General features: G+C 51.3%; 1 protein-coding gene across 1 annotated transcript; it reads left to right on the plus strand.

Annotated features, from left to right (window-relative positions):
• The first annotated feature begins 2,365 nt into the window (after positions 1–2,365).
• On the plus strand, positions 2,366–53,841 carry Slc37a1 (solute carrier family 37 member 1). The gene is made up of 20 exons (XM_059244069.1): positions 2,366–2,876; positions 6,305–6,529; positions 12,595–12,676; positions 20,194–20,326; positions 20,900–20,978; positions 23,815–23,950; positions 26,474–26,550; positions 27,656–27,822; positions 31,147–31,184; positions 33,046–33,126; positions 37,131–37,262; positions 39,235–39,325; positions 40,845–40,907; positions 41,391–41,476; positions 42,365–42,413; positions 43,218–43,291; positions 43,914–43,992; positions 49,348–49,445; positions 52,407–52,471; positions 52,892–53,841. The coding sequence occupies exons 2-20, from the start codon at positions 6,474–6,476 to the stop codon at positions 52,905–52,907; spliced, it is 1,602 nt and encodes a 533-aa protein (XP_059100052.1). The 5' UTR covers positions 2,366–2,876; positions 6,305–6,473; the 3' UTR covers positions 52,908–53,841.
• Positions 53,842–70,706: the final 16,865 nt, after the last annotated feature.

The following is a 70,706-nucleotide window of genomic DNA, read 5'->3' on the forward strand; positions in this document are numbered from 1 at the left end:
TTTAGGAGGGAGGAGGGAGCAGGGGGAGCCAGTCATAGTGGGGTACACCTGCAATCCCAGCACTCAGGAGGCCGAGGCAAGAGGACCATGGATCACAAATCAATCTTACTTCATGGGGGCACATGCAATCCTTTATCATAGTCTCAAGCATAAAACCTGCCATCCTTGTGGCCACAATCACAAATTTCCATTTCAAAATACAGAAAGATTTATTTTGAAGTTTTACACACATATCCTCACTACATTCGCATGCTTCTTATAATCATATAAAAGATCAATATAAAATATGTATTATGAAACATTAACTTACTCTTCTAAGATTGACATTTTCAGCAAATATTCAACATAGACCACCAGACTCCCCCTGGTTGACTCCAGTATCTGTGCAAAAATTGTCATTTTGGATTTTTTGTAAGAAAAAAAAAATCAGCTGGGTGGTGGTGGGGCACGCCTTTAATCCCAGTACTCGGGAGGCAGAGGCAGGCGGATCTTTGTGAGTTCGAGGCCAGCCTGGTCTACAGAGCGAGATCCAGGACAGGCACAAAGCTGCACAGAGAAACCCTGTCTCGGGGGGAAAAAAAGAAAAGAAAAGAAAAAAAAATCTATGGCAGTCACGCTGTGAGACTTAAAGAGGCTTTCTGATCTAGGACTCCCTCCTGCGCCCCCTAGGGGTTGGAGGTAGACTGGCGTCACTAGGACTTGGCATTTTATACAGCACCCCCAAATACAGTGACGTATTTGAAGCAACAGTCACCAAAGTCCGAGCTCACTCAAGAACCCCCGGACTCAGAAAAGACGAGTCCTAACACCTTAGTGTAAAAAAGTCACATTCTTGGGAACTGAAAAACTACCTGGAAGCTTTGGCATGAGGTCCTTCCGCTGTGCAAAGGCCTCGGGGCCCCGTCTTCACCTCCTCGGGGGTGAAGGGCCTTTGAAAGTTGCCAATCAAATTGGGGAGCTCAGATGTTGCTTTAGGGGGGCAGTTTGGCACAGCTACAAAGATGGAACACGGGCAGAAGAGCAAGGGACTCATGCACAAGCTTGGTGATCGAAGCCCTGAGGAGAAAAAAGAGACGGGCAACGACCTGAGAAGATGTAGGAGTCCACCTGAGTTGCTGGAGAGGAGACATCTAGCCCAGGGGAAGAGGGTAGACCAGCCAGAATTCCCGGGCCACTTCCCATGTGAGGCGTGTGAGACAGCAAGGTGCGGGTGGCTCAAACAGCGAGTCAGCTTTGCTTCAGGGGTACAGAACACTTCCCAAGAGCCCGTAGGTAAAAAATGGCTTGGCCCTACCCAACTCAGCAAATTGAGGGGCCCCAAGGGTAAAGCTGTAGACTTTCTGCACACCAGCCAGCCTGAAGAGGGCGCTGCAGGGTGCTGCGTGGGGGACCAAGCTCTGTCCATACATTGGACTTTCACAGCGAGGATTCAAGTTGGCTTAAGCGTGGTTTTACCCAGATGCCTGGCTGTTCCTGGAAAGTTGGTTTGGTTTCCTGCCTGAGAGCCGGGGCTAAGCAGGAGGGCTGGCCTTGGATGCCAGGCCAGGCTGTCAGCGGGAGGTATGAGGCAGGTGCCCTTTGGAAATCTTGGAAATCGGCCCTCCCGGACTTCTAGTTCAATTCTTGGCAGGAGGTGAGGGGTTTGGAAGATAATTATCCGGGGGTGAAAAGGGAGCTGTGTGCTAAGGCGCCTCCCCATGACCCGGATGCTGACAAACCATGCATGCAAGTTTGTCTTACTGGCACAGGTGCGGTTAGAGTCTGCTCCATGTGTAGCACGCCAGTGTTCCTGATTCTGACACTTGACAAAATGTGGTAGGCCGAGAGAGGCCGTCTTCAGTACAGGGCTCCGAGGGAGCAAACCTTTCGCCCAAAACTTGTCCATTTTGATGGCATTATTAAGGTCTGCCTTGGGGACAAAAGCCTGGTGGTACTGAAGGCGCTCAAGGAGCCGGCACTTGGCTGCTGGGCATCATGCCAGTAAGAGCCCAGCGCCCTGCGGGGCCTGGGAGGGCACGGCAGGCAGGTGTGGGGACCCAGGAACAACTAGAGGATGCCCCAGCTGAGCATCCCGGGGCTGTCTGGGTCCCTGGGAGCGCGCGGGACTGGGGTCAAGGGGCGCGCGGGAGAGGGAGGAGCCGCTCCTGGCCGGCGCCCGCAGGGCCGAGAAAGTGAAAGGGCGGCCGCTCCAGGAAGTCGCGAGCAGGAAGCGCGCAGGCGGCGCGGGCTGCGGAGCGCAGGTAGACGCGGGGGCGACCGAGGACCCTCCCCAGCGGCGCGCACCTGCCAGCGGGCCCGCGCCCTGCGCCCTGCGCCCTGCGCCCCCGCTACGGCCTCTCCACCGTTTGTCTCCCTCTGCTGTGGCTAGAGAACCGGGGACCAGCCAAGCGCTAGAAGTGGCGTTGGGCGACAGTGCCGGGCGATCCCGACGCTGAGTTCCCGGGGAAGTGGAAGCAGAAGGCTCCCCGAGGCCCGGGGCTGGGATCGCCTAGCTGCGTTGCCCGGTCCCCTCCCAGTCCCGGGCCGTGGTGACAGCTGTGGGGAGCCGGCTGCTGGAGACCCAGTGCTTTGTCTGCAGCCGCGCGTTGGGGACGTGGGCGTGCCCGTAGCCTTCGCCACCGGGCCAGGAGGCTGTACGACCGACCGGGGAGGAGCCGGCTCGCAAAGCCCTTGGGAAAGCTCGCAGGCAGCACCCTGGGTTCTCGGGTTGTTTGTTTGCTAAAGAACTGCTTCCTGGAGCCCGGGCTCGGTGACCAACGCGGTGACAGCTAACCTTCTGGCGGTAATAAAAGGTTTAAATCACCGGAAAGTCCCCTAGGCGCATGCACCAATCTTCCAGCTCTCGGGGTTCACTCTGGGATCTTGGTGACCTGCAGGTAAAGATTTACATTTGAACTGGAGACCCTTACCCACGTCTAGGTTTGCACTCCTAAACTGCCTTTTCCTTCTCGTCAGCTCTTTCTGCACCTGGCTAGTGGCTGCCTGCTTACCCATCTGCCGGCCCCGGAACTTGAATTGCATGAAGTTGGGCGAGTTGGTAAATAGATTGGCTTTGCACATTGATCTCTTTATTCATATCTAGCTAGAGGATACCTGGCAATTCCCTCTCCTGGGGGTCCGGTTTGCACCCTGCGGTCTTGGGAGGTACATTTACAAGTCCTGCACCATTAGCAACACCTGGGATGTGTTGTTTGTTGTGAATGGGCTAGGAGTGGTGGTGGACAGAATTCTGACTTCTTGTATTTAAACGCAGGGCAAGTGAAAATGACCGTTTCTGTTTATCTCCCACGGGAAATGGAGCCTTTCAAAGCTTACAAAGTGCTTGATTGGAAAGGTTGTAGTTTGTCTTGGTTTAAAACAAAAACTCATGAAACTTTTGGAGGGGGTTGTCTGGTTCTCAGGTTTGTCCTTAAGTGTGCCCTAATTTTGACGTGTTGCCTTAGGGTGCTACGATTTTTGTCTGTGTGCTTAAGCCTGGGAAAAACCCTCTTCTTTTGCTGACTTCCAGCGGCTTCTGAGTCTCCTTGGAGGGTGGATGGACACTGTTCTGAGTGGCTCAGAGCCCTAGGGCTGGAAGGACAGATGGTAGGTGTGTCTGTCCCTAAGCCCTTGGCCAGGCTTTGTGAGAAGGGCTAGCTACCTGTGCTTCTGAGCCTGGTAGGGGTGCTGTGTCACAGTGCACTAGCTCCTAATTGTCCGCTCTTGCCTCTCACTGCCTTCTTATCATTTTCTTTAATGGGCTGAAGTTCGTTGGGAGCTTCTAAGAGGTGACATTTAAAAACTACTTTCATGTGCTTGGGCTGTATGCCAGAGCCTTTCAGCCAAGCCACGTGCTCCCCTTCTGTGTAGGGATGGGCAGGAGGAAGTGTGCCTGAGAAGGCGCCCCCAGGCAAATGGAAGGTCTGGGATTTGTCTTGATGTGAAGCCCGTCTAGCTGGGCTAGCCTCATCTCTCCTCTTAGAGCAGTTGGTTCTCAGCCTTCCTAATGCTTTGACCCTTTAAATACGGTTCCTTGTGTCATGGTGACCCCCCACACCATAAAGTTATTTTTGTTGCTACTTCATAACTGTAATTTTGCTACTGTTGTGAATCATAATGTAAATATCTGATATGTGACCCCTGTTGGGTTTGCAAGCCACAGGCTGAGAACCATGGGCTAAGAACCACTGCCTTGGAGTGAAAGCTATGCCTTGGGATCCAGGAGGGTGTGTCAGTAGCCTTTATGACCTGGGATTTGGAGGGAACAGATTTTGGGCGGTGGTGGTGCACGCCTTTAATCCCAGCACTCGGGATTTGTGAGTTCAAGGCCAGCCTGGTCTACAGAGCGAGATCCAGGACAGGAACCAAACTGCACAGATTTTGGGGATGCTATCCAGGCCAGCAAGAAAAGAGCTTTGTTAAGCTGAGTTCTCAGCACCCCGAATGTGGAATCACCATCTGTCCATCCTAAGGTGCACTTCCTGTGAGAATGGGTAGTGCATGTATACACACACACACACACACACACACACACACACACACACACACACCCCTCAGGGGAATCATTGGCATATAATGAAAAAAGCCGGGGGCTTTTTTTCCTGGTAACTCTTTTTTTTTAATTAATTTATTTTTTTATTTGCATTGGTATTTTGCAGGCATGTGTGTCTGTGTGAGGTTGTCAGATCTCTAATTCCTGGTAACTCTTTATGCTTTGGAGCTTTGCTGTTGGACCAGGTTTTGCTGGATGACAGATTTCACTGGTAGCAGGAGGTGAATTTTCAGTGTTTTGATGGAGGAAAAAAAACTGGACCCTGGCTGTCCACTTTCAAGCCTTGCACAGTTGAAATCAAATCCTTTAATCCGAAGCCATCATCACAGAACAGAGGTATTTCATCGGTGCACTCGAAACATACATAGGGAACAAGAACAAAGAACTCATTTCGAGCAAACCTTTTTTGAAAGGTGTCATTTAAATATGGAGATTTGAGCCAAAGTCCTGCAACTTTTGGTTTAATCTAGAGGCAGGGTCTTGCTACGAAGCTCTAGCTGGGTTCCAACTCAAAATGGTCCTCCTGCCTCAGGCTCTTGAGTGCTGAGATCACAGGCATAAGCCACCAGGCTGGCTCCAGCTGAGTTCCTTGCTCATGATCTGTGCTACACTATGGGACAGGGAACCCTGCCCTCCCTGAGGCTCACCGGCAGAACCACCCCCACGGGTACTAATGGACTGTCCACTGTATACCAGGCCCTGTGCCAAGGCCTTTCTGAGATCATGTCTGTGTATAACAATGTTGATACCATTAGACCGTCATCCTCATTTTTTAGCTGGAGAAGTTGGGGAGGGGGGCGACTGGCTAGTGGCCTGAGTCACTGCGGGTCTGTGTAGGGTCAGGACTGAGTGACGATTGCTAAGGCCCCTGGGAGGCCCTGGGAAAGGTGGAGCTCTCCTGGCTGAGGTAGAAATACCTCCGTGAGGGTTCTGGGGCTGGTTTCTGGGCTAAATTCTCTTCAGGTTGTGTGCGTGTGAACCGCGGGGTTTGGGACCCCAAGTGCCCTGCTACTCCACTACTGAGCTATGCCCCCAGCCCAGGACATTTGTCTGTTGAAAGCTCCCAGGTGGGAAAGTAGTTCCACTTTGGAAAAATACAATGCCCTGGGAATGTGTGTCCTGAGGCTAGGAGACCCGCCTACCTCAGAGCTGGGTCTGTTATCAGTTCTCTGGCTTTCTTCTATCCCTTCCAGCTTTGCCCTTCTTCAGCCCAGCCTTCAGAGCAAGCTCCTTTTCCCAAGCTAATGATGTGAGCACAGGACAGGGAACCACAGCGGCAGGTGGGAAGTTCATCCCATCAGTGTTAGGTATGGCAGACTCAGTTGCAGAACCCCAGCCCAAGTGACTGACGGTTGATTCCCTCCTGCCGTTCTGCTCAGGCCCACAATCCTCTCTTGCTGAGGCTCACAGGAGGCCTAGTGAGCAGTAGTGGAAGGAGCAATTCCAGTGCCCGCCCCCACCCCATGCTCTAATAATCGTGTACATGACTAAACAGTAGACATATGCTTTGGGGCAGAGTGGCCAATCTCTGGAAGCCCTAAAGGCAGAGATGAGTGCCCACTTCCCTTCAGCAATCATTGGAGCATTCTGTGAGCTCTGTTTGAGCAATCCTCCCCAGGGCATCCATGGTGGGAGCTTCTGGTATCAGACGTGTAACTTTGGTCAGTCGTGGGTGGCCTCTCCCCATCTGTGGAGTGACTTCTGCCTGCCAGTGTCTCCCGGGTACTATCATCAGGACCACACAGGTTCTTAATGCCTCTCTTTCTCCCACAGAGCTCAGCCGACCCTGATGGAAGGAAGAGGGGGCAGGGCCCAGTAGGACACGTCTGTTGTTGCTGCTTTCCAGGCTGTGTGAACTGCAGGGCTGTCAAAAAACAACCATAACCTGTTTCCTGGAGCATCTGATTACGGGACTGGAGCTCCGAGGTCAGGAACGACGTAAATGGCTCGACTCCCTGTAGGCATCCGCTTCATCATCGCCTTCTCCAGGGATCAGTGGTAAGCTCCGTGGTGGGCTGCCCTCTGGAGTGTTGATGTGTGGGGCAGAGTGACAGGGGGCACTGGGTGGCTTTTCCGCCCGTGTTTCATTATGGAGCGTGGGTGTCCGGCTTTCTCATAGCTGTTACGTGGTGGCTGCTGTTACCTGGAGCCCTCAAGAGTCCTGTGTTTTGGTGGTGACATCGCAGACACCATTTGGACTCCTCTTCTGTCAGGAAGGAAAAACTTACCTTTTCTCTTTTCGCTTTATTTTTGTGGTGCTTGTGAGAGCTAAACAAGGCCCCTGGCGCTGAGCCGAGTCCTCAGCCCTGCTGTCCCCTCTATGTTGAGTGCCTGGGCACACTAGCAAGTTAAACTGAGGAGACAGGTGAAGGAGAGAAAAGGGTTTTCATCTCATGTTCGCAGAGGTTCCCAGAGAAACGTGCGTCCCACGGTGTATTTAGAACCTGGGGCTTATTGTCGTCTTTAACAGGAGACGTGGGAACGGGCACTTAGCAGGGAAACACATGGCCTTTTGGAAAGGAAAGGAAGTCCTCAAGAGCACAGGTGGCAGGAGCCGGTAGTGCCTATTACGGGCGGAGGCGGCTCCTCTCCTTTCCGGTTGCTACTGAGGAGACGGTGTTTGGCGACTGAGTTTTTCTGAGGTCTTTCTCGGGAAGCTCTGCTCTCCCTCTGCTCAGCATGGCAGTCGTCTACACAGGCTCATTCTAGCCCACTCACCCGCTTCCATTGGGCTCTTCCGAAAGGTCTCAGGGTGGGTTTGGGACCATCTGCAGATGGCTTCCCTCCACAGCTCTCCCTCGAGGCCTGCTGAGGATCTAGCCACAACCCTTGACACACTTTCATTGGGAGACTAGTTAGCTCGGTTTGTAAATCCGTGATGCGTTCTTGTGTATACAGATTGCTACTGTTTACTGTTTGCCTCGTCTGCTCCTCCTGCTTTATGTAGGTGTGTGTGGCAGGCATTGTACGGTTCTCATTTTTAAATATTTCTATGTAGATTTTGCCTTTTGTTGGGCATGTAGCTCAATGGTAGAATGCTTGCAAGCCTGAGGCCCTGTGATCAGTGTCCATGTTAAAATGCCATGTCCAGTGTCCAGTGAGACCTTTGACAGTTTCTCTGCCATCCAGGATCTGACACAGAGCCACACACTGCATTTTGCCATCTCGTGGGTTTTGTGTCCTTTAGTCTAAAAAAATGTCCCTTGATGCTGTCTGACTTTTATGACCTTGAGTTATTGAAAGGTTCAAGCTCATGTTTTATGGATTGTCTCCCATTTTGGATATGCAGATGTTTGTTCGGCCAGAAAGTCAGACAGTGCCCTTTTTTGGCAGGCGGGGCTGGGGAGGGGGAGGGGTTAGAGGTCCCGTGGGGAGAGGAGGGACTAGGCATGTGGAAGTGGAATGAGAAGGGACCCCCGAGGTCCAGAACCGGTTTGCGCACCTGGCTCCTGGTCTCCTTCTCTGTGTGACTCTTCCCACCGACGGGAGCCAGAGCCTCAGAGACACTCATGTCTCAACTGGCAGGAACAGCAGAAGATGGGCAGGTGTGCTATGTGATGCCGGGGGACTGCTGCTTGCTGACAAAGTCTAGAAAAACTTGAAACTTCAAATAATTGATCCTAGGAGTAGATGGTGGCCCGCTGACTGAGAAAAGCATCTGATGTACCTCACAAATGTCACTGGAGCAGGACCATGCTTCCCTCCCCAGGAGGCCAGCCTCCGGGATCAGAGGCCTGGTAGCTGGGACCTAAGACCATCTCCATCATCTCATAACATACTCCTACAAAATTCCTATCTCTACTTAGTGTGGGGAAAGGTCCTGTTGCCAAGGCAGGCGGTGACTTAATAGGTGACCAGTGTCAATCTCGGTGGCATCCGTCTCCCGATCAAGGCTCTGACAAAGTCATGAACTTCCTTCTGTATCTGGCTGCCTGGTTTCTGAGTTCAGAAAGGGTTGGGATTTGTCTCTAAACCAGCCACGCTGACCAGTACTTCCTCTCAGAAGCACTTGTTGAGTTCCTAGGTGACCGAGGCAAGCGACACTGAGCCAAGACCAGACAATACCACAGTGGCTTGCCACTGCTTCTCTGAAGGATGTGACACTCAAGGGCACTGTATTAATTACTTGTCCCATCTCTGTGACCTGAAAGAAAGCAACTTAAGGGAGGAAGGGCTTATTGTGCGCGTTGGAAGGTAGAGTCCCTCGTGGTAGGAAAGGTGTAGGGAAGCGGCTCTCAGCTGCCAGGACGGAAACACGAGGCTGCTTTGCTCTGATCTCAGTGGTACAGGAAGTAGGGCCAGTCTGTAAGCCCCAAGGCCCACTCCCCAGACACGTGCTTCTAAGTAGGCCCCTCCCACAAAAGGTTTGACGACCTTCCGATACAGCACCACCAGCCAGTAACCAAATGTTCAACACAGGAGCCAACCAGGCTTATCAGATGGGCAGTCAAGGATAGCAATGGACTCAATCCAACACAAAATCATAAATTGTCTTACAACATGAGGGGGTGTGTGTGTGGTGTGTGTGTGGTGCATGGCAGTTGTGGCGGTGGTAGTGTGTGTGTGTGTGTGTGTGTGTGTGTGTAAAAGAAAGAGATTGTTTTTGGTTATTGTAACTTGACTGTGTAATTCTCAAATGGAATAGATGACAGTGTTACACTACAATATAACAAATAGTTGGGCATGTCTGACCCATACAGATACCCCTGAGGAGAGTCTGGGGGTGCATCCTGGCCCTGAGCTGGCATTGATGGGATGTGCTTTTTTTTTTTTTTTTTTTTTGGCTAGAAACTCAGGGTTAACCCAGGCTCTATTCTTGAGGTAACATGTACCGTTCGTCATAACTGTATAAGCAGAGCATTGGAGAGAAAACACTGAGACTGTTGGTTTCTCTTCACTTACTTCATCTTCCCACATCCACCTGTAGCATCACATAAACCCAAAGGTGTGCTCCTCCCCGGAAACCAAATACCATGAACCCGGGTCTCAAAAGACAAAAGCAAGCCCCTCCCAGTTTGGCGGGCTGAGGGTCCAAACTCAAAGTGCGGCAGGGTCATGGCCGTCTGACAGGTCCTGGGACAGCTTCCCTTCACCCTAGTTCTCACTGTGACACTGCCAGCGACCAGCTGCATCACACTGGCCTCTATCTCCGCTGCCACACTCCCTCCTCTGCATCTCTGTGGTTTTTGCTTTTTTGAGACAGAGTCTCTCTAAGTAGCCCAGGCTGGCCTCAAACTCCCGGAGATCCACCTGCCTCTGTCTCTTGAGTTCTGGGATTAAAGACGTGTGCCACCACTCCCAACATCTTTTCTTAGGAGGACACCAGTCCCTCAGTTTAGGGCCACGCTAACCCGGCTAGACCTCGTATTAACTCATGACATCAGGACACTATTTCTGAATAAACGAATGCTCAGAACCCCTGCTCCTGTCCATGCAGAATGGGTCAGCTTTGTGAATGGTGAAGAGGATGGCGATAGAGCTGCCACGTGGAGCAAGGGCTCCTGAGGAATCCTGAGGGACCTCAGTCACATAGACCGGAATTGCAATTCCATGAAAGCACACCGGACCCTCCTCTCCCAGAGGCCAAACGGGATGGAGTGGAAACTGGCTGAGAGCAGCTGTCACCTGCAGCCCCCCCTGGAAAGTGAAAGACAGTCTACAGCCACGACCTCTCTCACACCCCAAATCCTCTAGGAAGCCGAGGCCAAAGATAGAAGGATGACTTTGGAAATGGAGGAAGGAGGCTGGGCCCAGCACCAGCTACTTGTAGATAAGGGCTTCCTTTTCTGCCTCCGGGAAATCCTGCCTGCTCTTCGTTGACCTTTGACTCCAACCCACAGGAGGTGGCTTGCAGTCCTGCTTCCATGAGGCTCTCTCTTTCTGAAGGGTCCGTTTATGGCTTCACCAGCACGAGTGAGGGGCTGTCCCGAAGAGCTTCACACCTTCTTCCCTGAGCCACCTGAATTAGGGCCTGGTGGAAAGTGAGGCCCAAGGCTACTACCACCTCATCCCCCTGTCTCCTTGACTGAAACCTAGTGAGACTGAGGAGGAATGTAGTATGTCAGGACCCAGCCCTCCTCAGCCCTGCTCATCACAATAGGAGAGTTTCAATTCCGGTGGTGGAGTAGACAGACAGAGCCTGAAGCCACTGAGTCATCCCTCTTAAAGCCTTAGCCAGGCAGCCCTGAGCAGTGGCCCCTGGAAGCTATCCCAGGCTCCTGAGTCAAACGGAGGGGCTCTGGAGGGAAACTCATGCCCAGGCTGCCCTGCCCTGGGCACTGAAGAAAGTATCTGGAGAGGAGCTAGGGTCTGGCTGGGAGCTAGAAATGGGGTTGGCAGAGGTCAGTGGGTGGCTTCTCATAAGCAGCCTCAGGCTCAGGGGATGGGCCCGTGTAGCAGCTTTGACCAAAGAATGGCAAGAACCTTCTGTTCTGCCCCAGGGAGGCATTCAGAGGCCACAGAGACTCAGCATGTCCCCTGCGGGGACAAGCCCAGCTCTGTCTCCTGAGTGCTGGGAAGAACTCTGTTTGCTTTCTTCTGGTCACCTTGTGGGCTTGGAGGGAGTGTCCTGCAGACTTTCCACTCAGGCTTCCCCCGGGAGAGGAGAGCTCAGGCAGTTAGTTCCCTATCCCGAAGCCAGTGTCTACATGTGGATCAGGCTCCGTCCCACAGAAACCACCACCCTGCATTCTCCACCTCAAATGGGGTCTTGGTTAAGTCTGGAAATGTTTATTTCGGCCTCTCACTTAAAGAAGCATCTGTTTATCCGTGTTTCTGTGTATATGGGTGTGGATGTGCACCTGTCATGATGACTTGTGGAAGGGTACAGCTTGCAGGAATGGATTCCCTCCTTCCAGTCTGTAGGTTTCGGGAGTTCGAGGTCAGGTGGTCAGGCTTGGTGGCAAGCAGTTTCGGTCACTGAACCACCTCTCCTTGCAGGTAGGTCTCTTCCCTCAGGCTGGCCAAGGCTCTAGCCTTTCCCTTCTTCAGGCACGAGCATCCCAGAGAGAGTTTCACTTCTTGGGGTTCATGGTTTCTGTAGCGAGCACATACCCCAGTTACGGGGGAGGAATAATCACTCTTGATTCAGACTTGGTATAACACTCATATATTCACACAGTAAGATTACAAGCAATATTCATCCTGTCTTCCAAATGGAAGCAGGAGTACCTCTCTGGGTATACAGGTCCAGACTCGCCACGTCTGTTCCTCTGGATCTTGGGTCAGCCTTCCTCAGGTCAGCCACGTCTGCGCTGGGGACAGGATCTCACGTCTCTGGCAGAGGAGAGTCATCTCGCGCGCGAGGGCCTGACAAGCTCTGTTGGTCGGGTCTGAGGCTTCATCTTTTATATTCTTTTCTGGCTAGGTTTCTAGTCTTATCCCTACTTCCACACATAGCTTATAGCTTATCACTACTCCATTTGTGGTTTACTTACATCATTCTATTGTTTATCACTCCTGACCAGGGTGTTCACCCTAGGCCTTACATGTGTTCCTTACAGTTTCAAAAAAGTCTCGTAGTCAGAGATGGGGAGACAAGCGTCTCTTGAGCATGGCCTTATTCTTGTCAGGCTAACTGGCTCCGTGGGCTGTATAACAAAAGGCAAATGCAAGAAAGGGTTTCTCTGGGTTCAGAGAGTCCCTCAAGCAAAGGAACTGAAGAGAGACAACACCTGTAGGAGCCACCATTTATTACGTGTCATTAGAAGTGGAGGCCACGTGTGGGATAGAACCCTCAACCCATAGGGTCTGACACTATCAACGGGTAGACTGGTGTCAAACATGTCTTGAATCATAGAACCCACCCCCCACCCCACCCCCCGCCGTGGAATCCACTAGAGAACTATTTGTTGTTGGGACAGTGTCTCAGTGGGGGATGGGGCAGAAGACGTTGGCTTCCCCCCGCTCCTGCCTGCCGCGGGCTTCAGTGGTCTCCGTTTGGACAATCAGGAATAGCAGTGTCTTTAATGTCCTGATAGTGTCATGAGACTGTAAAGTGGGGTTGGTGTGTGACGGTGCAGTGCGACACCTCTCTCATGCCCTGTATCCAACATGCGTTCCAGGTACCGGGCCTTCGTTTTCGTGCTGACATTCCTGCTTTATGCCAGCTTCCACTTATCCCGAAAGCCTATCAGCATAGTGAAGGTAAGAGATATTTGAATAGAGAAGGTAAGAGATCTTCGAGCCCGGGGCTATCTACCCTGCAATCTGCCTGAAGACCAGAGACTCCAGCGGCAGCGGGAGGGCGGGAGAATGGGGGCGGGGAGACTGCTGGAGACAGATTATTCTCGCATCTGACTTTCAGGGTCTTTTGTCATGTTTTGTTATTTTCCTTTTTCAGAGACTCAGAGTTTCACCTTGTTTCGTGCTTTATTCCCTCAGAGGCACATCTCCATCAGACTACAGTTCCAGAATTCCCAAACTTAATTAGATATTTATGTGGTCTGGGTTTTCTTTCCTGGAGAATCCTGTCTTAAACGTTTCCCCAAGTGACTCCAACTCTTGGTGCAGTTTGACCCCTTGCCTGGTTCTGGGGCAGCCTGGGCAGGAGAGCAGGGGAAGGGCTGGGGACAGGTGTCCCACTGGACACCAAGTCCTCTGTATTAACGTGAGAACTAGGAAGGAAGCGGATATGTTTTCTCACCTCACCTTACTTGTGGGCCAGTCTCAGGAGTGAATGGCTTTTGACTCCTGTAGAGGAAATAAGGATGCTACCCTGTGCCAAGATCAGCCGATTTATGGCTCAGTTACCCACTTGCCTTCCATCTGCCAGTAGGGACCTGGTTCAGGACTCTGGTGCCATGACCTCCCCAGCTGAGCAGGGCTAGCTGCCCTCTCAGGGCTCCCAGCATTGGAGACAAGGTAGGGGCCTGCTGCCTCTGGAGGCCGGTGTGCCTTCTCCAGCGTACTTATTAAGAAGGTTCTGAAGCTTTTCCTTGGCTCCTGGTAGTCAGGAGTTTGCCATGGAAACAAAACACTTAGAAATCTTTAAGAAAGGGTGGTGGTGCATGCCTTTGATCCCAGCACTCAGAGGCAGAGGCAGGTGGATCTCTGTGAGTCTGAGGCCAGCCTGGTCTACAGGGTGAGTTCCAGGACAACCAGGACTGTTACACAGAGAAACTCTGTCTAGAAAGGAGAGAGGGGGGGGGGGGGGAGGAAAGAAAGAAACAAACAAACAAACAAAGCCGGGCGATGGGGGGGGTACATGCCTTTAATCCCAGCACTCGGGAGGCAGAGCCAGGCGGATCTCTGTGAGTTCGAGGCCAGCCTGGGCTACAGAGTGAGTTCCAGGAAAGGCACCAAAACTACACAGAGAAATCCTGTCTCAAAAAACAAAAATTAAAAAAAAGAAAAGGAAGAAAGAAAGAAAAGAAAGAGAAGAAAGGTTTCAAAGAGACCTAAGAGTAGGAAAGTAGTCAGTAAGTGGCATTAAAAGCTCCGGGTGTGACATGTGACAAGGGCTAGCCAGTGACCAGCCCTGGAAATTTGAATGCTGTCTCTGTGACCCTTCCTGCTTAGAGAAATTCACACGTGGCTCCCTCCAGACAGAGGCACATCACAGAAGGCAAGGGCAGGCCTCCCCCTGCAGGGGCCTGAGTGAGCACCTAAGACCTGGGATGAAGCACAGTCAGTCAGGGAGCCTTGCTGGGGCTTCCGGGACTGAGCTGGAAGGGTTGGGCCTGCATGGCGGGGGAGGGGCAACTTCCTGTACCGGGTAGAAGGTGGAGTGTCACCACGGAGTCACTTGCTTGTGGGACAGGTATGGTGAGTGGCTACCAGAGGGTCTCTGGGGCATGACCTGACCCTTGAACTCTACCTGATAAGTATGAGGGTTTTGCCAGGAAGTGGTGTGAGCATAGTCCAAGGTCACACTCTCCTTGCTTAGGTATGCAAAAGTCACCCTGGATTTCTTGAGGAGGTGTCTTGGTTTGAACCAGACTTCCATAACCAATGGTCTATTCGGGTTGCTGTCTAATACAGACCTCACAGCAGCCCTGGGGGTGTCATTGGGAGTGAGTGAGCTCATGTTAGTGTCTCCTGCATTGGTCCTCTGGCTCCAGGGTCTCGTCTCTATTATTTTTTTAAGATATGTTTACTTTTATTTATGTGTTTGAGTGTTTTGCCTACATGTATGTATGTGCATTGTATGCATGCCTGGTGCCCTCAGAGTTCAGAAGAGAGTGCCAGATACCCCCAAACTGGAATTATGAACAATTGTGAGCCACCGTGTGGGTGTTGGGAACCAAGCCAGGTTCTATTCAAGAACAGCCTGTGCTCTTAACTGCTGAGCCGTCACTCCAGCCCCAGGTCTCTGCTCTTGACAGTGCTGGCCCGGAGTCTCCAAGACAGCTAATTCCTTGCATGTGGTCAGCATCTTGTAGGATTCCCTGTAACGCCCAGACTTGCCAGTGCATCTGGGTGTGGGTTAGCCCTAGGCTGAGTTCCGCAGGCTACTTTGCCTCCCGATACAGGCAAGACTGTCTCCACATATGATTTAGACTTCACAGAGCCTTGGCAAGCATGCACCCGCTTCAGCTCTGGCTGTAAATGACACAAATGGCACCAGGGACAGGGAATGATCCTACCAGGGACCCCATGAGTCACCATCTGCAGTCTGTATTTCCCAGAAGGTTATAAACAAAGCTGGAATACATTTGTTTACTGGACATGGACCCCGAGGCTGAGAATGAGCGGTGATTTGCCAGTGATTATGACTCATTTGTCAAGTGATGCTGGGTCAATCAGGGTTACACTTGCCCTGAATCATCACTGATTACTTTTATTTTTCTCTGATTTAAAAAAAAATGTACCCTTTAAAAACACAATGATAAACCCAGGACTGGGTGGATAATGTTGTCCCTTCCCATGATCCTCCATCTTTATTTGAGGCAGATGTCTTCCCTGGCTGGTAGACAGATGGGGTCCTTGTCCCCTTGGAGGGGAACTTTGGGGGACTCTCCTCCGGGCTGAGCCAGAGCAGAACCTGTAAATAGATGGTTTCTCAGAGAATTATTTTTGCAGGGTCTCTGGAGCGCGTGTAGACATCCCTCTTTGCGCACAGAATTGAAAATGGTAAAGACCCAGGGCACACAGAAAAGCACAGTTGAAAGAGTCAGAGCTGTTAAGGAAAGCTGTTTTCTGAAAAGTTCCAGTGCTTTCTGTGGTCACCGGGAAAACCTCGGCAGAGATTTCCTTTATAGACAAGGTCTCAGGATGTGCCCCGTACTGGCCTGGGACTCAAGTAGAGAGCACACTGGCCTCTAATTCACAGAGATCTGCCTGCCTCTGCCTCCCAAGTGCTGGGGTTAAAGGCGTGTGCTGTCACACCCAGCCAATTCTTTAATTGAATAAAGTTTATATGAAAAGATGCTGCTTAAGAATTAATCACCAAAAGCTGGGCGTGGTGGTGCTCCACTCCTTTAATCCCAGCACTCTAAGTTCGAAGTCAGCCTGGTTTACATAGTGAGTTCGAGGACAGCCAGAGCTACATAGTGAGACCCTGTTTCTACAAAAACAAAGAAAAAAAGAATCACCAGGGAAAGTGTAAAAGATAACATTTTAATAAAATAAAAAAAACATTTTGAAGTACTATAATCAAAGCATTAGACTGAGAACAGTCAAAACTCTGGATAGAATAGGCATGGGGAGGGTGCAGCTCAGTTTTTAGCACTTCAACTGCTGCCTGGAATGGGTAATCTTGTCAACTTGATGGCTGAGTGATACCCAGGAGATGGGAGGATCTCAACAGATCACACAAGCTCTAGCCTGTCAACAGATTAACCGCTGCTGGATTCAGATTTGAATAGACAGTTGGGAGGTGGACGAATCCTGAAGGAAGGTCTAGTTTGGGGGCGGGTCTTAGAAGGGCATAGCTTGCTTTTTTTTTTTTTTTTTTTTTGGTTTTTCAAGACAAGGTTTCTCTGTGTAGCTTTGCGCCTCTCCTGGAACTCACTTGTTAGCCCAGGCTGGCCTTGAACTCACAGAGATCCGCCTGGCTCTGCCTCCCAAGTGCTGGGATTAAAGGCATGCGCCACCACCGCCCAGCTTTTTTTTTTTTTTTTTTTTTTTTTTTTTTTTGAGGCAGGGTTTTACTATGAAACCCAGGCTGGCCTTGGAAACTCACATCAACCCTGCCTCCGACTTCTGAGTCCTGCATCACAGCCTGGCCCACCACACCCAGCCAGTGTAAATGTTCTCATTGCAGTGTTGTTTATACTGACCCAAAGGGAAAACGAAGTGTGTGAGCACACTCAGTAGGTGAAAGACTGAGAGAATTATGACGAGTAAATGAAATAGGTGACTGCCTACGGGAACTGTCAAAGTTGAGCTGGCACACAAAGGTTCCCAAGGAGCATTTTGAGTAAAAAGTTAAGAAGTTAGGGCACCTATAGCTGGGATCCACTGTCTTTTTTTTTTTTTACTTTTTAAGTTACATTTATTTATTTTATGTGTGGGGAGGGTGCATTAGGAGGTCAAAAGGTGTCCTGTGGGGAGTTGGGTCTCTCCTTCTACCATGGTCCTGGGGATTGAACTCAGGTGGTCAGGCTTGGTAGCAAGCACCCTTGTCTGCTGAGTTCTTACACCAGCCCTGACACACTCTTTTGACTGATCCGTTCTTTTGTGTGTGAGAGAGAAAGAGTATGTGAGCATACATGTGTGTGCATACATGTTTGTGTGCATGCAGATGCACATGTCTATACATGCATGTGGAGGCCAGAGATCAATTCCAGGTGTCATTCATTAATCCTTTTTCTACCTGGTTGTTTTGAGTCAGGGTCTCACCTGGCCTAGCCCTCTCTGCCTAGAGATCTGCCTGTCTCTGCCTCTCCAATGCAGGATTAAAAGCACTCACTGCCGTACCCACACCCACACCCACCATGGGTTCCAGAGCTTTAACTCAGGTCCTCAAGCTTTCGAGGTGAACACTTTAACTGACCAGGCTAATCTCCTAGATCAGGTCTTATTAACCAGCTGCTGTAACAGATTGGTAGATTTTCTGTGGAGCTTGTTGGAAGAGAATCCTGAGAATTTTTGCAAAGGACACTGCTTTGACATAAACTATGATTCTCAATGGACACGTCCCCTCCCCAAAATGCTTCTTGGACAATCAGCCCATGGGAGCCTACTGTGAGAATTCACTGCAGCCCAGTGTGAGAATTTGCTGGACTTGGCTTAATTATGCGTACGTGTCCTTGTCCCTGCCTCCACCCCACCCCCACCCCCACACCTCTCCACCCCCCCCACCTCTGCTGCCCAACGCTAGGTTTTCAGACCAAACGTCATTGAAATGTTAAAATAGAGCAATGTTACTGAAAACTAATGTGCTTACTTAGAGAGTCCTCCATCCTTTGGAAGCAGCCTCCCAGCAGGGCTACAGGAGGGGCAAAGATGACATTTCTAACATGAAAGGCTGGGGAGGAGATGTGAGAATATGGTGTCCAGTGAGAGGAGATGAATATGGTGTCCAGTGAGACGAGAGGTTAGCTGCAGGAGCTGTGCCCAAGCATCGTGGAGTCAGTCCCCAGGCACTGGCCCCAGGGGAAGGCTAGGACCTGGGCGGTGCTCTGTGTGTGAAGTCCATCCTTCAGCCACCCTGTGACTCCAGTCGCTGTCACGGTGGCTTCAGAGCTGATGGCCAGAGAGTGTACTGAGGTCAGTCAGTTACAAGCAGCCAACAGTAGTCCATGGTTCGAGTCCATGCCTGTCTGTGACCCTAACTAACCGGGATGCTAGGTGCCACTCCTGGTAGATAGTTAAGACCTGAAAACCTTGCCTGTGGCTTACGGAAGATTTTGGATCATTTCTAACCTGTTCTGATTTCCTTGGATGATGTTCCCCAGGCAGGTCACAGAATTCTATTCTGAGTATGGCCTATAGAATCCATATTCCTTACTTCCGTGCAAGGCTAACATGCTCGCTTAGTCCTGCAGATGATCCTCCTGGCCTGTGACTGTCCTCAGTGAGCAGCAACAGAGAAGCCCCCTTGGGTGTGGTGTCCTTGAGAAAGAATGTCGTAGGGAAGGCAGAAATTCTCACCTATTAAGTAGCCAGGAAACTGAGGTCTTGGTGGATCCTGAGCCACTGCCAACACCCCACCACCCACCACACACACACACACACACACACACACACCCATTTAGCAGCCCTGGCAGGGGCAGCTAGGGGCCTGAGTGGGAAAGGGCCGAGTGACCATGTTCTATCCAGCATGACAGAGAAGCCAGAGCCTCTATGGTACATCCGTGCTGTCAGTGGAAGCTTGTGGGAAGATAATCAGTTTATGAGGTGGTGAGCTTTTGGGGTGACATTTTCGTCAGAACAGCACAGGGATGTGCAAAAAGCCAGTGATGTAGAGATGCCACATCGATGTGCCATGCTGAGGCCTTGTGTCCAGCCAGGATGACCAAGGCAGCCTTTCAGATGACCTGCCCTCACAATAGCTGCTCTGTCCTAATGGAGGTGGACAAGCTTGCCACGTGCATGGTGGCCAGGTGGCTTCTTGCCCGATGCTATAGCAAGACCCGCTTTCTGTACCAGCCTCTGGGCCCCTATGACTTTCAGGATCCAGCTCAGGGAACTGCCTCCAGGACACTGGAAGGATTCCTTGTCTCCTGAGGGTTATCCCCCTGCCCAGAAGGTTCTCCTTGCCACCTTCGCCCGTAGCTGATGGACTGCTTCACCTGAGCTCTGTGTGACACAGGACCTTTATTAAATCTAGTGCAGAAGACATGGATGTGAGAGTCAGTCCCCTGCTCCTCAGTTTCCCCAGGAGATAGTTCTGGCTTACTCCTGCTGGAAAAGTGACTTCCTTCTGGGGATGGCCCCATCCCACACACTGTGTAGAAAGCCTGGTAGTCAGTATCATAGTCTCAGTTCTATAAGTGAGCAGCGGCCTCATGTGCAGATGGGGGAGACCAAGGCAGGACACTGTGTGACTTGTTCTCAGCAGTCTGTCCTCACACTTCCCAGCTGGCCACCTGCCTTGCTGATTATATATATAAAATGAATGATCTGTGCACAATAAAATGCATTCATCTTAAGCAGCTCGTTTGACCGATCTTTGCCTGTACACCTGGGTACCCAGCACCTAAGTTAAGGTGGGGCTTTTCCAGCCCCCATGTGCCAAGCCCTACCATCCCCTTCTAAGCAGCCATAAGATCGATCCTGCCGCAAGAGTGTCTCTCGTCCACGCTTGAACTGGTGGAAATGAAATCACGCAGCCTGTGTTCCATTGGGTCTGTTTTTTGAGTGCCGTGTTTTGAGACCTCGGCCCTGTTCTGGCAACACCTAAAACTTTCTTTCATTCCTCTACAGGATTCAGTTGTCAGCATCCAGCACTTAACCCCTTCCTTCCCCAGGGATGGACCGTCAAGGAGGACTGGCATCTGGCCCTCAGTTTGGTGCTCTCTTGCCTGATGCTGTCTCCACTGTTAGGCCTTTAGAGACTGGTGGTGCTTGAGTTGGCTGTTTGGGCATGAACTGGAGTTACTGCAAAATGCTGCTGGAGCCTACAGTTGGCCACAGGAACTCCTGTGGGCCTCAGACGCCTACCAGAGGCCTCCTTCTGCTCAAAAAGCCATTGTTCTGTGAGGAGGGAAGCCACTCTGTCTGGTTGAGACATCCCCAGTAACCTTTTTCTACCCCGCCATCCCTGTCTGCTGTAGGGCGAGCTCCATAAGCAGTGTGCTGCAGGGGATGAGCCTGAGCCCAGATTCAGTGGCCGGAGCAGCAGTTCCAGGCATGGCCCCACCCACTGGCTCCTGGACAATGAGACCGACTGTGGCTGGGCCCCTTTTGGTGAGTTCGGATGCTCTGTTGCTCAGGGATCTTGGCAGCCATCCATTGGGGTTCCTACAGCCTGGCTGGTCTCAGGACAGGGCTGCCATCCCCAAGTGTGAGTGTGTTTCATTGACAACTGTCCCCTAACAAACATGACTCGGCAGTCACCAGCTCTTCCATGCCCACATGCAGAGGGGCCACCCCCTAAGTAAGCATGTATGTGCTGGGGAGGTCTCCAGAAGATAGCCTGTAGTGTGTGCCTGTCACACTTGGAGGTTAGGGCTTGCCAAGCAAAATCTGATGAGGGGTGCCGCAGGCCAGTCGGTGACCTTGAAGTGCAAAGTCAACCCCACCACAGCCAGTGTGATTTGCATCAAATCCGAAGGACATATTCAAGGGCAACTTGAAAAAGAAGTGGCTTTATTTTCTTTCACAAGAAGCTGGCCAGTGGTTGGGCTGCCATGCGTCTTTGGAATTAGAGTGCCTCCCTTTCGAAGGAACTTGCAGAATATAGGTTTTGTATTTTATAGCTCAACTGTAGGACATAATGAATAATTCTGAGCCCTTCTGTTGATTCTCAAACCCACACAGATAAGAACAACTACCAGCAGCTACTTGGAGCCCTGGATTACTCCTTCCTGTGTGCCTATGCCATCGGGATGTACCTGAGGTAGGGGCATCCATGCTCTGACCCTTTCCAGTCCTCTGGGCCCTTCAGTTCAGAAAATGTTCCTTCCTGTCATTGGATGGACCTAGGAGGTAGTAGATGTCCCCAGGGTTAGAGGGCAAGTAAGTGGCTGGTTAAAAACTAGTTGATGTTGTCATCCCCACCATATTTTAAAATAACATTGCTGAAGAGTTAGAGAGATCGCTTGGTGGTAGGGTGTTTGCCTAGCATACACAGCATGTAAGAGAGCCTGGGTTCAAGCCCCAGAATTGGAGAAAAGTTAAGGAAAAGCATCATAGAGACTAACAGCCTTCATCCCAAGAGACTTTGTTTAGACCCCGTGGAGCCTGGGAGTCTCGGGGAATCTCTGTAAGTGTTTAACTGCTTCTCTGAGAACCTCCTAACATGTGGAATCAAGACCCAGGGCTCGTCCCAGTCCAGGGACCCTGTGGTGTGTGACATACAGACAAACCATTCCTGCCAATGGTATATACAAGACCCTTATCAGATGCGGATGCCACCTGATGATGCTCAGCTTGTGTGTACGAGAGAAGGATGCCCAAGTGCCAGGGTGTGAGGTATGCCTGGCCAAAGAGCCATAAGGTGTGGGCCTAGTCTCCACCAGCCTGCCAGCCACACACCCTCCTGAGGGCAAATGCTCCTGGTCTGTCTGACTGCACGCAATGTAGAGGGTTTTCCTCAGTTACTAGGAAGTGGTACTTAAACTTGGCTCTCGGCCGGGGCCAGTTTTATCCCCTAGCGAACACAGCGGTGCCTGGAAACATCTGCAGCTGTCACAGCTAAGGGAGGGAAATCTATCATCATCTAATGGGCAGAGATGAGAGGTTCTGCTAAACACCCCAGGACGCAGCACAGCCGTCACTCCAAAGATGTCCGGCCCAAGAAGCCCAGCTTAGTAAATAAAGTGGGTTTCTCGTTGTGTCTTTCCCGGCAAAGGTAGTTTCTCATGAGGCTCATCATTGAGTTTATTGAAATGGGGTTCTGTGGGACATGAAGTCCATTCCGAAATCTCAGAAGAGAGGCAAGGGCACCTGCCACTTTACAGATGGGCTTTGTGCCGTGACAAGAAGGCATGACGGCCCTCAGACCATTGTGCAGTTACCACTGAGGTCTTGACGGTCGATGTCATGTGACGCTGTAGAGGACATGAAAACACGGGAGATGGGCGCACCCAGGTCTTGCCTGGCAGGATCAGCAGGTGCAGCGTGGGTGGGAGTCCTCTGTGAATCAGATATGGTGTGGGGTGTTGTCCATTTCATCAGAATTGTCCCTTAGATCTCACAAACAGAGAGGAGGTGCCTGGTGGCACCAGGTGGCCGTACAAGAGGACGCCTCTCAGTGGCAGCCAGTGGCAGACGCTCTCGGGAGCCCATGTGATTCATCCCCTTTGCCTAGGCAGGTTAGCAGCCCCCGAGGCGTCCCCTAATCCCTGGAGTGAGCAAGATGGAGCAGATAAGCCTTAGCTCTAGAATGCTCTGCAGTCTCTGTGATTAAGTTCTGCTCCCCAGGGTGTTGTCATTGTGCGTCACTCCGGTTTTTGTGTTCAAAGGTCATTTGCATGGCTCTAGGTAGGTTTTTTTTCCTGTTTGATGAGCACAGAAGGGAAAGCTTGCTGGTAGACAGGTTCTGGAGATGATGCGGGAACAATGGCGCTTGCTCCAGGGTGCTGCCCTCAGGCAGGCAGGCAGGCGGCTGCCCACGTTCTCTGCTTGTTGGAGCCCTGGAGTGGTTATGCATGTAGAAGGGAATGTGACTTGTGGATTTTCTAGAGTTTCTAAAGGTGTGTGTATGTGTGTGTGTGTGTGTGTGTGTGTGTGTGTGTGTGTGTGTGTGTAGGTATCCATGGAGGCCAGAAGAGGGCATCAGATCCCCTGGAGCTAGAGTTACAGGCAGTTAATTGTAGGCCTCCTGACATGGGTGCTGGGAACCAACTCTCAGGTCCTCTAGAAGGACACAGTGCCCTTAACCAGTGAGCCATCTCTCCAGCTCCTGTGGAGTTTTGAAAGATCACGTGGGGTCTTCTGTATCTGCTGAAATCACGTGTGTCCTCGGTAGTGTTGGTAGAGGGTGGTGTCATGTGATAGCCTGTTACAAAGCTGGAGCCCTGTCGTGCCCATCACCACCACAGTGTCACAGCCGACCTAACACCTGGATGTAGCTCACTTTCACCTCAAACAGCCCAGGAAGGTAAGACTCCAGATAAGTCAGTTCCCTGAGCCTCACGGATGCTCTTAGCACTCAGGCCCCGCCCCTCTTGATGGGCCTTAGACACCAAATAAGAAGACACGTCTTTCAGTCAGGCAGCAGTGGCTGTGGCAGGAAGTGGTTGGCCAGGCCAGGCAGGGGAGTGTGGTCCTAGCTGACCCACCCAACAGATGTGTTCACACAATTTTCTTGTTTACCGCTCATGGAATGGGCCGCTTGCTTAGGGTCACAGTGGTCCTCTTTCCAAGTCGTCTTCCACAGCTTAATGATGGACACTTTAAATGGCTCTGTACCCGGGCTGTGTGTTTGGGATATAAAAGGCTTAAGGAGCAGGGCAAGTCCTGCTTTAGTAGGCAGTCGTGGTGTGAGTCACAGTGTGTGTTTTATTGTTTGACAGTTGGTGATTTTTATGAGAAATGAGTCTAAAAGTTCCCATGGGAGTGAGTGAGCTCCACGGAGAAACATCCCTGTCTGGTCTCCCTGGAAATGGTGGGGCTCAGAGGTCTAGAGGCACAGAGAATGGCACAGGACATCCGGGAGGGAGACGTGGTCATAGCTGTTGGCAGTGTGCTGGGCTGTTTCCTCATGCTAGTCTCTTTCCTTGTTCCCTCAGTGGCATAATAGGGGAACGCCTGCCGATTAGGTATTACCTGACATTTGGGATGCTGGCCAGTGGCGCCTTCACAGCCCTGTTCGGCGTGGGCTATTTCTATAACATCCACAGCTTGGGATTCTACGTGATGACCCAGGTAAGGGCCTGATCCCACACTCACTGTGAGGAACGGGATGGTGTGTATGTTCAGGTCCCAAAGCCCACCCTCTGCTAAGACAGCCAATGGCAGGCAGATGCTGGTGAGGGGCAGAACAGCGCCCTTCCAAGGTCAAGTCTCCCGCAGCTGGCACGGGAAGGCCCTCCTCCCTTGTGCTCTAGCACCGGAATGGCTACTTCCTGTTTCAGGAGCTGTCAATCTGGCAGGTCAATGAGTTGCGAAACCTTAGTGATCACTCCAAAGTGGCCATGGGGGTGGCCAGGGTAGGAAAGAAGGGTTGGCTCGGAGCAGAGCCCGCCGAACAGAGAGCTATGAGACCTTCCTTCACTGAAGGGCCTGGGGCAAAACAGAGGTGCTGGAGGTGCAGGCAGTGGGGGACCAGAAGCCCAGCTTGCCCTCCTGGAGAGCCCAGCCTTTGTGGGAGCTCTTGGCTTCTGCCCTCTCCTGCAGTTCTGTGAGTAAATATTGACTAGCAAAGGAAATGGGGCTGCCCAGTTCCTCCAGGTGGCCAGGGTGGGGAAGGTGTGATAAAAAGCCAAAGCAACTCTTGTTTAATGTTGCTTTTCGCAACCGTGCCATTGAGCTTAATAAAGCTGAACTGCTTTCTTACAAGCATGCTTTGTTCTTGCCTGTGGCTAGGTACCCCTGGCATCCTTGGAGGAATCAGTTCTAGGACATCTGTGTTAGCAAAGTCTGTGGCTGCTCAAGTCCCGTGCATTAAGCAGCATAGGGCTCACATAGCTCCCATGCACATCTCCCTGTAGATTACTTATCTCTAGATTATTTATAATAACTTGTAGCTGAAGTTTTTTCCAGTCCTGCTCAGCTCCCGTGGCCCTGTAGCCCCTTGTACCCAAGTAAACACACATTGGCTTATATTAACTACAAACTGTATGGCCTAATGGCTCAGGCTTCTTACTAGCTAGATCTTACATCATAAATCAACCCATTTCTATAAATCTATACCTTGCCACGTGGCTCGTGGCTTACCGGTATCTTTACGTCTTGCTTCTCTTGGTGGTGGCTGGCAGCGTCCTGACTCAGCCTTCTGCTTCCCAGAATTCTCTGCTTGTCCCGCCTATACTTCCTGCCTGGCTACTGACCAATCAGCATCTCATTTATTAACCAATCAGAGCAACACATTCACAGCACAGAGTGATATCCACAGCAATAACTAACACAGTGTGAGTACTATGTCTGTTGCTGTCACACTGCTTAGGGAACATGGACCGTTCAGTACAGATGCAGCCATCGCAGGCCCAACAATGCATTTGATCCTTCTGCTTTCACTCCTTGGATGCAGAAGCCTCGAGACCTTAATGACAGACAGAGTTAGAACCGAAGGAAAACAAGTCCCCAGAGTCCCAGCATGCTCCTCTAGCAAAGGCTGACTGCCGATCCAGGAGCAGCAGCGGGTGGGCATGCTGCCCTCTGCATGCCTCCCGGAGGACCCACTGTCCGGCGAAACAGCCTGCACTGGGCTGGGCTTTTTGCTATGGCCTCAGTTCTGATGACACCAAAGTGAACCTCCTGGTACTGATCCCTTCGTTAAATGCAGGTCCAGCACCTGCTTGGAGAGGGCGGGAATGCATGCCAGAGCTGGGTCAAGGCTGGGTTGGCTTCTGAGAAGGAATCTTCATCGTGGGCAGTCAGGGAAGAAATTCCATTTCTAAGCTGAATTTGTAGCGGTTTGTAATCGAGTCTATAAAGAGAAAAGTTCTTGTCTTTACAGAATGTTTAGATTCCAAGGAGTCTGGAATGCTTGAGCCCGAACTGTCAGAATGTTCCTAGCTGAGGGTCCTGGCTGGATTGGCTTTATTTTTATTTTTTATTATTTATTTATTTATTTATTTTAGTTTTTTTGAGGCAGGATTTCTCTTTGTAGCCCTGGCTGTTCTGAAACTCACTCTGTAGACCAGGCTGGCCTCTAACTCACAAGATCCCCCTGCCTCTGCCTCCCAAGTGCCACCATCGCACAGCTATTTTTAACTTTTTTAGACAGTCTCATATGTAGCCCAGGCTGGCCTCAAATTCACAATGTTCTTCCTAAGTACTAGGGTTATAGGTTTGAGCCACCATATAAGTCTTGGGTTGGCTTTTTTACTTTTCTCGTGTGTGTGTGTGTGTGTGTGTGTGTGTGTGTGTGTGTGTTACTTTATTTTCGAAATGAGGTCTTGTTGTGTTACCCAGGGAGATGTCAAACTCCCCTCTTCAACAGACCCCCTGCCTCAGCCACCTTAGAAACTAGGATGGCAGGCATGTACCACTATTCTTGGCTCGTACACACTTTATAATAGATCTGTGCTTCTATATATTTTATGTATATGAGTTACATGTGTATTTTAAATTTTATAGCTTAATCTACATGTAAATGTAAAACTTACTTCTCACCTCTGGTGGTTGAGACTGACAAAGTGCTGTTATTTCTGTGTGAGCCCCAGCACAGGGAGGATGGGGAGGGACCAGTGTCTCCCCTCAGTCAGCCTTCTTTCCTACCTACAGATCCTTAACGGGCTGGTGCAGACCACAGGCTGGCCGAGTGTCGTTACGTGCCTCAGCAACTGGTTTGGAAAAGGAAGGTGAGGAAAACAAGGCCCCCTCTTCAACAGCGTTTTGTTGTTGTTGTTGGCGGTGGTGGTGGTTTTTGTTTTTGGTTTTTTTTTTGTTGTTGTTGTTGTTGTTTTTAGGTTCTGATAGAAACTAGACCACATTATTTTCAGGTTTTCTTTCAGCCTATTTCAGGAACATTAATGAGGCTCCTCTTAGAAGCAATGTACTTACTGAAACCTCTAAGATGGAGGCTCTACAGTTCCCATGGGGCTACAGCCTTCAGAACCTATGTACCTTCAGAACACAGCCTTCTCCCCGGCCACTTAGGCAGGGAGTGGGACCTGGACTCCACACCAGAGGGCTGTGTGGCCTCTGGCCTCAGCTTCCACCACGCTTGTGGAACACAGAGTCTGGGCCCTTACCCCAGGCCTCTTGAACTGGAGTCTGCATCTGGCCGTGGAGTTTGAGACATTCTGGCAGAGGTCACCCAGTCCACAATTAGCCGGCCTGGCCCAACTCTAGTGATCCGACGACAGTGCAGTCAGTCACTTGCAGCCCCTGCCTAGCTTCGCCGGGGTGAAGTTACCATAGAGACGCCGCCCAAGATGGAGACGCTAAAACGGGAGCTGGACTCAGAAGCCCGATTTAGAATGCCCGTTTTAGTCATTCGGCGTGTGTGCCGGTACGAGCTTCTGTCACCACGCTAGTCGACCGACTACCACGTTTGTGGAGGCACCAGTTTAAATCCCGAGCCTTCCAAGAATTGTAGGAAAAGCCCTCTGTCCTCTTTGAATCATAGACTCGGGGATCTCTGAGCAAAGGTGGGCTCCGCGCTGATGCAGCCTGCGGCAGAATAAAAAAGCACGCTTCTCCAGGGAGCAGCCGCAGCCTCGCGGCGCCTGCAGACAGAGCCTCTGTGGGGCCGTGCTGGCTCCTCTGCCATGCTCTCGGGCTGCCATGCTCTCGGGCTGCCATGCTCTTGGGCTGCCATGCTCTCGGGCTGCCATGCTCTCGGGCTGCCATGCTCTCGGGCTGCCATGCTCTCGGGCTGCCATGCTCTCGCGCCCATCTTGCTTGTGGACCCCGTTTTGGCCCCACTGTACCCACTCACTGTCCCATTACGCTGTGTTGTAGGCGAGGCCTGATCATGGGGATTTGGAACTCCCACACCTCCGTGGGCAACATTCTGGGGTCCTTGATTGCCGGCTACTGGGTGTCCACATGCTGGGGACTGTCGTTTATCGTGCCCGGGGCCATCGTGGCAGCCATGGGGATCGTGTGCTTTCTCTTTCTCATTGAACGTAAGTATACGTGGCTCTAGAAATGGACACCTGGGCTTTAATCTTCAGGGCAGGTTAGTGCGTGTCTTCAGGGCAGTTAGGCAGTGCCATGGGTGCCCGTATTCACCCTTGCTGTCCCCTAGCCAGGCCCCGTACAGACTTTCCCAGCAGCCCATTCTCTCCTAGTCTTGCTCAGGTTTTCTGCTCTTTCCCCATTTTCTTGGGTGACCCCTGTGGAAATTCCTTCCCCCTCATTTTATGGTCCCCATCCTTCCCTTAGCGGGGTGTATCTGTGTCACCAGGAAGTCTCAGGTCTTGCCCGTACATACATCCGAGGGCACAGGCCCCGCCTACGTGGCTGTCCCTGCTTACCCCAGCCACCTCCACGTGCTGACATGGACTTTACCAGCTTGTGTACTTTGCGATAAGCTGCGTCTCGGACAATGTCATAAAACCATGGTGTGGCTGAAAGCCATATGTCTTATTAGGTAAAGTGTCTGTGGGAAAATGAAGCCCATGCTCTATTCTGGTCAGCCCTGGACTTCTGATTTAACAAATTTTGAAACTAACTTTTCAAGCAAAGAACCTTTGAGCAGCCCCTGCTGCGGCCACTCTGATCCTCATCCTGGTCCTGGTCTCATAAGATAGTCTGACCATTTAGTTCTTAGATTTTTTTTTTTTTTTTTTTTTTTTTTTGCTTGAAGCAAGATGAAAGCACATGGCTCTGGGGTATCAGGGTGGTCCCCAGCCTCTGTCCTCATCTCCAGGGCTCCAGCCTCTTTACTCTGCACACACTGACCTTTCCCCACCCCCAGATTCCACACTACCCTCACCCAAGAAATGAACATGTGTTAGTGGGTTCAGTTCCTCACTTCTTTCTTCCCCCTACTGCTCAAGCCAATCCGTTAGTTTTTCAATGACCTCCATCTTGCCAAGCAAGGGAGATGCAGCCCTTCTCCGCCAGCCCTCCCAGTAGGTGAAAATAGAAACGGACATTCAGACCTGAAATTTAGATGTACCATCTATGAGCAGAATGGATGATGTGGGCTGCTCCCTAGCCCCATTTCACAGTGTTCCCCAGAGTCCCAGGAAATAGCAGGCAGGCTGGCAGGCTGGCAGGCTGGTGGTCCGGCCCCAGCAAGTGCACTGTGGGATAGGCAGGGTCTTGTGGCTGCTGTCCTAAGGTTAACTAGCTGGCAAGTCCCTGGAGTTCTTAGAAAGGCCATTGTGCCACCTGTCTTCCTGGGCCTTGTCCCCTCCCCTCCCCAGGTATTCATCTTACAGATACCTGGAGAGTGACAGTTCCACCTCGCTAAGGCTCCAGGCCCCGTGTCTGCCCTGTCCCACTTCTGGAGTCCCCTGGGAGTGTGCTCTCTTCTTTACCTGATGGTAGAGCTGGTTGGTTCTGGGTAAGGAGGATGGGAGGAAGCACAGAGGGTGTGGCATTGGCTACATAGGCTTGATGTTGCCATTCAGCTCAGTCAGGGACAGGACATTGTCCCCTACTTAGGACAGAATTATCCAGAACAGTGGACCTCTGTTTTCACCTTTTGGTCTTTCGGCCTCCTTCTTAGGAGCTCCCTCCTGCTGTTCATGGTCAGGATGATCCTGAGAGAACTGTCTGTCAGGCTCCTTGGACCTTGTGTCCCATCCCAGGGTGACCCACTGCCCTCCTTGCCTGTTACTGCCATGACCTTGGTCCTATTCTTCCTCGTCCACCCTGGGGCAGACAGTCTCCACTCCTCAGGCCAACCCAGCCTTGCAGCCAGCTGCCTGGGCTGGAAGCCACAGACCTGGCATTGCCCATTTCTCGGGGAAGTTTTGCTACAGCCAATGTGCTCAGGACCATTCCTCTGAGCTGGTCTGTGTCTCCTGCCTACCCAGTCCTTCTTGGCCCTGGACAGGAAGGTGGTTTGCTGCTGGTGGTGGGGTATCCTAGTGCCAGGGCACAGAGACAAAGCTGGGACCCCGAGCCTGGGCTCAGGATTGGCCTCTGGTAGCAGTCATCCCTCCTCAGTTCCCGGGGTTGTTATATGTAATATATCAGCATCTGGTGGTCACTGCCAAGTGTGAGGAAGACCACCTGCCATCTAGTCAAAGCTCACTGCTCTGTTCACCGCCATGCCTGTCCTCATACTTCCACGCTATGCCCTCCTGATGTGGGCCCCAGTTCATACCAGCTGGTTTGCCTCCTCAGCCACCTCCCACCCCTGCTCCTGCCTCTCTTGGGCACTTCACTGGCTGCAGGCTGGTCATGGTGCCTTGGAAGCCCCTTCCCCTCCCTGTTCCCTGTACAATACAAGGCTGTCTCCAGGGCCTGGTGCTCAACTGTGCTCTGCTTCAGTCTGGACATGACTGTGCTCCCCACAAGGACGGCTCCCCTGTGCCGTGCCAACCACGCCCGAGGTCACCTCCACCTACACTTTTACAAGAAGAGCTGAGCTTGGCCCTGCCCCCTGCCTTGGGATTGAGACCCCCGTCCGCCCTGCTTCTTCATCTGTCATAACTGGGACATTTTCCTGGGTGGCAGGCAGAGAATGTCCCATGTGAAGTGCTGCCTGCATCCCAGACACTGCGTCAGGCTCCAGGGCTGTTCTCACGCGTTCTCTCTGAATTCCCCGGGTGCAGAGACAAGCCGCTGCTTGCTTGGGGAGCTGAGTGACCACCCAAGGCCCAGTAGGCCAGTGGATGAGTTTCAGGTGGCGGGACAGGCAGGACCTCTTCGTGACCCCTCACTTGCAGCGACGCTGACATTCTGTTTTCTCTGGCAGCCATCTGATCTCCTCACTTTTATTTCTTAGACGTTCACCGCCCATTTTAAACGCCGTTCTGACAGTGCTCCGGCACTAGTCTCCTGCTTTCGTGTTCCATCTAACCGCTCCACGGGTCCACTGTGTCCTTAGCTCAGGCTGACGTGCCACACCATCAAGCTCTTTCTACAAAGTCGTGTCCACCACACCCGTGGCCTGGCACTCCCTGGAGGGGAGCTGGGCTGTGCCCTCACCTCCTAGGCCTTTGGCCCGAGCTGTCTTTCTTCCTTCAGTTTCTGTTTCTTCAGTGAGAACCACCCGATGGTGGTGTCTTGTTCTCTTCAAATGAACCTTACATTCAAGGGCACATGGGTAATAAAAGTTACGGTCATGAAGCATGCCCGTCCACTCACACAGTCCCCTCTTTTGTTACTGTTTTTGTGAGAAGAGACCCTAAACCCACTCACTTGGCAGGAACGCCAGATGAAGAGCGGTTCCGTTGCCAGCAGCACCCCAAGGACTGCTGAGGGCCCCGGGTGGGTTCATGTGCTGTGGGCAGCCATGCTCAGGCACCGTCTCCTCTGTGCTCTTTCAGATCCGAAGGACATCAAGTGCTCCTCCACCCTGCCCACGGTAAGAGCTCCTCCGTCTCCTATCCCCTTCCAGAACAGCCTAGTCCTCTTTGCAGCCCACACCGCCAGAAGGGAGAGGCTGGCCACAGCCTCACACGTGACAAGAATCTCTCTCAGCCCACATCACCACCTACCGAGCCCTTCCTGCTGACCCTCAGCTCCACTGGCAGAGGCTGTCACCACAGCCCGGCCAGACATCCCTCAGTGACCCCCATTTCTGTCAGCATAAAATCGCCCTTAACCTGTTTACGCTTTGCCCTGGGAAATGTTAGGACCTTCCCGCGGATAGCAAGCAGACCAGAGCTCTCAGCCCTGGGGACAGTGCCTGAACCGTCCAGCAGAGGGCACCAGAGCCCCTTCCGGTTGAGGCTCAACAGCTGTGGGCTGGGGGTGGTGCAGGGAGCGGGGCAGTCTGGCTCTTTAGAAACCACAACCAAAGTAAGCAAAGAAGACGACCATATTCTGGAAGAGTAGCTATGGTTGATACTTGAAAGGGTTCTCAAAGCCATGTCCCTGCAGAAGCGTAGATTTCAGAGTCCAAGCTTACAGAGCCAGGGATGCTTCCACTGTGATCTGAGGCCTCTGAGAGTCACATGGGTGCCTAACCTCTAGATGCAGTAGAACCTGGACACTCGCTTCCTCGTGGGGACATCTGTCCCTCTGGACGGCTGTGGCCACACCTGGGGAAGCGAGATGTCTTAGAAGTGATATCTTCCTCACAGCCAGCTTCAGACATACAAGGACCAGGCCAGGGTCAAGCTACTGTTTCTCTCTCTCTCTCTCTCTCTCTCTCTCTCTCTCTCTCTCTCTCTCTCTCTCTGTGTGTGTGTGTGTGTGTGTGTGTGTGTGTGATGCAGAGTTAAGTCTGGGCTGGGTCTGCCTGATTCTCCCCCCATACATGATCTTGGCCAGAAGGCCAAAGTGTATCTTAATTTTCTCCTTTTCAAATGTCTGAGGGAGTCCTTGGGGTCTCCCAGAGCTCAGCTGTCCTGAGGGTTCTGTGGCAGGCTGGGCAGGAATCATAAACAGAACAGCGGGTACTTCCACCTCTTAACGTTTCACAGTGGGATTCAGCTTCACCACATGAAGTCATGGGGGTGCTCAGCCATAGCACAGCAGAACTGAAGGGGAAAAAAATGTCAGAATTCAAGACTTTTGTGTTTCAGATGGTGCCATCTTAAGTGAGGCAGGCCCACAGAATGGGAATATTTGCAAATCGTGGCTTGGGAGGGACCTGCATCTAGACTACGTAAGGAAGCCGCTGCTAAGCCGTTAGTAAAACAACCATTAGTGAAGCAATCCGTGCACTTCACAAAGCACCTGGAAGAGGACAAATCCTGGGGGATGGGCGAATCAGGGAGTGTGGGCCTGGGGAGGGTACAGGTGACTCCTGTCTCTAAGGGTGAGGAACATTCTGAGCTTGAGGTCAGTGGTGGACACAGGCTCTGCCTCAACAGACCACTGAACCGTGAGCTTTCAAGGAAGTGGTGCAGTGTGGGTGTTTGGAATTTTCCCAGGAAGTCATGAAACAGCAGCATGTTTCTGGTCATTTACCATATTTTTCCCCCTATTCGTTTTTCTGCGGTGACAGAAGTGTTCCTTTAAAAAATGTATTAGCTTTTAGTGTGTAAGCATTTGTCTGCATGCATGTGTATGCGCCATGTGTGTGCACTGCCCATGGAGGCAGAAGAGTACATGAGATCCCCTGGAAGGTTAAGAAGGTTGTGAGCTCTTATGTGGGTGCTGGGAATAGAACCCGGATCCTCCGGAAGAGCAGTCAGTGCCCTTAACCGCCGAGCCATCTCCCCAGCCCCAGTCCAAACATTATTGAGGAACTCTCTAATGAGATGCTTTTCTTCCAGCATTCCAAAGTCTCTGAGAATGGCATCAACAGATTTAGACTGCAGAAGCAAACCGCACACACTGAAAAGAACGGACCTCTGGTGAGTGACCCGTGGCTTCCTGCTGCTGGGACGTCTTCAGAGATTCAGAAGCATCTCCAAGTCCTGTGAGCCGACTGGCTGTCCCTGTGCCTCAGTCATGTCTCAGGCATCCAGGCTCTTTAAACAATTGGGTTTGTTTGTATTCCTAAAGGGCATTTGAGGTACCTTTGGTGACTTTCTCTGGACAGTCAGCTACACTTACATGTCTTCAATCAACTCTGAAAGCCATTCATCCATCCAGTAGTTGTTTGCTGGCCGAGGAGCCCGCTGCCCAAGGTTGTGTTAGGGCCAAGGAGGAAGGTGCAGATGGGAAGTGGGCAGAGGCCTGGGCCACCTGGTACCCCATGTGGAGAGATAGGGCAGGCAGGTGCTGTTCCAGCTGGGCCCAGCAGGTGTCGCTGCAACACAGCTGTATGGCAGGTGGGTGTTGCAAGTCTGGGCACACTGGACTGGACTAGGGGTACAAAGTGATACAAAGAGTTCATGTCACAGACCCAAGAAAAGGTGGCCAGTGTCATAAAGGGCATCTCTTACCTTTCCTCCACTTTCTAGATGAAGAAACTGAGGCACAAAAGTCCTAAGTTCCTGATCCATACCCTAGAACAAGCCCAGAAGCCTCTGCCCATGCCTGGCCTTTCCCCCTGCCCTTCTCTCACACAGTTCTTCCGGATTCAGTTGCTCAGACGGTTTATTGACTTCCTGAGCTGAGCCTCCTGGAGCAATTTAGACTTAGCCATTGAAGTTATAGCCGTTTTCTTTCATTTTGAAGTCAGGTTGCTTGAAGGATCAATGCGCTAAACCTGCTGTCACTGTCTTTATTGCCCGGAGACATTTATTTATGGTGTCTGAAGTGTGGGAAGGAAGACACATGATGTCCCATACATACATCCTGGTCTTTGCACTTTACGGAGAGTGTGGGCTGTGGCTCGTGAACCGAAATGCTTACAGATCTGCCCATCCTGCAGCCCGGAGGCCACGGGCACTGTATCCCGGCAGAGCTGTGAATGCTGCCCGATGCGTGGTTCTCGAATGTGGACTTTGTAGATGACGGCATTGTGTCTCAATGTCAAGAGGCTGGGCGTGCCTGCAAAAATTTCAGCTCCCTTGACTTATTTTTCAATATCACATCTTGATTAATGTTCCCACCTCTGTGACACTCCTCTGCGGTGACTGTGAAGGCTGACGTTTTGTTCTCTGTGGTGACTAACCTGAAAAGACTCCCTCTGGCTTCAGCGTGTTACTTCCGTCCTCCCTCTCTCTCCCCTCCACAAGTCTGTTCCCTGCCACCAAGAAGCCAGGTACATAGCAGCTCAGTCGCCTGATTCACGCCTACTCCAGTGGGGACTGGCGCTGCTCACATGGTGTCTTGAGCAAACCCCTGCCTCTGCACTTGCCATGGGTTTGGATATGTAGCGGTGTGTCCCCGAGCCTGGCAGGACCCCCTGATTGTCCCCTTTCCCAGAGTGTTCCAGCCTGACCCCAGGTGCCGCTCACTGCTGCTCATGCCAGTCCCAAGGCTTGATACAGAGGCTGCACGGGGAGCCCCCTTTGGTCTTCGTGGGCTGGCGATGGTTGCCTTGAGGTGGTCATAATTCCCATCCTTGTAGCCACTTGTTCTCTTCATCCTTGGTATCTCTGACTGGCCAGGGCTCAGACACTATTGAGACCCCACAGGAGCCTCAGGATAGCGAGCCCATTTGCCTGTGCCTTGCTTGCTAGATGAGAAGCACAGACCTCACCAAGGACAGGTTTCCCACAGTGTGACTGCAGGCACATCCAAGTGAGGCATTTCAGTTACAGCAGTAACGTGTGTGTGTGTGTGTGTGTGTGTGTGTGTGTGTGTGTGTGCTCTTGGGAGCATAAGTCAAGAGCAGGGCTCCAGCTGAAGAATCCTCATTCATTGTGCAGCCCTCAGGCTGGAGCACACATGAAACCTGCTTATTGAGTCTCTCGTTAGCCAGTGGCTTCTTGTTCACTCTGAAAGGAAATAGCAGTCCCTGTTGCTTGGTTTGGACGACATACCACTAACTTACTTTCCTAGTTCTTCCAACTTGCAGAGGGAATGAGCCTTCCTAGAGGCAGAGCAGTCTGGGTCTGCAGCTTTAAGACAGCCCAGCAGGTGGCGCTTTAGGGCGCTGTACACTCCCAGGCATTACCTATAGGAGAGCAGGTGGGCTTTCTGTGGTTGACCTGTTCTTACTGCTCTCCAGGTCACAGACTGCGCCTCTCCCGGCCAGGTGGACTCTGCACTTGCAAACTGCCTTGTGGCTTGCTGAGTCTTAACCCCTGGCCAGGCCTCTTTCTGTTTAAAAGAGCCTGTGAAGTCCTGCAGGTCTCAGCTTGGGCCCCAGGGACTATCCTGAAGCCTGGAGCTGTTCAGAGATTTTTACAGCTCAGTCAGCCCAGGAATGGAGTCCCAGAGGAGCCAGTGTTAAGTACGGCAGAGAACTAGTGGAGAGTCTCCCAAGCTGGACACCTGACTTGATTCATGAGAGGAGAGTCAGTTCCCAATGTGAGGGGCAGCCCTTTGTTCCCTGTGTGTGTGAGGGACACATTCCGAATAGAATGTGTCCCTCCTTCACACCTGAGCCTTTTATCTTCTTAAATATTGCACACGGGTTCGGTGTGAAAATGTCCTCCTGGTCAGTGAACCTGGCCCAGCTGATGTGTCCATCTCGAGCTCCCACACAATGCTGAGTGTCTGCATGTCAAACCTGCCACCTAGCTTTCATCTGTTTTAATACGTGTGCCTGAGTGCCTGCTTGTCTTTATGTGAAATGTGTGTGCAGTTCCCACAGGGGCCAGAAGAGGGCACTGGAGCCTTAGAGCTAGTGTCACAGGCATTTGTGAATGCTGGAACTGAGCCTGGGTCCTCGGCTAAAGCAGCAAGTGCTCTTAACTGTTGAGCCATCTCTCCAGCCCCATCGTCTTTCTTTAAAAAAAAAAAAAAAAAAATCTGCTGTAATTTGAATTCACCTTACATGGGTTACAGTAAGACAAATAAAACACATCAGTAGCTGTTGGATCCCACAGCACATCTGTAATACACGGGAACACTCCTTTTTAAGCCCCTGGGATTCATGGTTCATTCGGGAAAAGCCTTTTTGTATCACCCTTGCTCTGACTTAAAACCCCATGCAGAGCTGGGATCTCTCTGCTTTGCTCCAGTGAGCACAAATTCTGTCCCTCAGGAATGTCCCCAGTATCGGAAGGCGCAGATCTCAGAACTGGCTTGTAAATTTTAAAGTAACATCGCTTCTGGCAACGTTTGTCCACTGTGAACTCCTTGCAAGGTCCAAGATCCTGTGATGAATTCCTCACGAGCAAGTCCATGAAGTAACCTTATTCTACCGCACAGTGACCACATTGCTGTTTAGAGTTTAGCTTCTCTCTTTCCAGAAAAGCATCCTACTGCTGTGGACGGATACATAAACCATCCTTTCAGGCATGTTCAACCATGTTGTCATCTGCAAGGTTCATGCCAGAGAACTGTGTGATTGAGTTAAACAAACAAAAACCACACATGCACACTTACAAAATCTCTTCATGTTTTAAGTATGTTTATAATTTTGTGTCGGGTGCATTCCTGACTTATCTTTGGCGACATGTCAGCCCTGCACAGCAGGCTGGACACATCTGATAAGATCATAATGGAAATATCTGATTATGTTAAGAGATGCTAAGAATCTTCTGTTACCAGAATCTTCCAGATGTTTGGGTACAAGATACACCTTCCAAACGGTTGTGCTTTAACCCACTGATCTTTCTCCGCAGCGACATGGGGTTCCTTTTTCTGTTTTTCACTATTTCTAAACCAAAGAGTTTTATGAGTTAGTGGCATTTCATGAGCCAGGTGGATACTAACAGCTGATGTGACCATGGGGTTGACAGTGTCACCCATATATGTTCCTAAGGCTTTTAGCAGGAAACCCAGTGACTTACTCACTTAGAATTCTGGCCTCACTTCAGCCAGACACCCCTGTTCCTTTTGCTTTTGTGTCCAGGACCCAGAGCTGCAATGCTTACTGCTCTCTGATGGGAAGAGCCCCCTCCACCCGAGCCATATCGTCGTCCTTCCTGGTGACAGCAGCGGCAGCATGGCGGCCATCAGCTTCACAGGAGCCCTGAGGATCCCGGTGAGTCTGCATGCCAGGGAGAGAACATACCGTAGGAGAGCGCTGGGCCTTGGTGAGTTTGGAAGAGAAGTGTGTGTCTGTGTGGTTGGTGGGTCATATCCTCCTGTCCTGTGTTAGCAGTGTGGCTGGTCACTCTGGGGTAAATGTGGCTGTGTATATGATCTCTTTGTTTTGTACTATCACTTCTATCATTTTGAAATTAATTTTTCCACTCAGAAACTTCATAGATTAAATATTTTCATTTGAAAAACAGAAAGCTGTCTGTACCCATGATACCTTTTGTCCCTCTTGGCTCTCTGCCCTCCCTTGCCTTCTGGCTCTAAGGGGACAGGGTGCTATCCAGGAGGCACCCTGTGCTCGCTGTCCTGTGGCTCTACTGAGCATGCTCCGTTTCACATCACAGTGAGTGCCCAGTGTGGCATGTGGCCACAGGGAAGGCAAGGCGTGAAGGAGTAGAGGTTACAGAAGAGTACCTAGCAATTTGCTAGGGTCCTAAACAGCTGGACCTGACTATGCTCTGGCCCTTAGTGTCAGCTGGTTCCCACAATGCCCTGAGTTAGCAATCTCACAGCATATAGCTGTGAGCCCTGGCCAGTCTCCACAGCTCAAGCGCAGACCTGGGCGCTGGCTTCCTGAACAGGCCTCGCAGCCAGCCAACAGAAGATGACAGTTTTAAATGAACCTCATTTCTTTTTTTGTTTGTTTGTTTGTTTGGTTTTTTGTTTTTCAAGACAGGGTTTCTCTGTGTAGCTTTGGCACCTTTCCTGAAACTCACTCTGTAGCCCAGGCTGGCCTCAGACTCAAGGAGATCCGCCTGCCTCAGTGCTGGGATTAAAGGCGTGCGCCACCACCGCCCGGCTATGAACCTCATTTCTAAGACTGTGTTCTTACTAGGGACTGGCAGCCCTTCTGTGGTGCCCTACTGATGTAGATTGCTGCCCCCAAATACTTCTGTAGACATCGGCTAGGGAACAGACTGGCATGGAAATGCAGGTCACAGGGCGATGTGGACAGGACAGGCTTTGGAGGTCTGGCACAGCTTTCGCGCTCCCTCTGCCCCTGCCCGGCTAGTTGGCCTGAGCATCCCTGCCGAGCTTCTGTTTGCCCATCACTGGGCTCCTCCCCTGGTGCAGTGCCATCTGTTGATCTGAGGATGAAGTGAGATGAGGAGTTCATCCCAGTGCAGAGCATGCCAGGCATGTAGTGGGCTAATGGTGGACCACACACTCCCTCCCATCCTCATGCCATGATAACAACTGAAAAACACCAATGGTGGTGGTGATGGGGTTCACTCTGTGTGTGTGTGTGTGTGTGTGTGTGTGTGTGTGTGTACACATGAGTATGCAGGTGCACACACCCATGTACATATATGCAGAGGCCATGTATGTACAGGAAGATGTCAGGTGTCTTCACCTATCACTCCCCACCCTTATTACTTTGAGGCAGGGTCTCTCCCTGAACTGGAAACTTGCCGATTTGGCTAGATAGCTGACCGGTGAGTTCCTGGGATCTGCCTATCTCCACCCTCCAGTGCTGGAGTTACAGACACTCACAACTATGCCTGGCTTATTATGTGGGTGCTGGGGATTTGAACTCAGGGTCTGCTTGTATAGCAAGTGCTCTTACACATCGAGCCATCTCCCCGGCCCAGTTCCTGAGTCTTGATGAGCATCCCTCCTCCCCGCAGGAGGAAATCACTGGCCATCATTGGCATGACTGTCTCATCAATATATATTCCCATTGGCTCTTGTTGGATAGAGACACCGGATTTCTGCCTTCCATGCAGCCAGGCGAGTGTGTGCTCCGGATCTCCTGGGGTTTGCCTCCTCGTCGCATCCTCCCCTGAGCAAGGTTGAACCTTGTAGAAACACACATGGCACGTCTTCAGGGGACTCGCCATTTATACTCGGTCACACCTGGAGACACACTGCCACTCCCACACCTGGAGCTGACCGTCACCTCCCTCTTCCAGGGCGTGATTGAGTTCTCTCTGTGCTTGCTGTTCGCCAAGCTGGTCAGCTACACATTCCTGTTCTGGCTCCCGCTGTACATCACCAGTGTCGGTGAGTGCTTGCCGGAAGTGAGGTTCAGTTCTGTGCGCTGACCGCCCAGAACTCCTTTACACCTGCTGGGCCAGAGCCTCCTACCAGGGACCACACATGGTGAGTGGACAGGGATGGTATGCAGAGCTGATGGGAGAGGCTGTGGAGGCACGCACACTCTGTGGCTCTGGTAATAATCTTCACTGGGCTCGTCGCCTACATCCCGACCCCTCTTTAGTTCTTGGAGGCTTCCTGCTTTTAAATCTGGGCCATGTTGGGCTTTGGAGCCCAGCAGCCCGCAAGCAGGAGCGTGGCCACTGGGAATTGAGATAAGACATCCTTAGAAATCTGACCTAGAAACTGTTGCTGGGGGTGCGTTCCGATTTGTGGGAGGGCTGATAGCCTGTCTTAGATAACCAGAGTCCAAGACCGTCTGAAGCTGCCGATCCTGATAGGATGTTCTGGGAAATAGTACTATATAGCTGTGCATCATTTGTACGTAGCGTGACAAGGGGATCAGCAGTTCCCAGGAACCAAGTCAGGGCTGTCTCAGGTTCCCTTACTGATGGGGTGGGGGTCGTAGGGTGTACTGAAGCAGGGGAGGGAGGAAAAGCAGCTGGGATTCGTAGATAGAGCCTTGGCCTTGGGCTCTGGCGGCAGCCCAAGAAGGAGGGCTTTGAGAATGGGGGGTCAGATTTCAAGGGTGTCATAGGGCCACATCAAGGTTGACCAGAAGCCCAAAGCTGGAGGGAGTGTCACCTCAGCCAGGGAAGCTGGGGAGGCAGCAAAGGGACCTTCTGGGGGCCATGGCTAACAAGGACAAGCTGCAAAGAAAAGAGGGTGGGTGAGTAGGCTGAAGGAGCTCCCTCAGGGCCCAGGGCCCCGCCTAACACCCCTCACCTCATCTCAAGGGCAGAGTACAGTCTCACGAGGAGTCTCAGCAGGAGGCCATGCTCCCTTTCACCGGGGAACAGTCTTGACTGGAGTGTTGAATTTCCTGGATGCCCAGTCTGAGTCTTGGTTTGAGCCAAGCCCAGTTCCCTGCAGGTGGCCTTCAGAGCGAGGGGGATGGGTCTGGCCAGCTAAGTGCTTCCCAACTGTCTCCTCATACTAGTCAGCATCCATCCGGCTGGAAGCCAAGGGATGTGAAGGACATCCTGCCCCTGAGGGACCAGAAGGTTCTAGTCAGGTAGCACACAGTACCACATGCTCAGTTTCACTGGATGACTGGCTGAGTGTTCTTGGCCATTGCTCTCAGGGAGCCCTGCCTCTGACCTCAAACCATCTACACACCAGGTAACTTCCTGGACTTGCCCTCTTTCCTTTGCTGATGCCCCTGTGGTGGCCAAGCCAAGGGCGCAAGGATGGCCAGGCAGTGCCGAGCTGGGGTGAGATGCATCAGCCAACCTCCTTTTTAAATCTGAGTTCAGGTGGTTGCTTCTGATGCGAATCTGCTCGTGGGGCAGAGTCCTGCGTGGATCCCCCTGGGATAATCACCAAGGACGCATCCTCACGGGCTCATACGCTGCTCATTCAACAGATCACCTGGATGCCAAGAAAGCTGGGGAGCTGTCCACACTGTTTGACGTGGGCGGGATCTTCGGTGAGTTCAAGACCGTTGGCTCCACTTTGTCAAGACCCTAACAGCAAAGCTGGGTGGGTGGCACACTCTGGATCTGTGGCAGCAGGGTGGCAAGTGTGAGGCTAGCCTGGCCTACCCAGTGAGACCTTGTCTCAAACAACAATCCGTCAATCCCTGTTCGAGTTAGTGTTGCTATTGGGAGGGCCCGTGTGACACAGTGCTCTTGAGCCAGCTGCCCTCAGAAATGACATGCACACACCCGGGAGGTGGTGGCATTAGTACATACCAGGTAGAGGGCGTTGGGGTTGCCCTCAAACCTGACCCTAAGCACCCTGTGACTCCCATGGCCCGTGCAAGATGAGTCCTGTTAGGCAGGCCCCAAGTGGCCACTCTCTGCTGCCCACCGGGGACAGGCTCAGAGAAGTGTTTGCCCCTGTGACTTTGTCTCCTCTGGGGAGCATGTGCCAAGCATCAGCTCCTGAGGCCGTCCCCTCTCTGTCACAGGTGGGGTCCTAGCAGGTGTGATCTCCGACCGCCTGGAAAAGCGGGCCTCCACCTGCGGTCTGATGCTGCTGCTGGCAGCACCCACGGTGAGTCCTGCCTCTGCCCGCTGTCACAGGCAGTCACCTTCATCGTCTCCACCAGCCACCACTGCCCCCGGCCCAAGTTCCACATCCCTAGAAGCCCAGCTTGTCCCTGGCTGGAAGCACAGCGCCCCCTTCAGGCTTGACTGCCTCAGCCCCTGGGCTGCACACACACCATGCTTCTCCCTCACCCTGGGTTTCTCATGGGCTGCTCCTCTCTATGGGGTGTCCCTCACACCCACCTCTGTCCCCCTTCCCGGTCACACCCTTGCCTGTCTCTTGGGATCTGTGTGCCATCCCTACCTTGTAGGCTCAATGAACTCCATCATCCCATCACATCAGGGTCATCCTGTAAGCATTGAGAAGCTCATGACCTTGGGCAGGTGACTTCCCTGCCTCAGATTCCTCATCTGGTCAGGAGTGGCATCACCCCACAGTGTGGCTATGTGGAGCTGGTGTGGCGTTGGCCTGCCACTGCTGTTTGTGACACAAGGAGCCACTCTGTTGCCACAGTGTATTTGTCCACATGCCTCTCTCCCCAGGGCTGTCACTGTCCCTGGAACATGGCCTAGTTCTGAGTCCTCGAAGGCTTTCAGGCCCTATGAGGCAATCCTTAAGACATTATGAGTAGCATGGCCCCATTGCTAGGAGGACTGCATCCCAGGGTACAGTGCTGGGACAGGCAGCTTCAGACTTCAGATGAGGAGCTGGAAACTGTTCAGTGTCCTGCCCACCAGCCCTGGGTACTTAGAGTCCCCCTGAGAGTTCCCTAAGGCCCAGAGCTACATGCTCAGCGAGCAGGTCCCTGTGGGCTCCCGTTCTAAAGCCCAGGCTCCCAGCAGACCTGCAGCTGCCTGGGCTGAGTCGGCTCTTCCTCGTTCTTAATTCCCGCAGCTCTATGTCTTCTCCTCCGTCAGCAAAATGGGACTGGAAGCCACCATAGGTGAGTAACACGAGGCCTCGTCACTTATTCTCGCACACCCGTGTCTGTCCACACAACCTCGTGACATGAAAGGTAAAAGCCAATCCAGAGGCATTAAGCTCATGTGGCTGAGCGGTGTGGCCCCATGTCCCTTTTGGGGAGAGGCGAGGCTCCAGTTTCTGGGCGTGGATCTGAACAGTGCAGGTGTGACAGTTCGTGGGGATAAGTACAGCCACCTGGTCCAGCAGTGCTCGGCTCTGGGTGCCAACAGGAGGAGCTGCTCAGAGGAGCCTCAGCCTGGAGATGGGGCGTTAGCCACACCCTGGAGACTGGAGGAACTGGGGCGGAGGACAGTCTTGTCCCAAGTGACCTAGAAAGCACTCTGCCAGTCAACGTGGCATTTCCCATGGACCCAGAGTCCCTTCAGGAAAAGGAGCTCGTGGAGTTGAACAGAGGGGCCCTGTGTTCAGCATCCCTGCCCGTGGTGAAGAGAGGCAGTCTCTTCTGTGGCTGAAAGGGCTGTGGTATAGACCCAGTGCTGGCCTGGCCTTGGTCCGCTCAAGTTCTCATCGCCCCCTCCTAGAACCATCATCAGCGACTGTCCATGAGGCCAGGGAACTTGAGTTTCACGTCCTCCGAAGAGGAAGGACTCTGAGGCTTTGGGGAAGCACAGTAGTGCATCCCCAGGCACAGTACAGGAGCCATTAGTGCTGCACCCTGGAGACTGTCTCCCGGGGATGGGCCCCTGCCCTGGAAGTGCCTGCCCTCACCAGTAGATTGCCTAGCCGGGCAGGCTCTGTTCTGAGTCCCCTCTGTTCTCCACAGCCATGCTGCTCCTCAGTGGGGCCCTGGTCAGCGGGCCCTATGCACTGATTACCACGGCCGTCTCTGCAGACCTGGTGAGTCACCACACTCGGGGCCAGCGCTGCCTCCTCAGTGGGTAGAGCTGCATTCACAGTTGTGCCTAGATAGCCTGTGTCTGGAGAGTCTTCTAGCAGCTGTCCCCTGCCACCTCTTCGTCCCTGAGTGGTGAACAGAGAGTGCCCAGCTGAGAGGCCCACTGGAGCTTTGACCAATCCTCTTCACCCCACGCCATCTGTCCAAGGCTGCGGGTTGGCCCTGCCTGGCCCTGGTGTTAGTTGTGTTTCTGAATCTGCCCACAGGAAGCTTATCCCTTGGGTGGGCATGGGTGTGCAGACTGGGCTAAATACCCATGACATATTCAGGAAGGATCCACACCAGACTGAACAAAATGGTCAGCACGAAAAAGAAAGAAGCAGAGGGGGGATTCTAACTGAATCCTTTAGGCTAAACAAGACAGTCGCAAACAACTAAATATGCTTGGGCAGGTGTTTGGAAGGATTTCTGTCTCTCAGAAATGCTTGGGGCTTCTCTCAGGGTGGCATAGGGTGTAGACTTCCTAGGGAAAAGGTTCTATGTAATGGTCATATGTGTCAGGAGCGGATTCATTTCTCCTCCTTATCTGCCTGTGTTTCACACCCTTCTCCTCCACTCCCCCAGGGGACTCACAAAAGTCTGAAAGGGAACTCTCACGCCCTGTCCACCGTGACAGCCATCATCGACGGCACTGGGTCTGTAGGTATGCAGAGAATGCCTCCCTCCCCACCCCCAGCTTCCCAAGAAGCTTTTGTCCCTAACTAACGGGTGCCCAAGGCTCTGATGCCAATGTCAGGACTGTCTGCTCCTAGATGCTCAGGGAAGTCGGCTGTGGAGGTCGTAACATATGGCTTCAGAGAAGACAGCTGTGGGTGGCTGGATCTGTTTCCTCAATGGGAGAGAGTGTACTGCCAGGCTCTGATTTGACCCAGGGGTTGAGAAACTTTAGGCTCTGACTTTTCATCAGGAAAGACAGCATCTTATTTCAATTTGAGCTATGGGAAAACAGATCAATTCAAAGTACACACGGTCCTGTCACCCACCTCGCTGAGGTTTCTGAAGAGATTCGTCAGCACATTCTGGAGTGACAAAAGGTGGCGGTATAAACAGCTCATCCTTGTGTTAGTCGGTTTTGCGTGACTGTAACAAAATCCCACAGACAATCAACTTGAATAGAGGGAAGGTTTGTGTTAGCTCAGTTTTGAAGTCCATGGCCCGTTGTTTTGTGCCTATGGGAAGGAAAACATCATGATGGGTACACCATGCTACCCCCTCCCAGCTTAGAGAGAGAAGGGGTGGGCATACACCCATGACCTAACTTCCCCCCACTAGGTCCTGTGTCCTGAATGTGCCACCAGCTCTCAACAGAATCAGAGGCTGGTGACCAAGCCTTTAGCATGTGGTTCTTTGGGGCATTCCAGATCCAAATTAATCTTCTTCAGGGCACAGACAGCTAGGGTCTGGTAAAACACTGAACTGGGAGATCCCAGAAGCCATCTCCTTTGGACCCCACCCACACCAAATACAACCTGAGCCGATGGAGGGCAGAGACAGCCTCCGCTGCCCTTCCTTAGATGGGAGAGGCATCGTTAGTGAGCTGTACTGACGCTGGTCCAAGGCAGCTGTAGTCACAGGCAAGGACTCAGAGGTCTCCCTCCCATTCAGGGGATGGTGCATTCACAGATGTGGTCCCCCAGGGTCAGTGCTGTGGCAGAGAGGCTCATCCGGGTAGGACTGGCAGCCCTCCCAGTCACAGGAACCTCATCTCTGTTCCATCCCCCACTACCACCTCCAGGACTTCTTCCTGTGAGAGTTCGGTGTGTTCTGTGAGGCATGGGGAAGGTCACTGTTGTCAACAATGCCAGGCTTCGGCTTAGCTGGTCACCAAGGTCAGACCCAGCCAGCCCTCAGCACTGGTTCCTTTATTTTGTTGGATCTGGAGGTGATACAGGTGTATTGGATGGCATTTGTGGCCACTTACCTGATGATGCCTTTCAGGGCCCCTCTTGGCCCCTGGGGCGTGTCTGGGACACGGCAGGGAGTGGGCTGAGTTGCTGTGCCTGGTGATGGGTCTCAGAAGCAGCACAACCCTTCCTGTGAGGAGTGATCCACCATTCTCCCAGTTCACCCAGCCCAAGAGAGACTTCACAAAACTTTAGATGTGCTTCCCTGCCACAGCCTCCCCCGCCCACTCTGTCCCACAGAAGTCTGCTGCTCCCAGGACACCACGCTTAAGCTAACATGGAGTCCTGCCAGCAGCCTGGGCACTACAGTAAAGCAGAGGATCAGAGAAGAAAGAGGAATAAGGAAGGAAGTGGAAAAATGCTTCTCTCTTGACATTCGCCTCAAACACGAGGCTAAGAGGAGAGAGGCTGCCTCGGTGAAGAGGTGGACCTCGCCACCGCATGCCGGGCTGCGGAGGAGGAAAGCGCCATGTTCAAAACAGAAGGGCAGCAGGCCAGTGAGCCTTCCCCTCCCCCAGCATCACGTGCTGCCCCCCTTCAAAGCGCGTGCCCACCTGAGTTTCTACAGCATTACCACTGGAACCCGATGGGCTGGACTCCTGGACCCCAGCCCCCCATGCTTCCCTGCTTGCTCAAGTGCACAGGGATTCAGTAGCCAGTCACCATGGAAACAGCATGAATGCTGGTCCTCTATAAAGTCCCAGCTCTGTGTCTCTCATGCACACAGATACCCACAAGATGAAGCAAAAGAAGGCTTGAGGGACGACACACCACTTTAGCAAAAGCATGACAGGGGGAAGTGTTTGCCCCAAGTGCTTGTCAAGTGGTCGTGTCTATTAGTCAGTTCAGGTTTAGGCAAAGGCACAGCTCCACTGACCCCAAACCAGCCAGTACCTTCTCCCCAGTTGGGAGTGCCTTATGGCTCATGTGTTTGCAGTGTCCAGAGTGACATCTCAGCGGGACCCAAGGGTGCCTTTCTTACACGTGTGTGCAGAACAGTTAACTATAGCCATGGTTATTTTCAAGGTTTTATTTTATCAAGGTAATACATAATGTAGCCACAGGGACTAGACAGTCCTAAGAGCTTTCGTGATACAATGTGACAGGCCCTGGCTCTGCCTGCCTAAGTCCTCTCCTTAGAGTTGGTCCCTCCCAGATCCTGCTCCTAGCCTTACCACAAATGTGAATTTCCTGGACTCGTCAGCCTAGGCACCATCTCATGTCCTCTACCCAAGACAGGTAGACCTGGTTCTTCCCATGCTCTCTGCCCTGCATCCCTCCATCACACTGGCTCTGCCAGGAAGTCGACCTTGCGGGTCCTCAGACCTGTCATCCCCCGCCCTGGCCTAACTGTTGCCATTTGCTTTTTGTTTGTTTCTGTCCTGGTTGTCCCCGCCCTGACACCACCACCTTCTGTTTCCTACTGCCATCCATCTGGCAGCCTGGTGGCAGGCCACACAGCTGCCTACTAAGCTACAGAGACTTTGCTCCCTCTCTCTCCCCACACTGCTTTCTCCTCCCTCTTATATCAGAGCCCTGTTTGCTAGATTCCTGGTCACGGCTTCTCTGTCATCTAGTAGCTTCCTACAATTCCCAGAGATTGCAAGGCTGTGGTGTTGGGGGTCCATCACGTCAGGGCCTCTTCCAGAACCCCAGTGTCTCTCAGTTTCCATCGCCGGCAGTAGATATCAGCTGTCACTCTCGTCTGCTCTCCGCTGACCTGGCTCCCCCTCCTCTGGGTCTTCAGGTCTCCCTCTTACCCAGGGGCTCTTCTTCACCCACCATGGTACTCCTGGCAGGCTTCCATGTGGAAGCAGGCCATGCATCTTGGGGGATAGGCACTGTTGTTTCTTTGCTAGGTTTGGCTACCATTTTCTATCTTGTTTTCTGGAAAACATTAGTCAAATGTTAGGTTTCCAGATTGTCAGATTGTTCCTTCTTGTTTCTTCCTTTCTGTGTTCTTCCTGTCTCTCTTGTTCTCTCACACAGATGTCCTTGACTTTATCTGTCAACCTCTGGGTTCTTATTTTAGCTGTCACGTTTTCAACACTCATTAATGTAGATATAATGAGAATTAACTACTGATAACTGATCTTCAGCTACAAAACTGAGGTTTTCATAAGATTCCAGTTGGTTTTTCACGTGTGCTCGGATGGTATTCCCTGTGCCTGGGGATTTCCTTCTGGCTTAACTGCCCCTGAATTTGCCTCCTCACAGTTTGTGTGTGGTCACAGCTGGGTCTTCCTCAGCTCTGGGGCCTCTAAGCTGCCCCTTTGTATCTCTGTATTTGAAAATAAGCCACTAAACTAATGTGAGTGTGGAGCCCTTTCTGTTGGAGAGCGCCCCCTGCCTTCACAGACCAGCCTGGAATCTGCAGGAATCTTCCTGTCAGTAGGGTACTCAGGTGTTGATGTTCTTACCGGAGCATGGATGGCTGCTGGGGACCCGTCTTTTCCCTGGGTCCCTGTTCTCTCTTGGGTGCCTTCCCCGTACCCTTCATAGGGTCTGCTGTCCCCAGAGGTTCAGCTACTGCTCTTTTGTGGGGTGTCATTGAGTCACTGATGAGGGGGAACCTGGACTCTGAGGTGGTAGAGGGAACAAATGACGGCCCTTTGCCTGCTGCAGCACCCCACCACCCCACCCCCACCCCCCGGTCATGTGCTTGGCCAGCCTAGCTATGAGGAGAGGTCCCCAGGTTGTGCCCACTGTTGTCTTACACACACACACACACACACACACACACACACACACACACACCTACCTGTTTTTCTCTCATCTGCCCTCTGCTCTGTGGATTTATGATTTTTAAAACTCAGCTGTGGTCCACGCCGTGGTCTTCGGGATGTACAGAGTAAACTCACGTGAGCAGCTGATGTGTGCCTGCAACTTTGCTGAGACATGGGAAAAGCGTATCAGAAAGCTTCCCAGATCACAGGGTAATGTGTGTGCCATACACACCCTTGGAACAGTCAGTGGGCATGAAGCACCTCCGCTCTCGGGTACTACGTTGCAGTCAATAACCTGGAGGCCATTCTCCAGGCTCCTTAGCTTGCAGCTGCTGGACAAGCCATCTTGTCAGATTCACCCCCCTCCCCGCCCCGCCCCCCCGCCTCCCCCCCCCCCCCCCGCCTCTCCCCCAGTGAGGGAAGCACTCCAGACACTGCAGCCAACGTTCTTCTGCAGATGTCTTTTGTTTGTCTATCTCTGAGTTTATTTGACATGATGATTTTAGATTTGCAAAAGAAAAGAAAAAAATCACAAATATAATGCAAAAAGATTTCACAAGCATCTTGAATTTTCTTTATCCCACACCTCATTCACACATGCATGCACATACACATTTGTGCACATGCATACACATGCATGCTTGTACACGCACACATTCACACTTGTACGCACACATGCATACCTGTGCCCATGTGCACACATGCACTCACACAAACTTATACACATGCATGCACACTTGCAGTTGTGCATCTGCACAGTTGTGCATGCAAAGTGCACGTTTACGCACACACGCTTTGCACATGTACAGGCATGTTTTTCTGAACCACTGAAGTAAGATGCAGCCACACTGCCCTCTGCAAATAACTGGTCAGTACCCCCCTGAAATACAAGGAGCTCCCTGGCTTGGGGCAGTCAGAATCAGGTGGTTGATGTCGGCAGGGTCTAAGTCCTGTGCTTCTTACAGATTTATTCAGTGACATTTCCTGAGCACAGGGGTATCGGAGAGTGTATGTTGGGTTCAATTTCTTTACATAAGTCCATTTATTTTATTTTTTTTTTATTTTGGTTCTTTGAGACAGGGTCTCTATGTAGTCCTAGCACTCACTATATAATCAGGCTGACCTTAAACTCACAGAAATCCTTCTGCCTCTATCTCCCAAGTGCTGAGATTAAAGGCATGCGCCAACACACCCAGCTATAAAGTCCATTTATAATGATGGCGTGTCAGACGGGGTGGACATTTCGAAGATCAATACCTGCTTTAGAATGGGCTCCAGAGGGTGTTTATGGCAGTCGATCCCTCCTCAACCCTGAGTTTGTCTCCTCTTGTTAGCCTTCCTTAACCAGCATCTGTGTGCCTGTTTCAGGAGCTGCCTTGGGCCCCCTACTGGCAGGGCTCATCTCCCCTTCAGGATGGAGCAACGTGTTCTACATGCTGATGTTTGCAGACGCCTGTGCCTTACTGGTGGGTCTCCTTGTTTCTAACCATGCATCTTCAGTTAGCCGTCCTGTAGCTGTGGGACAGACCCTAGTCTTCCTGTGGACTCCCACAATCTCTAGCACCATGCGCCATGCTGCCTTCACTAAACACACATGTCCCTGTAGCTGTGGGACAGACCCTAGTGGAATGTCTTCCTGTGGACTCCTACAATATGTCTCATGCTGCCTTCACTAAGCACACATGGACTGAGGCTTTTTCTGTCTCTGGTGGTGAGGAGTAAGTCCGAAACAAGCGAGGCTGTTCTTTGTGGGATGTTGAGAGTCAGAGGTGAGGAAATCCGTGGCTTTGGATCCATCCAGCATGTGACAGGTCACTGAGCCTCTCTGTGCTGCCACGTCCACATTTAAATTTTTTAATTTATTATTTTATGTGTATGTGTGTATACCTGAGGATATATACATGTGCACCACATGTGTGCAGAGGCCAGAAGAGGGCATTAGACCCCCTGAAGCTCAAGCTACAGACAGTTGTGAGCCTCCTGATGTGGGTGCTTGGAACCAAACCCAGGTCCTCTGGGAGAGCAGCCAAGGCTCTTAATCACTGAACCTTCTCTCCAGCCCTCGCACCCCCATTATAAAATGATGTGATGATAGTGATGCAGGCCTGCTGGGGAGCTGGAACAGATGGTGAACAGAGAGCCCCCCCCCCCCCCCCGGTCTGCCTGCTGTGTCAGCAAACACCGGACACAGTCAGATTGGAAAGGTTCAGTTTGGCCCACAGCTTGGGATAGTTCGGTCCAGGATTGCTTTCAGCCTGTGATGAGGCTAACCTCTGGAAAGAAACTACTCACCGCCTGGCTAGGAAACAGAACAGAGAAAGAGGAAGGGGTTGGGGTCCCACAATCCCTTTGGAGCATGCCCACTGACCTACAGACCTCCCACTGGCCCATAATCCCAGCACTCAGAATGCATATGACTGCCACAGATTTAGGGCTAGCCCAAGCTGTGTAATAAGTTACAGCCTGGACTTGGAGAAGAGCCAAGAAACTGGGGAGGTAGCTCAGTTGGGAGAGAGCTTGCCTAGTGTGCACAGAGCCTCGGGTTCAGTCCCCAGCACTGTATTAAACTGAGAGTGGTGACATAACCTGTATCCCCAGCACTGCACCCCTGTAATCCCAGCACTGCACACCTGTAACCCCAGCACTGCACACCTGTAACCCCAGCACTGCACCCCTGTATCCCCAGCACTTGAGAGGTAGAGGCATAGAACTGGAAGGTCAAGGTCATCCTCGGCTATGTAAGGGCTGGGGATGCGGCTCAGCAGAGCGCACTCTCCTACACACCCTGCACTGGTGCCCAGCACTACACTGAAAACAGTTTAGAGCTTGGCTGCCTGAGACTTCCCCAAATTATACATACGCAAATAAATCCCCTAAAGCTCTGGCAGGCCCTTCCACCTTCCAGTGTTTTTTCCTTAAAATAAACCAGTTTTATCCCTTTCCCAGTCAGGCTGGGGGCTCCAGGACCTGAGCTCACTTCCTCAAGGATGCTAGGGGACCACATTCCTGCTGCCTGGGCATTGGGACTGGTCGGGCTTGTGGCTGTTCGTCTCCTCTCCAGCCCATGCCACTCAGGCCCCCAGCATCTTGGGGGCAGACACAGGGAGTGGGCAGTCCCCTCTCCGCTGGTCACTGTCACCTGCATGGGCACAGAGCTTTGTTGGAAGGTGACTCCCACGCAGGCTGTCGCACACCCACAGGCCCCGCTTGTTATCGCTCTTCCTTCTTCTTGGCAGTGTGGTTTCACCATCACAGGTCTCTTCTGCCAGCACTTGCCACACATTGTACTTGGTGGGAGTAGCGGTGTTGGCAGGCTGCCAGCTCAGCCCTGGGTAGTTAGAGCTAGAGCTGGAGTTAGTCCCAATTTGCTGCAAAATTCTATTGCCGCCAACCCTGGCTTTGGTATTTCCTCATTCCCACTACTGTCCAGTGATTGTTCCTGGGCCGAGCCAAGTGCTGGGACAGTGTGTTGTCCATAGGGGACATTCCCATTCTCCTTAGTTCATGCACGCGGGCCTCCATCTTGATCATAGGGCATCGAGAGCCAAGACCTGAGGCCTGGTGTGCAGCTGATGAGGAGCAGCAGTGGTCCCTCAGACCTGTACTGCCTGCTCCCCTACCCCAAACCCCTCTGGATTAGGATACCTGCTGCCCTTTAAGTACATGCCAGCAGCAGCTGAGACTCCTGTCAGGATCCCCTTCCAATGCAGCCCCAGAACCTGCTTGTGATCCTGCTGTCGGTCACAGAGACCAGCTCCACACCTGTGGCAGGGTAAGCCCTGAGCTGTGGGTGGCAGCCAGCCATTACTCCGCTTTGGTGAACAACTACCCTGAGCCTTTTGGCACATGAAGGGTGTGAAGTTAACCAGGTAAGCTGATGGCTCTCAGCCTAGCAGTTAGCACTGTGTGGAAAGCCGCCAATGGTGTACACACACGTGTACACACACACACACACACACACACACACACACACACACACACACACACACACACAAGGTTAGGCCTCAGACAGGCTCCCTACAAAACATGCTAGTCCTGAGGCATTACTTCAGCCTCCCAGTACTCCATCTCATGACCTGCTTACCTGGCTCCAGAGTTCCTCCGTGTAGCTCCATACCGTGGGCTATACCTCCCTTTCATTTTCTGTCTTGTTTCCGTTTGGGACCTCTTGTGGTTGGATCAGTTTTGAAGTCTGTGCTAAAAGCCTGTTTGGGGGCAGGTGTCTGGATTATCCCAAAGACTTAGTGAGAGGCAGCCTTCCCCTCAGGCCAGGTGCTGGCCTCATCTCTGCTCTGCTCTCCACGGGGCATACACCTGTGGGTGCTTCAGAGGAGGAACCACACAGTCCAGCAAGCCTCAACAGGCCACACCTGCCCTCTGCTCTGTCCTCACACGGTGACGGTGTCTTTTCTCTGTTTTGGGTACAGTTCCTGATCCGCCTCATACACAAGGAACTGAGTTGTCCAGGGCCGGCTGCAGGGATCCAGGCTCCGTAAGTCCACAGTGGCCTCTCTGGAATTGAGGCAATCCAGGCAGTCTGATGGGAAGGGAAGAGCTAACCACCCGTCCTGGTTTGGGCACACTACAGTCACTCTCCTTTCCTGTGTAGTAAGTGCCTCTGTGTGGGTGTGATTCCGTGAACCTCTCCTCAGACTCCCAGTGAGGGGAATGTGAGGCGGTTGCCTTCCTGGTGGAGTTTGTTGCGCTGTGCCTTCCCAGCCAAGAGAGTCTCCAGGCCCAGCTGGAGAAGCAGAAGCCGTGGGAAGGGCGCATAGTTCACCCACCAGCCAGCTCCCGAAGCCAGGCATCCCAGGGAGGAGGGCCCAGGGCCGGCCCTGCGTAGGGTCTGTGCATTCTCCGTGTGCTTGGCATCTGCTGTGTGGCCCTCTGTCACCCTCTCCTTTGCATTTAGGCTGAAGGAACACTGACCATGAGTCCTCCGGAGTGCCCGGGGCCCGTCTTAGACACACACACTGTCTTTGGAAAAGCTGAAAGGAAGGATCCTGTCATAAAAAGAAAGACTCGCCTTTGCACGTGCATCTGGGAGCGACTCACAAGCTACCCTGAGACCTGCTGGACAGACAGACATGGAGCTCAGAATGACAGTGGGGAGCCTGCCTGGCTGTGTCCCACTGCCTTAATGGGCCAAGGCCCAATGGCCCAGCCAGCCCCAGCCTGGCAGGTGCGTGGTGCCCGCTAGCCACTGAACTCTAGCCTGTACAGTGACAGGAAGGACTGGCCTGCAGCGCCCAGGCAGCCCACCCCTCTCAGGTACCCAGTGCAGAATGTTTATAGCCTGTGAGCCCAGGCCATCCCACTCTCCTGTGTCCTGAATGTGCAGGGTGAAAGGACAGGACAGGTCACAAATGTCCCACCAACTAACCAACAGCATGAGAAAGCCCAATTACAGACAGAAACTGAGATGGAGTCCACACCCAGCAGTCACGAAGACCCATGCTCGGTACCAACCAGGAAACTGGTCATGTCAAGACGTGAATGAGTGTGAAGCAATAAGCCCCCCCCCAACAAGATGGGGACGCTGGGAAGGCCAGTCCCAAAGCTCGTGCCGTGGTCCCCTGCAGGATGGAGAAGCACAGAAGCTGGGGAGGGGGTTTCATGGGGTACCAGAAGCAATGGGTCCCACCCAGCCATCCCTCTTACCCCAGACACCTGGGCTGTTTCTAGACCCACAGGGATTATTTATTTTAAATGTATAATGTGCTATATAGATTTTAAGAGATATAAATGGGGTTTTATTTATTGAGACAAACTATGATTGTTCTGTGGCCATTTGTCTTCTTAGTTGTATGTATCTGCTCTTTGAAATAAATGAGTTTTTATTTAAAAAAAAAAAAAAGCCCAAGTACAACATAAATGATTCTTTCCAGACAGACTACGTCGCTTTGGTTTTCTTAGGACCGGAGACTATATCAGTTGTTTTCCATGTTGCTGGGACAAAATACTTGACAAGAGGTACTTAAAGGAAAGAAAGGTTTCTTCTGGCTCCTGTGGCAGGGAAGGCATGCGGGCAGGAGCTTGATGCGGTTGGGCACATTGTATCGGCAGTCGGGAAGCAGGGAGAGATGGCGGCTCATGCCCAGCTCGTCTCTCCTTTCTTTACAATCTGAGACTGCAGACCATGGAATGGTGCTGCCCACATTGAAGAGGGTCGGTCTTCCTACTTCAGTTAACCCAGTCTAGAACATTCTTCAGAGACATGCTCAGAGGCTCATTTCCCTTGGTGAGTCTAGAGTCTGTCAGGTTGAAAATATTAATCATTACATAGATTAATTAAATGTAATTAATCATTACAAAATATTAACCATTAAAAGACATGTTTGCTGACTTTTGCAACAGAAAGGGGGCTCCCTATTGGAGTGTACCCTGGCTCCATGAAGAAGGCTGGGCCAGGGCCCCAGTAAACAACAGCTCTGGATATTTGGTCAGTTATGGAATGTGATAGATATCCCAACACTTGTCCTTGACAGTAAAATGCCACTTGGTGAGTGTGAGGGTCACACCTGGACACTGGAAGAGGTACTTGAGCATTCAGTCCTCAGGATCTGCAATGGCCCAAGTTCTCATGATGCATATTCTCAGAGGTGGGGGGCTGTGCTTTAAGGTAGTTCTGCTGAGGCATCCATAGCAACAGGCCATGACTCACGGGGTAGGGTGGAGCACCCCCAAGTTCTGCAGACCAACAGTTGGTGGAAGGCTGTCCCTGAGCTCCTCTGGAAGCCCACTACCATCTCCAGGCTTCTGTCTTTAGTTGTTCTCATTGTTTGGGTTTTTTGCTGTTGTTTTAATTTTAATGTTATTTCCACACATATAAAATTGTTTTCTGCAAAGGAAATCTCTACAGACATTGACTTGACTGTCAGTTTGTTACACACCGAGGTTACCAGTTCTCCTAGTGATACAGGGGGTATGGGGGTCCCCTCTGGAGTTAGTCTCATTAATAAAAGAATTTAAGAATGGACTGAGAAAAGAGAGAGAAAAAAGGAAAAAGAAAAACTATGCGCGCGCGCGCACACACACACACACACACACACACACACACACACACACACGGCTGTGGACTGTAAGCTGTTGAGGGCAGGGATTCTCAGAAGGAAAAGCACAGTGTCTCATTAACAGACTAATTATTCTGCCCACCTCTTCAGCCTGGCTTAAGGTGAGCGTGTCTTTCTAAGCCTGTCTTGAAGCCAAAATGACTGGCCCAGCCCACCTAGGATGCTCTGCTCCACCCGAGCTGGAGGTTCTGTTCTCGTGACCAGGAGCCTTTTCTATTCCAACACTGGCTTCCTTTTCCTCTCCTGGCAACTATCAATTGCCAGAAGCTCCTCAGCTAGGGATGGGTCTTCTCTTTGTGCCCACCTCCTCTCTTCATGATGGGAGTTTGTCTGGTTTGAGCTTGCACAGGCCTTGTGCATACTGTCACAATCATTGTGCGTTCATATGGACAACTGTCCTGTTGTGAGATTTTTTTTTTTCAACACAGGGTTTCTCTGTAGCCATGACTGTCCTGGAAGACCAGGCTAGCCTTGAACTCAGAAATCTGCCTGCCTCAGCCTCCCAAGTGCTGGGATTAAAGGCATGCACCATCACCACCCAGCTGAGGTGTTTTTTTTTGTTGTTGTTGTTTTGTTTTTTTTAACAAACTCTTTTAAAACCCACTGTTCTCTGCCTACAAAAGGGTCCCTCTGAGATTTCACCCATCATGTCTCCTGGAATGGGGCAGTGGCAGTTCCAGCCCATGGCCTCCAAGCACTCAGTGCAGGAAGCCTCAAAGGCTGATGGTCCACTCCCAGCTCAATGTACCCAAAGCACTAGAAGAAAACCTTTGTGACCCGTGGGGAAAGGCTGTCCTACCTTCCTTCACCTTCCAGGCTGAGCCCTGAAGCTGTGTACCTTTAGAGACTGTCTGAAAACACATACACACCACTACTTTTAAGAGCAGTTTAGCAGGAATTCAATGCATGAATGAAGAAGATTTTGCCGTGACTTTTAAGGGAAAAGTGTACAGTTTCAGTATAAAAATTGTCTTCTTTTTATCCAGCAGTGGCTGAGATCACTGGAATCTGAAAATAGCAGCTGAGACTCATGCTGCGTTCACATGGAAATGTGCTGGCCTGTGGCTGCCACTCAAGTCTGCAAACAGTCCCTGCAGGGCAGGACTGCAGGCAGCCACAGAGCAACCAAGGAGCCCAGGCTGGGCGGGAAGAATGGTTGACCAAGATCCCCTGGCCCCCAGCCATGAGCCAAAGGTTCTCCACGGGCCTCAGATTGTCCACAGCAGGGACCAGAGCCGGCCCTCCAGGCACTGACCTGTGAAATCTAGTCAGAGTAGAGCTAAGGATGTGGTTTAGTTGCCTAGCATTCATGAGGCCCTGGGTTTGATCCCTACACCCATTAAACAAGGTGGTACATGCCCATAATCTCAGCATTCTGGAGGTAGACAGAGGAGAAGTTCAAGGTTATTCTGGGCTACAAAATGAATTCCAGGAAAGTCTAGGCTACATTTCTAGTCAAAATGAGTTGTTCCAAAAAATGAAAGCCTAGTGTTGGGGGGGTGGGATTCCAGGGGTCTGAGCAGGTAAAAGTATTTTCTTCTCCTGACCACGTACAATCTCTCTGGAGGGCACCTACCCTCCAGCCCTGGGTGATGATCAAATAGTCGTTTTCCTGGGACCCCCAAAAGACACAAATGTGGTCTTCTGAGGTAGACAGTAGTAGGTTTCTGCAGCCATTCTGCTCCTAGACCCCTCCTAGCTGACTCACAGTTTAAGAATACAAACCCATCAAGATGATGAAGGCATGGTGACAGGATCCTGAGGATGCTCACATTGTCTACAGTTAGGAAGCACAGAGGGATAAAGCTGCTGTCCCAGCCTGTGGCATGGTGGCCCCTGAAGTGGGGTGGACATTCCCTCTGCAGTTAAACATTTTGGAAACCCCCTTATAGATACACACAGAGGTATATTTCTATGGTGACTCAAAATGCAGTCAAGTTGAGAGTCCCAATTAACTAACACCGGACAAGTGACAAGAGTCCTTGGAAGTATGGGCAGGACTCACGACAACCATGATGCCCTTCTTCTACCTTGGTGACTGTTGACATTGGAGAAGGTGGCTGCTCATTAAGCTAGCCCAGACACAGGATATGAAGCAGAATGCCAGGGACCTTCATGGCAGGAGAGCCATGAGGGAAAAGCTCGTTTGGTCCCACTGTCAGTCTGTGGGAGACTGTGACAGTCCCTTCTTACCGCAGCGTCATGATGGAAGGGGTGAGAGATCCCTCTTGAACCTCCTTTGTTGGAATCCTAATCTCACTCGTGAGGGCTCCTGACAGACACCCCCAATGCATACCTGACAGAAACCTCCAACTATATACATGACAGTCACCCCCGACTGCACAGTTAACCAGTAACCCGGACTAGTACACACAGCTGCTACCCCAGTCACTCTATGTGGGCAACACACCCCCTTTATGGGCAGGAACAGAGAGTTGACATGCAGCATGGTTAGCTCTGATTTTATCCTAGTTTTCAGACCGACCACAGGACCCCCTTCAGTCCCCTCGTCGGGAGGAGGTAGTCACCACTGTCTCTCTGGCTGAGGGAAAACTGCCCTTGACAGCTTCCCACACACAGGAATCCCTGTGGGTGTCTCAGTTCAGCTCGGCCCTAATGACTCCCTCACAGCACATAACTAACTTTCCCAGCGCGTCTTGGTACAATCTTGAATATTTTCCAAAAAACGTTATCTCCTAAAAAACTTCTACAAAGAATACTGAAGGACTTCAGTGGCTCTTCGAAGTGGGTTCCAGCCATATTTGAAAAGACTCTTATAAGCGTATCCCCCTTCTCATTGTGGTGCATCCGGGGTACAAAGCATTTAAATATCTAATGATTTGCTCTGTGGAAAATGCTGGGGCTTTATTCCCAGACAGGCTCTAGTAGAGAATTCATGAGGGCGTACATAAACAAGCTTCCCCAGCTACCTTCTTCATGCACGATTCTGAAATGGAAAATCTGTTCATGAGCCCAACGAAGATGGAGCTCTTGAAGTGCATCTGTGACCTAACAGAGCAGACAGTTGTTCTCTTAGGGCGATGTTCAGATTACACCTGTTGTCACAGTGAGGTGAGCTGTAAGGAGATGGCCATGAGGAATCTGTTTTGTTTCTTTGTTTTGAGATGGGATATCTCTGTGTGGCCCTGGCTGTTCTGGATTAACGATGTGGGCCACCATGCCCAGCCCCCCATGAGAATTCTTAACCCCTGGAGGAGGTGGTTCAAGCCACCGTTCACTGAGCCAAGCACCCATTTGAATTGAGGTGAGCATCACTGCTGTGCACCGCTGAGATCTCTAAGTCAAATAACCTTTTTCTCTGATGTAGTTTTATGTTCTGCCTGATGCAAATGAAGAATCTGACATTCGAGCCAGCCCCGGAAAGATTGTAAGGCAGACTCCAGCTAAGGGAAGTGGACAGAAAGAACAGATTTCCGGAATAAATGTAAACACCTGCCACATGGCAGCCGTCCCCATCTGGGAGAGCAGGCGCACATCCCACATTTAAACCATCTTCTTTTGTATGAATAGTCTAATGATCACAACTGAAGGCTAAAAATAAGAACAGCATCTACCATTAAACTGCAGACATTTACAAGCATCTGTACCATCACGGGGCAGAGCAGGCATGTGCTGGGGAATGAGGTTCTTCTGGCTGTAGCCGGTGCTTTACTGAGAACTACCATAAACTGCTGAGTTAGAAGAGGTGACTAGCTGGTATCGAACATCGGATCTCCATCCTCAACCAGCTCACACGACAGCTGACTGTCGGGTGCCAGTCTTGGCCCACTAGCTCTTGTCACACAACACCTGGAGTCAGTGACACCGAGTGCTGCTGTTGAGGGCATATGTTTCGGTCTACCTCACCAAGAACTAGGACCATAGCATGTTGATAATCCTGTTGAGTCCGCCACACTTTCTACTCAGGGGCTTTCCCTTGCTCTTTAAAGTCAAGACAACTTGGCCAGACTGTTAAGTGATCCCACTATCAGAGAGCAGAAGGCCACCTCCACCCTTGCCCTTGAGAGAACAAGATAGACTCCATTTTAAGAAAGAACTCCATTTTAAGAAAGAACTCCATTTTAAACAGGGCTTGACCAGGGGCTGAACCTGGTTCCAGTAAAAACCACAAAGAGTTCCAAGAAAAATCACAAACTGCCAGGGCCCTGGTCAAGGTGACCCAACCAGGGTGGGCTGGCCAATGAGGAACTTTGGTCAACATCTGTGGGCTCCAAATGTCCTTGTGGCTTCCTGATAACCGTTGTTGAAAATTCCTCCAGACCCCAACCAATGAATTAAAGGTTACATACCTTCATCCAATCCTGAGACACCAAGGCTTGTACCTCCCTGTTTGTGGTTTTTCCCTTTAAAAGTCCCAAACCCCAAGAGCTCAGGGCCATTCTCTTCCACCTACTGTACTCTGTCAGAGGGCTGGATTATGGTCCGAACTTGAGCTTATAATCAATAAACCATGTGTTTGTATTGGATATCAGTGTGGTGGTCTTGTTTGGGGTTCTAGAGACTTGGGCACTACACCCTGACTGCTCTGGACTGAGATGGCCCAGTGTGGCTGCACCCTTCTTTGGACAGGGTCTGTGCACCTCCTCCAACTCTCAGAGCTTCTCATGTACCATCTTAACCCCTCACACGGAGCTGGAATTTTTCACCCCTAAGTCTGCCTCCATGCTTGATGGTATCCTCTACCAGGGCAAGCCATGGTTGCACACCCTGGTTCTCAACACACCGCCCAACACGTGTGACATTCCAAACCTATTGCTGATAGATGAGTGAATCAAAGGGGCCTTGACATGTTTGCTTTCTTCCTTCATAAAGGCTTTGCATGAAGACCTTTCAAGACAGTCATCATAACAGACCCCTCCTATGGAATTTGAAGACGCCTTCCTTCTGTGCCCTTGTTCCTAATTGTCAATGACTGAACTCAGAAGAGGACAGTTTGCTACCATCCTGTTTGCTCTTAACTTCTCGTCCTCATCTCCAAGAGGGGCAGGAGGAGCCTCTCAGTAGGTACTGGCACATGCCTCTCATTAGCCTCAAGTTCTGTCTTGTTCTACCCAGCCACAGCTAGCTCTTGTCATCTTTCCTGAGCCTAGCAATTGAATTCTGATTGTGTCTTGCATCCTGCTGGGTGCCATGGCAATCACTGGGACGTATGGAGCTATCGCAGGATTCTAGGACCTCACAGTCCAGTGTGGGAACAGTGCTGTCTAGACTGCTGTACCATCCGTGATCTGCCTCATCCCTCAAGGCTGCTGAGCCATCCCTCTGCAGCTTGCCTGGGTCAAGGCCACTTGGCTTCTTTTCCTGTCCAGACTGGGCTTCTCACGTGAGATCTAAAAAAATAAAAATAAAAACAAAAAAATCCCTGGGCTATTTTACAGGCAACTTCTGTCATCAGCATTTCCATTTTGGGACAAGCTGTCAGTCACTGCTTCCCTGACATGCATATGGCTATGCACAGGCTAATTTGGGAATGGCTGGATAAGTGACTAATAGGGAGGAGGAACCAGTGAGAAGTCATCTGCTTTGAGACGCTATGGAGTTAATGCTCTTCAACCTTATGACTCTCTCTTGGAAATCTGTATTGGGGTCACCGGGAAGCCAGCTTCTCCTAGTCAGGCAGAAAATGAGCTTGTCACTCCTTAGAGGAGGGGTCTGGGGACCCATTCCTGGGTGGTCCCAGTCCTTAGCAGAAACCTCCCCATACCACAGCCACAAAATCTTGGCATCGGTTGGATGCTGGATTTGCAGCAGAGATGTGACTTCCTCCACGCCACAAAAGTGCTCTTGGTAGCTCAGGTCCATCCTCCCTCAGAGTCTGATTCTTTGGTCCAGGATCAGCCCAGCCATCCCTGTTTTTTCAGACTGGGTCTCACTATGCAGCACTGGCTAACCTAGAACTCATTATGTAGGCTGGGCTATACTTAGCCTCTGCCTCTTAACTACCTGGATTAAAGACTTACTCCACCATGCCCAGTATCCTCAGCATTTTTAGCGTTCCTGGGCAGACACCTGTGGGTGAACTGCTAGTGCCCTGCTGGAAGAACTGGCCTAAGGATGCAGAGCCCAGGAAACTACTTATCCTAGACCCTGTTACCCAGGCCTAGAGAACATTCAAGCTGTTTCATAAAGTTAGAAGGTAAGAGTTTGTATAGAATAGACACACAATGAGCTGTGTGCCATTATCCATGTCTTCTGGTACCTACATGGTTGTGTTCTTTACATCCATGCAGTGGTGAACATGTCCATGCAGTGGTGAGCATGCCCATGCAGTGGTGAGCATGTCCATGCAGTGGTGAGTATGCCCATGCAGTGGTGAGCATGTCCATGCAGTGGTGAGTATGCCCATGCAGTGGTGAGCATGCCCATGCAGTGGTGAGCATGTCCATGCAGTGGTGAGCATATCCATGCAGTGATGAGCATGTCCATGAAGAGGCAAATATGCCCATGCAGTGGTGAGCATGTCCATGCAGTGATGAGCATGTCCATGAAGAGGCAAATATGCCCATGCAGTGGTGAGCATGTTCATGCAGTGATGAGCATGTCCATGAAGGGGCAATCATATCCATGCAGTGATGAGCATGTCCATGTAGTAGTGAGCATGTCCATGCAGTAGTGAGCATGTCCATGAAGAGGTGAGCATGTCCATACAGTGGTGAGCATGTCCATGCAGTGGTGAGCATGTCCATGCAGTAGTGAGCATGTCCATGCAGTGATGAGCGTATAGATGCTCTCTTCCTCAGGAGAGGGCTCTCCAACATGGTAATTGCTTGGGTCAAAGGACCCAAGTTTATACAACAATAATTGAAGTTCTTCATACTCTGCAGAAACCTGGTCCAGGGATTTATACCCCCTACAAGTCTACAGTGAGGTAAGGGCCAGAGCAGCCCAGCAAAGACACTGCCATGGCTTTAGTGGCAGAAGTCCCTAAACTAACTGTGCCCCCCAAACAAATGTGTAGCTCTACAGTGGCTGTGTTTGGAGAGGAAAGTAACAAAGGCTAAATGGGGTCCTAAGAGTGAAGCTCTCATAAGGATTGGAGCTTTCGTAAGAAGAGACAAGGTAGAGCCATGGGTGTGGCTTAGCTCGAGTTGCCTAGCATACACGAAACATGGGCTAGACCCTAGCACTGCATAAACCAAGTGTGGTACGCTCCTATAATCAGCACTCCATCAGGAGATGGAGACTGGAGGATCAGACAAAGTTCAAGGTCATCTTCAGGCTACATGGCAAGTTCAAGGCAATATGAGCTACATGAGACCCTGTCTTGATGTTACTGCTACTATAACCAATAATAATAGTATTACTTTTTTAAAGAAGCAATGGGGGCCAGGCAGTGGTGGCGCACGCCTTTAATCCCAGCACTCGGGAGGCAGAGCCAGGTGGATCTCTGTGAGTTCGAGGCCAGCCTGGTCTACAGAGTGAGAGCCAGGACAAGTACCAAAACTACACAGAGAAACCTTGTCTCGGAAAAAAAAAAAAAGGAGGAGGAGGAGGAGGAGGAGGAGGAGGAGGAGGAGGAGGAGGAGGAGAAGGAGAAGAAGAAGAAGAAGAAGAAGAAGAAGAAGAAGAAGAAGAAGAAGAAGAAGAAGAAGAAGAAGAAGAAGAGGCAATGGGACAGAGCCCTCTTTCTCTTACTTGAGAGGCCATGGTCAGAAAGAACCCACTTAAGGCCAGGAGAGAGACTCATCAGGAATGGAATAGGCAGCACCTTCACCTACACTTCCAGAATCAAGCATAGTGAACAGTAAATGTCTGCCATTTAGACATCCGTGGGTAGTGTTTGTACTCTAACCTTGACATGGTCCTTGTCCCTGTCCTTAGATCTTCTATTTTCAGTGAAGAACACTCTATCCACAGGTCATATAGCTCTGACCTCCCAGTGTTGGCATAAACCTCAGCTTTAGAACCTATGCTCTGGGCATGCTGGCCAAGTAGCAGATCATTGAAACAATATGAGGTATTGCGGAATATTCCTTTACACCATGAGAAGATGTGTCACTGCAATTGGTTCAATAAAGAGCTAAGTGGCCAATAGCTAGGCAGGAAAAGGTCAGGCAGGACTTCTGGGGACAGAGAGGACTCAGAGAGGAAAAAGGCAGAGTCACCAGCTGGACACAGAGGAAGCAGGACATGCAGGGGGACAAGCCACGAGCCACATGACAGCATGTAGGTTAATAGAAGTGGGTTAATTTAAGTTATAAGAGCTAATTAGAAAGAAGCCTAAGTTAAGGCCGAGCTTTCATAATTAATAATAAGTCTCTGTGTCATGAATTGGGGGCTGGTGGTCCAAAAAAGCCTGCTACAATGAGTTGGCTCTGAGTACCTACAAGATGTCAGGAGGACCAGGCTCCAAAAAAAAATAAAAAAATAAATAAAAAAAAAAATAAGGACTGGTAGAGTGAAAGCCAGGGGCAGCAGCAGCCACACAGACCTGCCATCACTGTGTTTGTGGCTATTGCTGCTGCTGCCATTGCCAACTTCCTAAACACCAGACCCACCACTGCCCCGGGCCCTACAGATGTGCCTCTGCCCCTGTTAGCGCCGCTGAAGGGGGTCTCCTGCCTTGTCAACAGGGGGTAAACGGAGAAAGCCCTGCTCTGCCAACATCCACACAGCACTTAGGTTCTATGGCAGCAAAGCATCTTCACTGATATTTGCGACAGAACGGGTTTTGTGTGGGAATTGGAATCATAAATGCACAGGACCGGGGTCATTGAGATGGAAAAGAAGTCAGTCTACAGGCCTGTTTAGAAGGCAACAGCAGGTGTCTGGCTCAGCCCGTGAGAAGGTCGAAAAGGAAGGGGCCATGGTGTTATCTTGGTCCACATCTTCACGAAGCTTATTCACGGGAGCTCAGAACCAAGTGTGCTCAGTGACGGGGACGCAGTTCACACACACACTCTATTGCAGTTCCTGGCATTTGAAGATGTGTGCCTGGCCACTGTCCCAACAGCCCCCTACACACACTCACACCATGGTCTTGCTCTTTTGGACCCCAGTCCTTTTAAGCCTTCCCATTTGTAGTGGTTCCCCTTGGCTGTAGACGTGATTGGGTTGAGATGTGCCTGCTGGGTTAACGAACTACACCTCTGGATGTGTCTATGAAGGCGTTTCCAGTTAGATATCAGGGGCTCTGAGCTAATGCGGGTTAATCTCCTAATGGGTTCATAATACAAAGCCATATGGAAAGGTGGCCAAAGGTAGACTGTGGGGCCTAGGTGCTGGAGGAAGTAGGTCACTGGGAACTTCTTACCCAGGCTTCTTCCTGTGCTTCCTTCCTGTTGGTCCTGAAGAAGCACTTCCACCATACTCTCCTATTGTCATTATATTCTACCTCCCAACAGGTACACACACACACACACACACACACACACACACACACACACAGAGAGAGAGAGAGAGAGAGAGAGAGAGAGAGAGAGAGAGAGAGAGAGAGAGAGAGAGAGAGAGAAATGACCACAGACTGGGTTTTTTGGAACTGTGAGCCAAAATGAATCGCTTTCCCCTTAAGATCTTCCTGTTGGGTGCTTGGGCACAGTGTTTAGAAAACTAGTGACAGGTTGGGGTTTTTAAAAATCCCTTTGAGGGGCTGGAGAGATGGCTCACAGGTTAAGGGCACTGGCTGTTCTTCCAGAGGTCCTGAATTCAATTCCCAGGAACCACATGATGGCTCACAACCATCTATAATGAGTCCAGGTGCCCTCTTCTGGTGTGCAGGCATACATGCAGTCAAAACACTATACATAATAAATAAGCAAGCCTTAAATAAATAAATAAATAAATAAATAAATAAATAAATAAATAAATAAATAAATGAAATCCCTTTGAAGCAGTGTGTGTTTCCAGTGGCTCCCACACCGAAGCGTCACGAGCCAACTGATGTTAAACAAGAGACAGGCTCCCTCACCATTCTGAAGGCCAGACATCCCGCCCAGTAGGAGCAGGGCTGGTCTTTTTGGAAGCTCTGAGGAGAGTCTTCATGCCTCTTTCCTGACTCCTGAGGGTTCCCTACAGTCCTAAGTGCTCCTTGGGCTTGTAGGTACCTGGCTGCAAGCTCTCCATCTGATGTACAGGACGCGTCCCCCCCGAAACAAACAGCCGCCACCTTTCATACTCCTGAGACTGCGCACAAAAGTCCTGAGACTCCTCACAGCTGGGCCTGTTTACTGTTTATCTTCACTCACAGAAGGAGTCTGGGGAGGAACTAGATACGGTGGGGGCCGGGCCGGAGAACCTCATCTGAGTATCCAGCCATCCCTCTCAACCAGTTGTATGCACTTCTGCCCTGGTTGCATGTGACCTGGGAAGAGAGGCTAGAGCATACAGGTGGGGAAGGATCAGGGAAGGAGGGGCTACCACACAGCCCTGGGAAAACCATCATCCCTGCTGGATGCAGACCTTGCAGTGTGATGCCCCCCGCAGTAACCCCTAACTGGTTGCTCTGTTAGGAAGCCTAACGAACTCCTTGCTTCCCCTGGGTGAAGTTGGGACCTTAGGAGGTGGGGCAGATGTTGTTTACTTCTCCCCCAGGGAATGAATCTTAACACCAGTGCCCATCTTCACATCCCTCCCCCACTCTACTTTCTTCGGGGACACTTGTCAGTTGGATTTAGGTCTTTTTTAAGGCTGGCATAGTCTCATCCCAACATCCCTTAGTTTTAAATTGTCAACTTGACACACAACCTTGAATCACCTGGGAAGAGTGTCTCAGTGAAACTGTCTAGATCAGACAGGCCTGTGGGCCTGTCTGGGGCGGGGATGGGGGTTAGGGAGTGTCTGAATTTATGTGAGGAAACTAGCCTAAAAGGGGGAGGCACCATGTGGTGGTTTGAAAGACAGTGGCCCCCAAAAGGAGTGGCGCTGTTAGGAGGCTTTGTTGGAGTAGGTGTGGTCTTGCTGGAGGAAGTGTGTCACTGGGGAGGTGGGCTTTGAGGGCTCATATATGTTCAAGCCACGCCCAGTGAGAAAGTTTACTTTCTGTTGCCTGCAAGATGTAGGACTCTCAGCTACTTCTCCAGCACCATGTCTGCCTGCACGCCACCATACTCCCAGCTGCCATGATGGTGATGGACTAAACCTCTAAAACTGTAAGCCACCAGCCGCCTCAGTTAAATGTTTTCCTTTGTAAGAGTTGCCATGGTGATGCTGTCTCTTCACAGCAATAGAAAGCCTAACTAAGTCACACCATTCCCCGAGTTTGGGTCCTGGGCTGTCTAAGAGCAGGGGAAGCGAGCTGAGCACTAGGCATGTATGCATGCTCTTCAGTCTGCCCTGGAGTCTGGATGTCACGTGACCAGCTGCTTCAAGTTCCTGCCTCCTTCACTTCCCCCACAAGAGTGAACCCAGAACCTGGAACCGTGAGCGGAAACAAACCTTTATCCATTAAGTGGCTTTTCGTCCCTGTGTTTTTTCACAGCAACAGAAATGAAATCAAGACACTAACTTACCCACATCTTCCAAGAACCTTTCTCCAAATAGCTTCACGCTCGTGGGCCAGATGGACGCAGGAGGCTACAATTCGACCTCTTACACACGCTGCACACCGTCCTTGGCGCCAGCTACTCTTCCAGCATGGCAGTGGCTCCTGGAAGAGCTGAGTCCATATGGCAGTTTGACTTTCCCTGTGGTCACGGGGTTTCCACAGACTCCCAGGAGCAGGACCTACCTCATCTACAATATGTCACTGCCCTGCCTTTTCATCCTGCCATCTGGAACCAATTCATGAAATCAGAATTGGAGATGTTTATGCCGGCTTTAGGAACTCGGCAGAGAATCAGCTGAAAGGTAAAGGGTACTCCAATTACAGCACTGCCCACGCTCTTATTTCATACCTCTGCCCTCCTCCCTCACGACCCTAACAATTGTGGCTGGTGTGGGGCCCACCAAGCCCCATATGGAATCCCAGGGGTGGCTACACCTGTTTTCACAGCCCCCCAAACTGCAGGCCACATTGACATTCCAGTGTTGTTCTAAGATGCCAAGGCAGGAAGTTTTTTCCAGCAGTCCTGGTGCCAAGGAAGATGGCTGCCAGCGCCCCAGGACTTGCAAACATGGAATTCATCTCCAACTGTGGGTGATCACCATGCAGAGCTTCTTAAGAAGCCCTTCACTGTGTCCCTAAGGCCCACTAACCAGATGTCCTCTGGGCTGCACCTACGAACCTACGCCTTGACCCCTAGGCGTGGCTGTGCTAACCCAGAGGGGCAGGAGGAAAAAGAGGTAGGTAATTTACCCTCTCCATGTGTCTTGACTTTTGTCCATTTTATTTTTATGGTGCTGGGCCTAGAACCCATGTGTTGTCACAGAGGCCCAGCCCCGCCCTGTGTATTTTAACAGTGTTATTTACCAAACCATTTAAAGTAGTTGAAAAAAGAGAAATTCAGGTGACTAAAATATTCTAAAAGGTTTTTAATCTACTTGTCAGTATGGTTGGTCTGACACAGAGGAGTCAAGGAGTGGGTATTTAGTGGGCTAAAGACAGCTCACAATAAATTATAATTAGGGTCTTGGACCTGCAACATTCAAACCTCTCCACAGTAAATTTTCGTGAAATTTCAGTCAGTCATCAGTCAGCCTCTGCAGACATAGCATCTTTCCAGGAATTCTCCTTCATAACAGATCACGGTCAAGACAAACCATCTCCCACAGAGCAGGACTGCAGCTGGCATGGCTTCTCTTCACTGTCTTCCTGGCTGAATTTAGAACCACCTGTGAGACTGGGGCCCAGCTCTGGGTAGGTGAGAGTTTTTCCAGAGAAAAACTAAGATACCACATGGAACCAAAGTAGAAGGGAAGAGCCAAGTACCACAGGCTTTCTCTCTCACTCCCCGTCTCTCTTTCTTCTCCCTTGCCACCACGCTGAGGTCCTCTGCTCCACCACACCCTCCACACAGTCAGTCCTGTCTTCCGGTCAGTTGTTTCTGTCAGGTTTGGGCACAGTGATACAAAAAGCCATATACTGCATAACTGCTTGTGGGCCAGAGCCCTGGTATCTGGGCACAGGGGCAAGGAGAGCTTGGGCAGGGAAATCGGAACCATTCACTCATGCTCAAAGATCTCCATGCCATGCCCTGGGGTTCCACGCTCCCCCATTACTGCTCTGACCTCAGTCCTGTTGACATTTGCACTGGACAATTCTCTGTGTGTGCTTGTCCTGTGCACTGGAGCACAATGACCAGCACTCCGTCCAAAAGTGTCCCTCCCAGCTGTGACAACTGACATGTCCCTGATCTCATCATGTGACCTGGCAGTGCTTTGTCCCTTCCAGCCCCCAGCCTTGGCTTAGCTACACCTTCCTGGTGGCTAAGAGACCTTCCAAACTGCCCCTTCACTCCTTAGGTGCATGATCAGTGGGTTTCATTTTTTCCTTTTCCTGTGTATGTATAAACTATCCTCAATCACAACTATTGCCATGGCAACGCCAGCATCTCCCCAGGGCTTCATTCTCCTCCTTCCATGCTGACACTGGTAATGATCTTAGCCATCGAGATGCTACTGTACCCATGTTTACCCACATCCCATTGTTCTAGCAAGGAGATCCTCCTGCCCGGCTCCTGTAAATGACAGCCCGCCCTAGTCCACATGGAGGACCAGTTTCCTGGTCAAGGTGTTCATAGACCATCAGTCAAGATCCTCACAGGACACAAAGCTCAAACTAAAACAATTGAGGTGTGCTATGTGGGAAAGGGCTGTGATAAAGGCATAAGCAGGGATCATGGCTGCCCAGAGGACAGTGTGGTCACCAGAGGTCAAGCATAGTGGATCTGGGAACACCAGGGTAAAAGGGGCCAGAGCTTGAGTGTTTTAACAAGCTCTGAAAGCATCCAGTCCCAAACAGGAGACCCTTGAACAGTGACCCTTAGTCACTCGCCAGAAGTAACTTCCTGAGGACTTAGTCTCCACCCCCATCTCTTAGCTCCTAATGGAGCTCCTCACTGGCTGAGTCCAATCATGGTTTAGTGTGCCTGTGTGGGTCAGTCTCAGAGTATACAGAGAAGACAGAAAATGGGCTTGGAGGCATCTGAGTATGCACTGTGTTCCTGAGGCCCTGTTGTGGACTATCACACTGTAGTTTCCACACAGTGGCAATGTCATGTCATCAACTCTCAGCATTTGTTTCTGTGGCAACACTCTGCCTTGTGTGAAGCTGGCTCCTGACTCTGGCCAGATATCACCTCCTCAGAGGTAGTGGTCTTTAACCCTTAAAAGGGATGCCTCATCCAGGAATCTTGGGCCCCTAAAACCTGAAACCTGCCTCATAGTAAGTACTCAGTGTGTGTGTGTGCCTGCCTATCATTGGACTTCTGTGAGTGAAGGCACTGCCATTTACCTGACACAGGCCAAACATCTTTATTTTCTCAGTCATCCACACATACATGTATGCATCTAGGCATCCATCCCGGTATCCATCTATCCATTTGTAGACACACAGATCTAAGCATTCATGCATGCATCCATTCAGCATCCACATATCACCCATCCACTCCTATACTCATGACTCCATCTACCTATTTATCCACCAGCTATCCATCCACCCACCTACCTGTCCTCAAAATATAGCTCCCTTTTTCTTTCAATACCAGCATCATTTTAAACAAGCCTATGACATAAACATCAGCCTTACCTTTATCCCCTACCCTGGCTTCTCTGCATTCCAGTTGCATGCAAAAGCATGCCAAGTGCTACTGAGACGGAACTGCAGGCGGGGATAACCTTGCTTTTCTTAAAAGGCAACATAGGCCATCTGTGCTGGTTAGCTTTTTGTCAACTTGACACATGCCAAGGTCATATAAGAAGAGAAAGACTGAGAAAATACCTCCATCAGATTGGCCTGTGAGAGGGCACAGCCCACTATGGGTGGTGCCACCCCTAGGCAGGTGGTCATGAGGTATAATAAGAAATCAGGCTGAGCAAACCATAGAGAGCAAGCCTGTAAGCAGCATTCCTTCATAGTCTGTGCTTCAGTTCCTGCCCTGAATGGTGGAGTGTCATGGCATTTATCAGAGCAACAGAGAGAAAACTAGGGCGGCAGCATCTCATGTCCACTGCAAAAACAACTGCCAGGGTAAAGTGGACATTTCACACTCAGGAGGCAGACATGGTGTGTGGTTACAGCCATGCTTCTCATTTGCCCATCAGTTGAAACAGAATGCAGAGCGCCTTGAAGCATGCACCCTGATGTTAAAAAGCAAAATGCCTTGGAGTGTGCACCCTGATGTCATTTCGGTTATTTAGGAACAGCACAGTTTTTGCTTCCTAAGTAGCTTTAACAACTACACAATAAAACTGCAGAACCTCAAGTCAGTTGTGTAGAGCTTTAAATGCAATCAAATACCCAGTTTGGTACTCCAAAGTGACAGGTCCTCAATCTGCCCGAAGCAAGGCTGTTTTCCTGCTCTGTGATGGCAGCTGCTCTGCCGGGGACCACTGTGTAACATGTTAATCACACTGCTCAAACACCTCAACTCTAAAGCTAAGGAGCTTTTCTAAACAAGCCTGGCCTGCTTCCCAAAGTGCTTCCAATCGGATGCCAGTTCTTTTGCCATTGTCTTTCCTCGTTAAACCTGGGAAGCGAACAGGAGGCCAGAGCTCAAGCCAGCCTGAAAAACAGAACAGGTTGCTGCCTGCAATGGG

Source organism: Peromyscus eremicus, chromosome 16_21, assembly GCF_949786415.1.
Source record: "Peromyscus eremicus chromosome 16_21, PerEre_H2_v1, whole genome shotgun sequence".
NCBI lineage: Eukaryota > Metazoa > Chordata > Mammalia > Rodentia > Cricetidae > Peromyscus > Peromyscus eremicus.

Excerpts from the sequence above, each read along its gene's own strand:
- Slc37a1 (XM_059244069.1), top strand. The coding sequence starts at position 6,474 with ATGGCTCGACTCCCTGTAGGCATCCGCTTCATCATCGCCTTCTCCAGG. Across the intron at positions 27,823-31,146 it reads CTTTCTCTTTCTCATTGAAC|ATCCGAAGGACATCAAGTGC; the intron begins GTAAGTATACGT and ends GTGCTCTTTCAG. Across the intron at positions 31,185-33,045 it reads GCTCCTCCACCCTGCCCACG|CATTCCAAAGTCTCTGAGAA; the intron begins GTAAGAGCTCCT and ends CTTTTCTTCCAG.